Source organism: Carettochelys insculpta, chromosome 30, assembly GCF_033958435.1.
Source record: "Carettochelys insculpta isolate YL-2023 chromosome 30, ASM3395843v1, whole genome shotgun sequence".
NCBI classification, from domain to species: domain Eukaryota; kingdom Metazoa; phylum Chordata; order Testudines; family Carettochelyidae; genus Carettochelys; species Carettochelys insculpta.
The window spans coordinates 4067881-4137145 of record NC_134166.1 but is presented as its reverse complement, the minus strand read 5'-3'; the positions used below and the strand labels follow the sequence as shown (position 1 = coordinate 4137145).

General features: G+C 51.1%; 2 protein-coding genes across 2 annotated transcripts; one reads left to right on the top strand and one right to left on the bottom strand.

The window, feature by feature from the left end:
* The first annotated feature begins 8673 nt into the window (after positions 1-8673).
* On the top strand, positions 8674-15985 carry HAPLN2 (hyaluronan and proteoglycan link protein 2). The gene is made up of 6 exons (XM_074981105.1): positions 8674-8803; positions 10215-10328; positions 11412-11765; positions 13044-13160; positions 14541-14726; positions 15702-15985. The coding sequence occupies exons 1-6, from the start codon at positions 8776-8778 to the stop codon at positions 15983-15985; spliced, it is 1083 nt and encodes a 360-aa protein (XP_074837206.1). The 5' UTR covers positions 8674-8775.
* A 3017-nt stretch (positions 15986-19002) lies between these two features.
* BCAN (brevican) lies at positions 19003-65439 on the bottom strand. The gene is made up of 14 exons (XM_074981427.1): positions 65349-65439; positions 48450-48536; positions 46738-47130; positions 43613-43787; positions 41697-41824; positions 40968-41261; positions 39179-39601; positions 35619-36860; positions 27173-27280; positions 25470-25628; positions 23810-23892; positions 21607-21751; positions 21284-21466; positions 19003-19102 (listed from the first exon to the last, which is right to left on the bottom strand). The coding sequence occupies exons 1-14, from the start codon at positions 65437-65439 to the stop codon at positions 19077-19079; spliced, it is 3537 nt and encodes a 1178-aa protein (XP_074837528.1). The 3' UTR covers positions 19003-19076.
* Positions 65440-69265: the final 3826 nt, after the last annotated feature.

Here is a 69265-nt window from a genome sequence, read left to right as displayed (position 1 = left end):
AGTGGGTGTGGGGAACATGGAGTGTGATTTCATTTTTTTTCCTCTGCATCTGCATTTGCTGAGAGGTGTTGGTGGCATACAGAGACAGTGCGAAATCCAGGACTTGAGAAAGCAGAGGAGGAGAAATAAACTGATGCTGAATAAACAAAAACAGCCTTTTGGAAAATGACGTGAGTACATTTTTTGAAGGCACTGAGTCTGATTCCGATCTCAGTTACACCAGGATCACATCATTGAAGTTACCAGGAATTATTCCAGATTTGCAGAGGCGGGGAAAAGAGATCGGAAATTGACTCACAAAAAAACAGAAGAAAGTGGAATGAACATGATGTTTGCCCCTTGTCCATTAGTCATTCTGCTTCTGTGTTTAATGTTTCTTAGCCTGCATATGTCTTAGGCTGCCCAATGCTAGGACCTCTCAGTGCTTTGGGCAATTTGCCTTGGCCTGGGTGGAGCTGGGTTCAATTTCTCACTTTGCTGCAGACTCTTTGGGCAATCTTGGTCAAGTCACTTAGCTGCTCTGGGCTTTAGTTTCACTCCCTGTGCAAGAGAGCTAATTGTGCAGCCTTACAAGCGTGTTACCGGGAAGTGCTTTGAGATCTACCACTTACAAACACACTGTACAGGAGATAGGTATTGTTAGCTCTGTGGGGCAGAGACTGTCTACTCTATCCTGCTCCTAGCACAGAGGTGGGCAAAATATGGCCCATGGGCTGGATTTGGCTCACCAAGCCATCCGTCCTGCCTGCCCTGCTCTGCCCCCCCGCATGCTGCTCAGAAAGCAGCTTCAGGGCCCTTTTTGCTTTTCGATAGGTAGCCCCAGGAGGAGGGGAGAGAGGTTTTATACACTGGCCCCGCCTCCAGCACAATGCCATTGCTTGGTTTCTGGCCAATGGGAGCTTCTTGTCTGAAGCATCCCCCCATTGCCCCTCAGGTAGCTATTCACAGATGTACATGGTCATGGCCGTGGCCAGGCAGGCAGAGGGCTTGTCTGAGAAATCTGCTAGGCTGCTGGCCCGTAGTCATCCAGGTAAGTCTCTTAGCCAGAGCCTGCTTTTGGCATCCCAGCCCCTCCCTCCCCCCAAACTTCTGCCCCCCTGACTCCTTGCCCCTTACATAACCCTAATCCTCTGTGCCCCCCTTGCACCCATATCCCACATAACCCAAATTCTGTGCCCCCCTCCTGGACCTATACTTCCTCCCAGACCCTGTCCCTCAGTTCCCTGCCTCAGGACCCAAACTCCCTCCTCGATCCCTCACCTGCTCCTGCACCAAAATCCCTTCCCCCACTCTCCCTTCTGAACCCAGCCTCCAACCCAGACCCCACACGTCCTCCATTTATTTCATGGAAGAATGAGGCCCTTGACCACTTTCTCAATTCTTTGGAGTGGCCCCCCCATCAAAAATGGATACCCACTCCTGCCCTAACTCAGTGGGTCCCTGCTGGTCTTAGCTGGTCCTTCGATGTTACTGTAATAAGCACAGCAAAGTAGGCCTGGACATGCCGATAATTCTGCCACAGTTCACTCGACATTCTACGCCAGCTCCTTAGCTGCTGTAAGTCAATGTGGCTTGACTGAAGCAACGTCAGTTTGTGCAAGCTCAGGGTCTCGCCCAAACCCACAGCCCCAAGGACCAAATAAAATTGGGTATGTCAAAAGAAACATGGCACGAAGTCCCAGCTGCAGTTCAGCAGACTTAGGCTCACACAACGGGGTTGAAAAGAGTAGGGTAGATGTTTCCACTCCAGCCGAAGCCCAGGCCTTGAAACCTAGTTCCCTTGCTGGGTTTCAAGGCCCAGCCGCCAGCCTACGTGGGAATGTCTGCACCAGTGGTGGGCATTGTTCCTATGTTTTTGCCATCTGTGTGTGGAATAAATTTTATTCTGTGCACTGAGGCATGTGCAGATGTACACCATCAGTAGTAACACACGCTGCCGGCTGTGGGCTCTGTGCTCGTCAGCGAGGTGGCATTTGAATCTCTCCTGGGTGACCACCCAAACGCTCAGCTAAAAAAGGAACATGGGTGGTGGGCAGCCTGCCACATGCAGCCCCTTGGGGTCCTATGTGTGGTCCATTTACCACACTCCATTACAGCTGTGCTTCCCAACCATGCCCAGGGTTGCCAGATTCTCCTGATTTCCATCCACGTAGTTTTTTTCCTACTGGTATTGCTAGAGCGACATGCACATAAAGCGAGAGCCCATGAAATGACGTGCATACTAATTGCATACGCCGCCGCCTGTACAAACCACCTGCTCCCTCTGCAGCCAATCAAAGGGCTGCTATGGTGTAATCCGCACACCCACAAATTTGAAGTGCACAAGTGCAATTATCAAAACTACTGTATCCTGGGAGACCATCTTGGTTACGACTATCTTGCAGCCTGCTCTGATGAAGGAGGGACACCTGTGTGGCCCACGTACTAGCCTCGGTTGCCCAACACTGATCTACACCGGCCAAGGCTCTGCAACTTGTTACCACAGATGCATATATGTTTTCAGTCTAGACCGACCCACCAAGGTGCAAACATAAGAATGAAGAGGACCCAGCGAAAGACTCTTTTACATAAACTACCTTGCAGCACACCCAATATGGTGCTATCTGCCATCATGTGCCAGCAATGCCCCTCTGCCCAGTACACTGGACAAACCGGACAGTCTCTGTGCCAGGGGATGACTGGGCATAAATCTGATATCAGGGATCGTAAGACACATGACCCTGTAGGGGAACATTTTAACCTCCCCAGAGGTTCCGTAATGGATTTAAAAGTAGCCCTTCAGCTGCAAAAAGAATTTTAACCACAAAGTTAGAGAGGGAGACATCTAAATAGGAATTTATGTACAAATGTGACACCTTTAACCTTGGCCTGAACAGAGATCTTAACTCGCTTACACATTACAAGGGCAATTTCCCCAACTTTGATATTCACAGGAATGAGACACACCCTGCTGAATTTACTTCATTAACTGGTCCTGATAGTGACAGATAACTTCCCCCCTCCCTCATGGATAAACCCTGGATTCTGTTTCACCACTCCATTTCCATCTGATTAAGTGGGCTTTACTCACAAAATCTCCTGACCTAATACATTTGTTAGTCTCTAAGGTGCCACACGATCGCATGTTATTTATATTACAAAACCTGAGTTTACCCCGAACGCTGCTCAGGGCAAAATTTCATTGTGACTTGGCCCACTGAGGAAATACATTGTCCCCAGATTGACTCACATGTAGCTGGCATCCCCTTTACACCATGAACGCGGTATAAAGGGGCTTGAGTTGGTATAAGAATCTGGCTTTTACCCCACTGGTTGGCACAGATAAAACTCATGTGAACTCAAACAAAGCAATTACCCAATTAATCATTAAGCCTAAGATTTCAATCCATTTATCTTCAGGCTTCATCTGTTTTTTAAGTCACTCAAAACAGTTATGCAATCAACAAAGAGGGAAGAGAAGGGGAGGGTACTTGAATAAAATCTAGCCCCAAAAATGGCTGCTTATCTAATGCAAATATTGGCACCGGTCAGGTTTACACTGAGGTCCCTGAGTAGCATAAAGGGGACTTAAAGTGGCCATAAATTACCTTCATGTTCCTTGAAGGCTCTTCCCTACAGCCAGAGTGGGGTCCCAGGGTAAATGAGAATTCAGTTCTTTCCATTTTCCATTTTATTGTTTGCCTTCTTACGTAGAGGGCCAGATGCTCCAAGGGGGTAAGTCCATGGCGGGTAGAAGCTGAGGGGCCTGCTCTGATGTGGAGGATCTGGCCCAGTGGAGTGAAAGTGATTGCTTATTTTAGCCTGAGTCAGGAAGAATTAGCTGAGTTTTGTCCAGTTCTGATGCCCTGGGTTTGGCGAGAACTTAAAGAAACTGGAAAGGGCTGGATCCTGTAAGGGTCTGGGATGGGATGGGGAGCCCTTTGGTTCTAGGTAGCTGGCTTGGTTCATGTCCTGGTGCTAAAAGTCACCCTGAGTTGGTCGGACAGTAAGAAACAAATCGGTGGGGCTCAGCACCAAGAGCTCAGTGGCTCGGAGAGTGGCAGCTACTGAGCTGTGTGGCTCCTAGAGAGGCCCAGGGTTAGCTGGAAGATGGAGAGTGAACTGTGCTCTCAGAGGCGAGCCACAAGAGGAATGGGTTTAGAAAACTTGTCCCGTGCTTTACCTGTTCCTGGGGAAACAGGAGGGTCCCGTTTCTGCACCATCTGCCAGAGAGCGCAAACAGTTCAGAGAAACTTGTTGGAGAACAGAGGCTTTGTCCATTCCTCTTGTCCCCTTAAAAAAAAAAACATTAAGGGAGGGAAGGACAGATCGTCAGCTGCGGTAAATCGGTGTCGCTCCACTGACTGATTTGCACCACAATGAGTTTGAGTTTATGCCAGCTGAGCAGCTTGCCCTCTATTCTTCATACAAGCATAACCGCAGTTGCTGTTGGTTTGGATTACATTAGACAGGTGCATGTGTGCGGGGGTGCTGCTAATCGCAGGGACAATAAGTGGGGTCCCATGTAAATAGTTTGCTCACCCCTTGTCTAGACCGTTCTTGGTCCTGCCATGAGGGCAGGGGACTGGACTTGATGACCCCTTGAGGTCCCTTCCAGTCCTATGATTCTATGATGATTTCCTTGATGTTTCAGGATGGGAGATTATGTTGCTAGGGGCTGGATAAGTAACTAGCAAAGCCTTGGTGATACGGCATTGACGAATGGCTGGTTTGCTAAAACTGAGATCTCTGAGAAACGTCCATGTTCAGGGATGCTTTTTTCCCAGAAGACCCCAAAACCAGTTTTCTCCCTGCTAGGATTTGGTGGAGGGTTTCTCTGCACAGCCTGGCAGCACAAAAGAGCCTTCAAGTGAATTACAATGGTGTAAAGGGGCGTTTGGGCCTGTCAGAGTGGGGCCCAGGCTTGTTTTCATCCAGGCTGGAGGAGAAGCTTGTTTTTGGTGTCACGGCGAGGCTGGTCTCTTTTTGTCCCTTGCTGCCAGAAACAAACTGCTGCTTGTCCTGTGTTTCATCAGAGATGGACATTTCCTTCTTTCCTGGTGATGGATCTTCAGGGCAGGGGTACCGGAGGCGGGGGGAGGAAGAGAGCCCAGCGCCCTGCACGTCCCCAGAACACAGCCTTATTGTGTCCCCATTGTTTTGCTGGCAGCTCCTTCCAGAAGCAGACGATCGTCCCCGGCCTTAGCCGGAGGGAGAGTGGGCGGGGGTGGTGGTGTCAGGAGTGAGGGCCCGATCCAAAGCCCAGGGAGCCTTTCCGGCCACTTCAGCAGCCTCAGGCTCAGGCCCTTCCCAAAATGAGGCGGGGAGGTGAGCGAAGAGGAGCGACCTGTTCTAGCTGGAGACCGTAGGCTTAGAGGCCTGTGTGCATGGAGGGGAAGGGCTGCAGCTTTTGGTGCGGGTGTCCCCCTATTACTTGATCTCCTCAGAGAGGACATGCAGAACCGTTTCCCGTCTGCAGAGGAAGCAACAGCTGCATGCTGCTGACGCGCTAATGTGGAGTCAGAACCACGTAACGGGTCTAGCAGGGCCATCTCAGAGGTCAGGCCCATTGACGGGTGGGGGAAGAGGCAAGGGGGCAGTTGCCCTGGGTCCTGGAGACCTCCCTCCCAGTGCCTCAGGCCCAGGGCAACCCCTCACCTGCTGCAGGCCCTGCCCCCTTCCCTGGCCCCACCTCCACTCGCTTTGGGCAGTGCCCTGCCCTGCCCCCCTCCTGGCCTGCTGTATCCCACTTCTCTGCGGGGGCGGGAAGCAGAGCACCCTGGCACCGGACCTCTCTGCCCCCCGCAGCTGCGGACAAGCAGGAGGCATCGGGCTGGGAGGGCGGCATGGTAGAGAAGAGCAGGTGGCTGAGCTCCCACTGCCCACCCAGTGAATGTGGGGACAGTGACCCCTGCAGCTGCAGCACCAGACGCGTCATCATGCCCCATCCCTCCCCTCCACAGGACGGTTGGGACAGCTGTCGTAGGGCCCCCAAAAGTGCAGGGCCTGGGGCAGCCACCCCACTTCATCCTCTGTGCAGGACGGCTTTGCTTGGCAATTCAAACGGGACCAGGGCTCCTAGCTGCCACAGCATCAGCAGCTGGGGTCCAAACTCTTTAAATTGTCGCTGGGAGTTCCACGTGGCTCTGAGAGCTGGGGTGGGGTCTGTGCCCCTCTCTGGGCAGTGCTGAGGGCTGGCTGCCCCCAGACCCACCCCTTCTGCCCAAAGCCCCACCTTTTTTGGGGGCACAGAGCCAAGCCCCACATGCACCACGTCCAGGGGCCTGCAGAAGTTTTCCTGTCCTCTGGTCTGAGGTACAAAACCCCAGACAGCTGGGATTCTACTGAGTCCATAAAGCAGGAGATCTGGCAGGAGTTACAAGAAGTCCTGTGGCACCTTATAGACTAACAGATATTTTGGAGCATAAACTTTCGTGGGCAAAGACCTGCTTCATCCGACGCATGACTGGGGGTGGGTTTCAGAGGAGTATTTAAAGAGTGGGGTCCCAGTAAAAGGGAGGGCCAGAGCTGCCAAGGTCTATTCAGTCAAGGTGGAAATGGCCCATTATCAGTAGTTTGTATCAAAAGAGGTAAAAACAAGTCAGATCAGACAGGGAGACGTGGGCCCATTGTCAGAGTCTAATGTGGAGATATTAACACCCAGGGCAGAGAAGCTGCTTGTGTAAGGGGCCAGTCACTCCCAATCTCTGTTTAATCCTTGGTTGATGGAGTCAAATTTGCAAGTAAATTGCAGCTCAGAGATTTCTCTCTCTGTTTGATTTTTTAAATTTCTTTGTTTTAGGACAGCTACTTTTAAATCTGGTACTGAGCATCTGGGGAGACTGAAGCCCCCCAGGCTTCTGTACATTACTGTTCCTGATGTCTGATTTATTTCCATTTATTCTTTTACATAGAGACTGTTCAGTTTGGCCAATATAAATTGCAGCGGGGCATTGCTGGCACATGCTGGCATATATTATATGAGTAGATCTACATATCTGTTAGTTTCTAAGGTGCCACAGGACTTCTTGTTGTTCTTGATGATGCAGACTAACATGGCTATCTCTCTGATACTGGCAGCGGTTGAGGACCCATTTCCCAGGCTATCTACCTCGGAAATATGGCGGTGCTGTGGTGGGGGTTTAATGGAACAGGCAACATTTTAATTAGTTTTAAAATCTTCTCTCTTTTAAAATCTTCAACCGACGCTGAAGATGGAGTTGCTCCAAGATCTTCCCTGGCAGAGAACTCAAGTAGATCTCCCCTTTCTTGAGTCTCTGATTCTTCTGGCTTCGGTCCCCACCACCCAGGGGTGCTGCTGCCATGCGGCATAGTGCCGTGTTTTGAGACACTCTGGGATTAACACAGCTGGTGTAAAGGGGCATCGTTGCATTGAGGTGAATGGGCCGGTTCGCCATTTGGTGTAAATCAGTGGAGCTCCATTGACATTGGCGGGAGCGGCACAGTTTTGTACCAGAGGGGAAGCTGGACCACTAGCACCAGATGTAGGGGGAACTCTCTGATGGGCACTCGAGAGGAATCTAGATTGGCAGGTGCCTTGGGACATTCCAGGCTTGCCTGCTTCTTGGGTTCCTTCGTCAGGGCTGCTCAGCCCACACCCTAGGTCCTCTCATCTCCAAGCCTTACTCTCACCTCTCTTATCCCCAGTTGGGTTAACTGGGCCTCTGCCCCAGGGAGTCATCAGACCCCATTAACCTTTCCCATCTGAGCAATCCTTGCTAACAGAGAGCGGGGGCTGTTTCAAACGAATGCTGCCAGCATAAGCTGGAGGACGGGGGTTAATTTGCAGCTTTCAGGGATGACCAACTCTCATGCTTCAGGGGATCAGCTGATCAATACCTTGGCCAGGAAGGGCCTTCCAACAGGCAATGTGCCAACACCGCACAGTCCACCTGGTGCAAGAGGGAAGGTTCCTCCTTTATTCAGAGCCATCAGATTTTGGCTGCTGGACGGGGCAGTGGCTTAATGCATTGTGGGAAAATCTGCTGTTCCTGGTGCAAAGTGAGCTCACTGCACCAGCTCCAAAGCAAATAGGAGTCTTTCCACGGACTCCAGTGGGCTCTGGATCTGGTTCGCAGAAGATGGGGTGTTGACAGCTACTCTGAATTCCCCCAACACTGTGGCGGTAAATAAAGACGGGTTTGTTCGCTGGGGCCACGCTATTCTGCTGAGCAGAACAATAAAGGGACAGATGCTCACAATGGGAAATTGTGCTTCCTCCTTTCTCGGGGAAGGAGAAAAGACAGACATGCCGACTGTTGACGGGTCCTGTGCCAGAGGGGGGGATCCAGCGAGATGGGGAAAGGAAGATACAGCCGCCACGCATTTGGGACTGGGAGAGTTCTGATTCTGGCTGGAGAGCCCAACAGCTGTGCCTCCCCAAGCAAACCTCCTCCTCCGGTTTGCCTCTTTCCTCTCCCAGAACAGACAGGCCTCTTGCAGCCCACAATGCCTGATGCCAGCGGATGTGCCCACTAGCCATGGAAGGAGCCAGGAACCACCTCTTCCGATGAACCCCACAGCACTGCAACAGCAAGTTCAGCCTTCCATCCTGCTCCTGTCCAACAAGGGGACGTTTGTGACAGGGCCGGGGCTTTGCAACGTGCGTCATGCCAGAGGCGTAGCGGGGTGCTGAGTAACCCACGTGCCAGCAATCTGGCCCGTGCGGGTGTGCAGCAGCTGGTGGCGGAGGAGCGCTCTCAAAGTGTTGCCTTGTTTTTCCTGAACTTGTTTGGAAGGGCACTGGAGGCTTGCAGATGATTTCCTTGTGATCACATGTGGTGCAGGACCAGATCCGGAGCTGGTAGGTAGAGCTCTCCAAATGCCTGGATGTCTGCTTTATATTCATGAGCAGATGCGGTTGCATTGTTTGCCATCTTTGCGGATCCAAATGTTTGCTTCCGCTCAGGGCGGAACGGCCTATGGTGTACGCATCTAAAATGTGGAGTTTGGCTCAGGCCTTAGCTCCAAGTTTACTGCCGCTGCTGCGGCTCAGGGGCAGCTCCAAACATTGGATCTACGCAGGGCTGTACTGCCTGGATTCTGCTTGTGCACCAGGTCCATTGTCTGGCTCTTAGGGGGGTTGAATACCAGGCAGCGTGGTCACTGTTATGGCTCTGGCTTGGAAGTAGACAGGTGTATGTAGTCTCTGATGCCAACCCCCTGTGTGCCTTCGGGCAAAGCTTGGTGCCTTGGTTTCCTCTCCCACCTCCCATCTGTTTGGCTTGTAAGGGATTGTGTCTGTATAGCACCTAGTTCCCTGGGTCCCTGGTTTTACTTCAAGCCTCTGGTTGCTGCAGTAATGAGTCACAGGCAGCTGAGTCAAAACAGCCAGACCCAGACCTTCAACCTCACAATGCCCATTATTGTGGGCTAGCGGGAAGTTGGCCAGTCGCCCTTCTGGTTTGCTGTGGAGGGCTGACTTCACCAGGGGGAATAACTGGTGAGCACAGCCATAGCTCTGAAAAAGACATTGGAGGGTTAGGGTGGATCCCAAATGGAATGTGCATCCACCAGGTGACCCAGTTGCAGGAAAAGCTGATAGCAGCCTGGGGTGTATGAACAGGCGCATTGCCGGTCAGACACCAAGAGATAATTGTCCGACTGTGGCACTGGTGAGCCCATGGCTGAAGTACTGTGTCCAGTTGTGGGCCCCATAATTTAGGAGAGATGTAGCTCAGTTAGAGGAAGGCCAGAGGAGAGAGACAAAAATAATACTGTAGAAAGTTTAGAAAAAAACCAACCTCGCCTCTCAGGAAATCGACACAAACTGGGCATGTTGAATCCTGTGAAAAGACAGAGGCAGAACCTGATACGTCTTCAGATATTTAAAGTCTGTTATATAGAAGATTTAAAGACCTCAGGACGCATCTAGTTCAACCTCTGCTCTAACCAGGACCAACCCCAACTAAATCATCCCAGCCGGGGCTTTACCAACCCTGACCTCGAAAACCTCTAGGACTGGAGATCCCACCACCTCCCTAGGGAACCCACTCCAGTGCTTCACCACCCTCCTAGTGAAAGTTTTTCCTAATACCCAACCTACACCTTCACCACTGCAACCTGAGACCATCGCTCCTTGTTATCTGCCCCATCACAAAACTCTAACCAGGCCGAAGTTCTTCAAAAGCGCAACAGGTGCCAAAGAACTGGATGGCTCTGCCGAGCAGCACCCCAGTGAGCCCACCTACAACCAAATACCCTTCCTTCCTCAGGCCCAGTCCTGGCCTCCAGTCAAAGCATGCACCGGCTGCTGCTGCTGGCTGCGGTCTGCCTCTCTGCTCTGCCTGCTGCCTTAGCTATTTACCAGAAGATAAGGAAAGGTCCAGGTGGGTAACCATGTTTGCGTCCTCCCAATGAACCTGCAAGTTGCTTTGCCTTCCCCTTTCCAGTATGGGGCACTTGGGCTCTTACTAGTTCTCTGTTGTCAGCCTTGCCACAGAGCCAGGACATGTGGCAGTTTAAAATTGAGGTGCAGGTTTGCAGGCGGGGGGACTGGAATAGCAGGAGGCCAGTTTGAGGTGCACTGCACAGTTGTACATTGGGGGCCTGCAACTGGGAGAGGGAGGGAGGTTGCAGGCTGGGGCGCAGAAGCCTCAGAAGGGCTGTGTCTACACTTACATTCCTCTTTCAAAAGAGGTATGCAAATGAGGGGAATCAAAAATGCAAATGAGGCATGGATTTGCATATCTGGCACCTCATTTGCATCTCTTATTTCAAAATAGCTTCTTTCGAACGACAAAAACCAAAGCAGACGCTGCTCTTTCGAAAGTAAACCCCATCTTCAAAAGAATCCTTCTTCCCATAAAAAAAGGGAAGAAGGATTCTTTCGAAGATGGGGTTTACTTTCAAAAGAACCGCCTCTACACTGGTTTTCTTCTTTCAAAAGAAGCTATTTTGAAACAAGAATATGCAAATGAGGTGCCTGATATGCAAATCTGCACCTCGTTTGCATTTTCAATTTCCCTCATTTGCATACCTCTTTCGAAAGAGGAATGCAAATGTAGACACAGCCCAGAGGTGCAGGGGAGGGAACCTGGACTGCATGAGGCCAGTCAGGACTGCAGCACCGCAGCAATGCCTGTGGAAGAGCAGCCACAGACTGGGAGAGTGGGGGGTGGGGTGCAAGCTCGGAGTGAGGGGCATGAGCCAGGGGAGCTCATGGCTGGACTAGCCCGTGGCCCTGAAAGCTGGGAGTGAGAGGAATGCCCTGACCTCTGCCCCCTCCATGCCCCTCACTCCCTCCTCACAGCCCCACCGGAGGGGCCTGGCCCGTGGGCAGCTCAGGGCTGGAACCGCAGGTGGGGCTGTGGTTCAGGGTTGCAGGGGAAGGACCAGGCCCCGGCTGAGAGCTGCAGAGCCACAATCCCCGGCAGTAGCGTGAGCCTCCTCCCGTCGGTGTCTCCTCCCAGCCCCCACCCCACGCCTGCAATACCTGCTGGAGCCCCTCCACGAGGTGGTGCACGCCCAGCGTGGGGCCACGGTCACCCTGCCCTGCGTGCTGCGGGCGCGGCCCCCCCACTACAAGGTGCGATGGAGCAAGGTGGAGCCAGCCGAGCTGCAGGAGAACGTCATCCTCATCACCAACGGGGCCCAGCACAAGGCCTACGGGCCGCTGGGGGGCCGGGCCCGGCTGAGGCGGGGCCACCGCAACGACGCCTCCCTCACCATCGCCGGCGTGGCGCTGGAGGACGAGGGGCGCTACCGCTGCCAGCTGGTCAACGGGCTGGAGGACGAGAGCCTGGCGCTGACGCTGCAGCTGGATGGTGAGTCCCACCCCCTCGGCGGGCGGGTGGCCAACCCCCTCCACCTGGCCCTCTTCTGAGGGGAACCCAGGGGGCAAGACAAGCTGTGTCCCCTGCTGGTGGGGGGCCCTGGGAAGATATAGGGGAGCTGCTGCCCCGAGGGGCGTCACTGGGGAGAGATGGGGAAGCTGCTTCTCCTGTTGGGAGGGCCCTGGCGAAAGGTGGGGGAGCTGCATCTCCTGGGAGGCCCTGGGAAGAGGCAGGGGGAGGGCAGTTCTGTTTCCTGACCAGACCTGTGAAATCCCGTGAAACAGCCGCAGGGACCTGCCCACCCCCAAAGCATGGCGAGTGGCTATCAGAAGAGGCTGAGGGGAGAGAGGGAGAGAGCTGGGGCTTTTCACACCACTTCCCAGGGGTCCGCAGGATTTCACAGCTCTGGTTGGGAAACGGAGTTGCCGTCCCACAGCCAACTCCGACCTTGCAAACTTTGTTACTCTTCCGGCTCCAAGCGAGGCGCCCAAGTTTTGAAACTGACCATGGTTGAGAAACGCTGAAAGATTTCCATTCAGCAACTTCAGGACAGTTCGCGAAGGTCCCCAGGCCCCCGTAGAACCCAAACCAGCCAATCGGCTGTAGCAGTAATGGGGAATTTTATATTATTGCAACATAACGTAGGAAACGTGGGTGTTTCCCAGCGAAATGAAAACAGTGCAGGGAAATACTTCCTGCCAAGCCTGCCAGCCGGGGGATTGCCCTGGGGCCTGGTGAATTAAAGGAGTGTCGGGCTTTGGCAGATCCTGCAGCAGTGGCACCCCGAGCCCTGGCACTGCGCTGCTTGGTGCTTAGAGCTGCCTGAGGAGGTGGGGCGCCGCTCCACATGCCTCTGACAGGCTGAGGAGGGGCAAGGCTGTCCAGAAGGTGCTGAGAACCAAGCTGTCCTCAGCCTGCCCCTTCTGCCCTTGACTCCGCCCCTTCTGGCTTCAGTCCCACCCTTTCTGCCCTGGGCCACGCCCCTTCAGGGAGTGTGGATCTACCCCCCACCTTGCCCAGGGGCCCACCATAGCTGCCACATCCCTGCTCCCATTGAGTTGAAACAAGAAAGATGACACAAATCGTTTCAACGTTTCCCTGCGGAAAATCTCCTGCTAGTTAGAAATTTCCGGCAATCGTTTTGATGTCGACAAAACTGCATATTGTGGCTGAAGAGCTTGTTAAGCAGGTGCAGAGGTCGGCACTGAGATTCCCACTCGACTCTCTGATCCCAGGATCACTCATACCCTATCTATCGCAACCACCCAGGTGTCGTCTTCCCCTACCAGACCAGCCAGGGGCGCTACAAGTTCAACTACTTTGAGGCCAAGCAGGCATGTGAGGAGCAGGACTCCAAGCTGGCTACTTACCAGCAGCTTTACAAAGGTAAACAGCCTCTTCCCGTTTCACTGGCCTCCTCTAGTGGCCAAGTCACAGACTTTGCTCTAAATAAGTTTAAAAAAAAAATTCTTAATCTTTATTTATTTAGGGTTAGAAAATATACCTGGCTTTCAGTGTTCCCTGTAAGCTGCCTCTCTCTTGGGGGCTGAGAACAGACCCACCGCCAGCAGTGTATGTTTCTACTGGTGGTGCACATGCCTTGGTGCACAGAACAAAATATATTCCACATATGGATGGGAAAAAGTAGAGGGAATGCTGCTGGTGTTGCTTGAGTCCTTGTGACCTCAGTACAGGTGGTAGGGACCACCAACGAGTGGCACTCTCCCGCCCCACCCCGCCCAGTCTGAGCCCAGGCCAGGAATGAGGGAGTGGTTTGGGTAGTATCTTTGGGGCAGGGAGCCACTTACCTTTGGCCAGTGGCTTACAACATGCAGAGTCCTGATCTCAGCTGGCCACTTTCTTACTGGCATGCCTGCTCCCCTGTGGTCATTCTGCAGTACACCGGTCTCCCATGCTTGCTGCCCCCCCCGTGGTCATTGTGGAGCATAACTGCCACTGCTATAAGACGCCCTTCTTTTCCCTTAAACTAAAAACAATCAGATTCCAGGCACATCCCATTGTCCTGGCACAACCAGTCCCGACCCTGCTGTAAGTTATGACGCAGAATATGGTGATCCTGGTTCATACCATTTAGGAGAAGTTCTTGGACAAACAGACTCGCAGATAGATGGAGAGATAGACACACATTTCTAAAATAGACAGTAGCTGGTTTAACTGGTTTACAAATCGTTGCCGTGGACAAATCAGAGACAATATGGTAACCAGTATCAGAGGGATAGCCATGTTCGTCGGTATCTGCAAAAACGAGAAGTCCTGTGGCGCTTTAGAGACTAACAGATTTTTTTGCAGCATAAGCTTTCGTGGGCAAAGACCCGCTTCATCAGAGCTTGTGCTCCAAAAGAATCTGTTAGGACTTCTTGTGGTTAATATGGTAATCGTTACAAGCACTGGCTTTTGTCTAGAGAAGCATTACAGAGCAGGGTGGACAGATCTGAGAATAGGACGCAGGCATCCTGCTCCCCAAACTCCGTCCCTTCAAACTACTGTGCCACACCTGCCCATCCTAGAGCCGGGATTAGAACCTCATCCATTCCTCTAATCACAGACCACGCTCGCGCCTGGAGTGGAACAAAAACCCCTTTGCTCCACACAAGATGCTGGGCAATGGAGAATCAGGCCCATGACTAAGGCATCAGACCTCCTAAAGCAACCCATAGCCCAGTTCTGAGCTTCATCAGCACCCTGCGTCCTGCTGCCCACTACATACTGAGCTTGCCCCTTCCTTTGTCTCTCACAACCCCTCAGCATGGACCGAAGGGCTGGACTGGTGCAACGCCGGCTGGCTCCTTGACGGGACTGTCCACTACCCCATTATTAACCCCCGAGAGCCCTGCGGTGGGCAGCTGCTCCTCCCGGGAGTGCGGAGCTACGGAGCCAAGGACAAGCAGAAGGACCGGTTCGATGCATTCTGCTTCACCTCGGCTGGCACGGGTACGTGAGGAGGGACCTTGGCTGGGATAAAAGGCTCAGCTGGACTGGTCCCTGCTCTGGGATCCTGTCCCGGCTTTCCAGGGCAGCCTGTCTGCATCCACACCACCCTAGTGAAGCAGCAGAACCCATAGGCTAGGTGGGTCCCCCTGTTTTCAAGCCTGGCTAGTGAACCCTGGCATCTCCACACACCACCCAGCATCCCACATGACCTGTCACCTTGTAACACCAATGGACCCAGGTTGTCTGCATGTGGAATCAAACTAGGAACCTGTGGAGTTTAATGTAGGAGGCTCTACCGTGTTCTCTGTAGCTTGGGACTTGGTGCCTCAGCTGAGGGCCATATGCAACCCAGAGGCACTGAGCCAGGCGAACAAAGTCTGCTCAGCCTTGGCTAAGAGCCACTTCGCTTTGAGCTCATGCAGCAGAGCTGGGGGTCTCAAACTCCCAGCCCACAGGACAGCCCCTGCTGAGGCAATTGCACAATCCAACCACCTCAGGGCTCTCAGTGGGAGGCAGCTTGTCTGTTACCAGCTCCGGTACCCTACCTCTTTCCATCACCACCCCCTCTTAACCCCCACCTAGGTTCCAGGGGCCTTGTGGGTTCCAATCCCAGCCAAGTCACCGCTTGTAACTCCAGCAGACCCCATTTTTTTCGGGGTCTCCATGAAATATTTATTACAAAAGAAATCAAGCAAATGGGACTAACGTTACCTCCTCCCTGAATGAACAAGAATGAAGTAAATACACTTTAAAAATAGTTTGTTAAATGACATGAACATAGGACAGATCACTGCTTTCAAGGGGCTTTGGACCTGGTACATCTGGAGCGCAGGGTATGAGGCTCTATTGCCCAAGTTAAAGGCCAACAGGCTGTAGACCAGATGCATTAGTCACCCTGTAAGTGGTTTACATCACCCCTAGGGGCTGTGTGGGTTGTACCCTGACACCCATCCTGCTCCTCCGCTCTCTCCCCAGGCCAGGTTTATTTCATCCACGGCCACCTGAACTTCCAAGAAGCGGGGCTTAAGTGCCGCAACCAAGGGGCCACCATCGCCAAGGTCGGGCAGCTCTACTCCGCCTGGAAGTTCGCCCAGTTGGACCAGTGCGACGGGGGCTGGCTGGCGGACGGCAGCGTGCGTTACCCCATCACTTCCCCTCGAACCCACTGCGGGGGCCTCCCGGACCCTGGTGTCCGGAGCTTCGGTTTCCCCAACAAGGAGCAGAGGACATATGGGACCTACTGCTTCTCAGCGAAATAGGGATGGGGGTGGGGTGGGGATGGCGGGTGGGAGCCGGCAGTGCTTGTCTGCAGCTTGCCAGAGTTGTGAGATCCAGCTCCTGCGTGCATTTCTCCTTCTCTGCGGGTCTCAGGACAGGTTTGCGGCTGCACGTAACATGGGTGCATCCTTTGTCTTCAGCACAAAGACTAATTGGCCAGGCCATGAAGACCAGAGTCCCACCCCCTCCTGCAAGGAGAGGCCATTGACCACTTGCTCTGTTCTGCAGAGAGATCTGCTGGGTGGGGGGGCACAAAATGGAGCCCCTGTACTGAGGCCTGCAGGCCACTTAGGCACTGACCTTTCAGGGCTTAAGTCGTTTCCAGGCTGGATTCTGACCTGTGTTCCCTGTGAGCTCAGCACTTGGGCAGCCGCTTAGGAGAGATTCCAATGCTGCCCAGCTGATTAGCACAGCGTTCACAGCCAGCTCTTTGTTTCTGCTCGTGGCGCACATTGGCACCTGCCTCGGTGCACATCAAAAATTTATTCTGCACATGGATGGAAAAGATTAGTGGGAACAGCGATTCTGCCCAGGGTTGAATTCAGCATAGAGAGCCAGCAACAGTGGGACCAGCAAAGCTCCCAACCTTGGGGCTTTTGTTCTCCAAGGTTTTGGCTGCTGCTGTTTGCTAGCTGCTATCTGGAGCAGCAAGTTGTTTGGAGAAGACAGAATTCATGGGACTCAGTAAAAATCCCGGGTCCTGTTCTGGTGAGGTGACTGAACCCCTCAGAGGAATAACCAGTAGGTGTAGAGATTTTGGGTTAGTTTATGGCTAATGAAATGGCATTTTGTACCCATTACTCACCTGTTTCCAGTCAAGGATTGGTACCCGTGGAGATAAGGAATTTCCTGACTCTCCATGTACTCATCCTTGTGAAAATTCAAGGAACAGCAGGGCCACAACTCTGATCCCTCAGCTCTGTAAGGCACAGGTCCCTTTCGCTTGAGCTCAAGGAGCATCTCCTTAATGAGCAGCAGTATAGGGGCTCTGACACACAGTTGAGCCATTCCAATTGCATTCCAACAAAGGGCAACTGTGCACACAAGCCCCCAGCCTGCCTGCTACACTGTGCTCATGAAGGTCTGTTTTTTAACCTCCAGTGCCAGCCCAGGTTTCCCATGAAGAAGCCATTCAGGCTAAACTAAAGGCTGGAAAGCAACGAGTTTAACTAATTTTATCCATTTAAATTAATAAAATCATGGTAAAACCATCCCAAAAGCAGCATTTTTGTTTTTTTGTTTTTTGGACATATATTAGCCATAGGGTGATGCAATCCTACCCTTGTCCCAAGGGCTTCTAGAGCTAGAAGACATAAGCTGCTAATGAGTCAACCAAAATACAATATCCTTTAACAATAGCAGACTCACTTTCTTTGTACATGGACGAGCTGCTACCATGGGACAGACATGCTCTGCTGTGGGTTGCAGATATCTTGTAACCAGTGTTCCCTGTAAGATGAGCACTTGGGCGGCCCCCCAGTAGAGAATCAGCTGCTGCTCAGCTGATTAGTGTAGCACCCACAGTAAGCAGCATGCATTTCTACGGGTGGTGCACATCTGCATGTTTTGGTGCACCTACAAATTATTCCGCCCATGGATGGAAAGTATTAGAGGGAACACTGCTTGTGACATCCAGCTTCTGTGCTTAACCTGAGGCTGCGTTACGTTTTTAGGAGAAATTAACCTCCAGTGAAAGAGTGTGCCCAGAGAAACTTTCCAAGAATTTGCACAGGGTGGTTTGATCCTTTGTTTGGCTGCCTACAGCTGAAGAATTCCAGAATAGCCCTGTCCAGGCCCATTAGCCAGCTGGTTCCAGCTACCAATTCCTCCCAGGACTTGTCTTCCTGTACAGCCACCACCTGGGGGCAGCTGCGCCACTCTAGCACTGTGGCAAAGATATTACGCCGACAGGAGCGCTGCTCCTATTAGCATTGTTAATCCAGCTCCCGAGAGGCGGGAGTTCTGTTGGTGGGAGACGCTGCCTCGATGATGGAGCGCTGTGTACAGTAGGGGTTAGTTCACTTTAACTATGCCACTTGGGGTGTGCATTTTTCACACCTCTGAGTGACACAGTTATACTGACATAAATTTGTTTTGCAGATCTGGCCTAAGACTCTTTTATGTGGCCATAAGGTAGTGGCAGGTGGTGCCTATTGGCAGTGGCCCCATGGTGCTAGGCACTGGCCTGCCCAAACTTTAAGCCATTTTGTGTCAATAGACAGCTTTGCAGAGGATGGGCTGTTATCCCCATTTGGCAGGCGAGGGAACTGAGGCCCAGAGCAGTTGTGATTTGCCCAAGGTCACACCAGGCAATGTGGTATCGAGACCAGAGCTTTGCTGTCTGTTTGCACCTGACCTACCCCCAGGGGCACTCTGCTGTGTGACTGGGGGCCTTAGCCACATGAATACCCAATATGGATACTCTGGGGCTCAAACACCCTCTGGGAAAAACAGGATGCTTTTGTGGGTCCCAGCAACGGGGCAGTGACCCCTGTTCTGTCCATTTCCTGCCTTGAGGCTTCACCCCAAACTCCCCCGCCACCCACTCAGCCTCTTCTCACAAGGTTCTGCCCACTCCTGTGTCCCAGTGCCCCATCCCTGCATGCCCCCACCGACTGCTTCCATGAGTGGGAGAGGACAGAGTGTAGCACCCACCAGCAAAACCGAACTTAATGCCTGTATTAGCCCCTACCGCCGTGCAACAAGGGAAAGGGGCATTGTGCTAATGCAGCGGTTCTGCATTGGGCCTGCAATGGAAAATGCAGCAGTCTCCTCCATTGGGTTATTGGGTTTAATATCAACAGCCGCAAGAGGAGGTGGCATCAGGAAAAACAAAGCTCCATGCATAAGGAGAAAATGCACATGTGATGTTGCTGTTGACTTTTTAAAAAGTGAATCTTTAGTCATTAGAATTTCTTTATACACACATAAAAAACCGCGAAGGGGAGGAAGGCTTCCGTGCTTTCCCTGCTGGTTTCCAGACTGCTTTACAAAACACATTTCCAGTTCCATTTCCATTGCAAACTGGTGCCAATGGCTTGGGGTGGGATGTCTTCCATCTTGGGTCCCTCCTTAGTTATCAACGGCTTGGTCCAACCCTTCACAGAGAACCAGACAGGAGTGAAAATGTCAGTCAAGTGCCAGCACACTTGGTTTCACAGATTATACAGCCAGAAGGAACCACTAGATCAGGTAGTCCACCCTGCTCTATAACACAAGCCAGAGCGTTTCACCCAGGTACCGCCATATGGAGCCTAGTAACCTGAGTTTGACTCAAGCCTCTTCCAGACACCACAGAAGGAAGGAAATCGCAGCACAGATTTTTGGACAGCAATTAATAACACTATTGGAAGATCATTAATTTAAAAATAATATTAGATTGTAACTTTGCCATTTATTTAAAACTTATTTTCTATGATCACTTTTGAGCTAAAGAGCCCGCCACTTCCCTTGGTAGTTTAATCCAGTGGTTAGCCTCCCTTGCTGTCGAAAAGGTGGAGTTTATTTCCAATTTGGGGGTTTTACTGGTTTTAACTTCCAGCCACTGATGCTCATTCTGCCTTTCCCCATCAGATGAAAGATCCCTTCGTAGTATTTTTGATCTGGTATAAGGTACTAAGGCTAAAAACCCTTCAGCACGTGGTGTTTTTACGTGGTGTAAGGCGGTGGTTCCCAACCTTTTCACTAGTGCAGACCCTCAGTCTCCCTATACTGTTTGTGGACCCCCATTAAAGCCAATTCCTGCTGCTACGTATGCTTCATTAAAGGAAAAAGGAAACCCCAGCTTAGATTTCTGGACAACAATTAAAAACATTATAGGAAGATATTTAATTTAAAAATAATAGTTTGTAATTTTGCAATTTATTTAGAACTTATTTTCTATGATCCTTTTTATTTATCTTTTACTTTTTCACGGATCCACTGCAATACGCTCATGGATCCCCGGGGGTCTGTGGACCCCAAGTTGGGACCCACTAAGGCACTTGGACCCTGTAGTGAAGTCAGCTCTTGGTCTTCATTTTGGCCAGCTAATCAGAATGAGCACGTTAAGTCTCTCACCAGATGTTTTTATTTCAGCCCTCAAATTATTTTTGTGGAGCGTCTCTTCTTCCTTACTGATTTCTCAACGTTTTTGTTTAAATTGTGGATACAGATCTGAGCTCATTATTCCCAGGCTGCATCTACACTGTAGACTTTTATCACCAAAGCTGGGGTTTTGTCGACAAAACTCGTGGAGTGGTCACACCTAAAATGCGTTCTGTCAACAATCTGTCAACAGAATGCCCCAGTTTTCTCGGAAGAGCTCCGTCGCTCCTGTATGAAGCATAATGCCTCGTCAATGGAATCTGTTGATAAACAATAGCGTGGATGCTCCAGGTAACCCTCTGTTGACAGACAGAGCTTCCGTTCATGGGGCAGCCCCGTTCGCAGAACTTCCAGTCCGCTGCTCTGTTGAGAGAGGGCTGGGCTGTCTTTCGAGTTGCTTGTATGTGTAGATGCAATCTGTCTACAGAGGTTTTATTGGAAGATCTATTCTGACAGTAACTTCTGTCGACAGATTGCTGTAGTGTACACGCAGCCCTGAGCTGGTCTCCCCAAGCTGCATACAGAGGTAAACTCAATCCCCTCTCATCCCCATGCCTACTCGCTCATCCCCTTTACTCATCCCAGGGCTGTGTCTGAGCCTTTTCTTGCCAACCCATTGTGCTGGGAGTTCACAAGCAGCTCGGTAAGACTCAGAGTTACCCCACATTAAGCTACAGTGGGCGTTTCTTTGAGCTGTCCATCACAGCCACCAATCGCTGGAAGCTGAGCTCTTGGGCAGCCACCCAGAACAGATTCTGGTGCTGCTCAGCTGATTAGCAGAGTGCCCCGACTCCGCAGCCTGTGTTTCTACTGGTGGTGCACATCCGTATATGCCTAGGTGCACATAAAATTTATTCTACCCACGGATGAAAAAAAACTTAGCGGGAATACTGCTCACAGCCCTTCTTAGAATCTCAGCATAGAAACAGCTGGCCTGTCCCTGGCTGGCTTGTGCACCCATTGAGATCACCTGGCCTTTGGGGGACAAGCAATGCTCTCCGCCAGCATTGGCAAAAGGAGCCCATGTTCTAGTCGGTAGCCGGCTGAAATACTAGGGACTCAGCTCGTGTCCACTGACTCCTCTGGATCTGTGCCAATGAGCCGGATCCCCGCTGGGGAGCCTCAGCATCTTTTCGTTCCTATCAAGGGCACGACCCAGGCAGGGACTCAGCCCTGCCTTGGCCACCACTCACGCGGAACACATCTGAACTGCGGCTGCTCCCACTGCCCGTTCTCCTGACACTGAACCACGGGTGAGTGGCGCTGGGTGAAGCCGTCCAGACACCGGTACCGTACGATGGAGTGGACCTCATAGCGCTGCTTTGCTTTGCCAAACCGGTGAGCGTTGGTTATCTCGGGCGGGGAGGGGCAGGACACTGGCAGAGGAGGAGGGAAAGGGAGAGAAAGGGTTAAGATCGTGCCCATTTTCCATTGAAAACGCCTTTTCCCAGCAAACTGTCCAGGTCTCAGAGCAGAAGCCGGCTCTGGAGGAGGAAGGGGTACACCTGATGCTTACCTAGCCCCATTTTACAGGTGTAGGACAGGTGGTAGTTGCAAGGCACGTCACTCCACTGTCCCCCATCATGCCACACTATGACCACACAGTTCTCCCCTGAAAGGAAGTAGCTGTCAGGCTGCCCTTGGTGCCAGTTCTCATAGAGCTGCCAAGAAAAGGACAGTGAGTGAACTCTGCAGTGAATCCCCTGCCTAAAAACCCAGACTTCGGCATACAAAAGTCACCCCGGTGCCAGTAGATGGGCTCAGGTGAGGGGAAATCAATAGATTTTGTGTGTTTTTTAAGGCCAGAAGTATCTGTTGTGATCATCAAGTCAGATCTCCTGTGTTGTACAAATCAGAGTATTTCACCCTGCGTGGGACCCATAACATCTGCCTGAGCTGGATGGTGTCCTGAGCAAGAGGCATACCGTCTTGAACTCAAGACCCCAAGAGATGGAAAATCCACTGTACCGAAGTCCACCATCACTCACCCTGGGCTGGGTTGTAGCTTCAGTAGCTACTCTAACAGTGAACCCCCTGCAGGCCTACTCTGGACATGACAATAAGGCTGAACTAAGCTTTGGGCAATCCAGCAGTGACCTGGAAACTCCTTACAGCCTCTCTTTAGGTGCAGCCACCTCTGGGGTAGAAGGTTTAACAGCACACAACAACAAAAAGGAACGAATATTACACACACACACCAAAGCTGCACACAAAATGAAAGGAGGTGCAGCAAAAGGGAGTTTAACATGAATTACCTGTCCCCGGATTTAAGGCCAAGAATTCTTGCAAGGTTTCAGCCCCCACCATTGGAGTCAGGTTTTCAGTGGGCTTAGCTCCCATGAGCTGTGTCTACACGTGCACGCTACTTCGAAGTAGTGGCACTAACTTCGAAATAGCGCCCGTCGCGGCTACACGCGTCGGGCGCTATTTCGAAGTTAACTTCGATGTTAGGCGGCGAGATGTCGAAGTTGCTAACCTCATGAGGGGATCGGAATAGCGCCCTACTTCGACGTTCAACGTCGAAGTAGGGACCGTGTAGACGATCCGCATCCCGCAACGTCGAAATTGCCGGGTCCTCCATGGCGGCCATCAGCTGTGGGGTTGAGAGATGCTCTCTCTCCAGCCCCTGCGGGGCTCTATGGTCACCGTGGGCAGCAGCCCTTAGCCCAGGGCTTCTGGCTGCTGCTGCGGCAGCTGGGGATCCATGCTGCAGGCACAGGGTCTGCAACCAGTTGTCGGCTCTGTGCATCTTGTGTTGTTTAGTGCAACTGTGTCTGGGAGGGGCCCTTTAAGGGAGCGGCTTGCTGTTGAGTCCGCCCTGTGACCCTGTCTGCAGCTGTGCGTGGCACCCTTATTTCGATGTGTGCTACTTTGGCGTGTAGACGTACCCTCGCAGCGCCTATGTCGATGTGGTGCCGCGCAACGTCGAAGTTGAACATCGACGTTGCCAGCCCTGGAGGACGTGTAGACGTTATTCATCGAAATAAGCTATTTCGATGTTGGCTTCACGTGTAGACGTAGCCATTGAGAGCAAGGAATAATCTCTTACACAGAGAGAGTGACAGCAAGAGAGAGAAACGGGAGCTGTAGTTTGAATCTGACCCAATTGTGGGCGCTGAGCACATGAAGAGTCAAGCCTGGATTTTTGACAGATAAGGGGATGAAGGCTCATATGTGGCTAAATCACTTTTGAAGATCAGCGGTTGAGTCCTAAATCAGTGAAGCGCTGCACTTGCCGAAGCACCTTTTAAAAATCCAGCCCTTTAACGGCAAGGAGCTGCTTGTGCACTGGTTGCCAAAGTAGTCCTGGGCCCTACACAGTCAGCCAGCACAGACTCAGGGGAGAAAAATGCCAGCGAGTGGCTCACTGCAATTCACCAGAAGTCTCCCCGCCAAATCATGCTTGTCCATGCTCAAGGCAGATGGCACTCATTCACAGCCCAGTGACACAATAGAACCAGCGGCTGATCCAAACAAACTATGGTAATCAGGGTCTGATTCATACCCACAGCTGCTGAATATTTTCCAAGAGATTGTGAAGAACAAAAAGGCTGTTGACAGGGTGGAGAGGTGATTTCCTCTTTGCTGGGACTGATACTAAATGACCACCCGAAGCCACTGTCTGTTTGTCCAAGTCTGTGTCAACTCACTTGCGTTGCCCCACTGACTGAACGGGGCCTATGCACTGAAGGGTAGAGCACGGATCGTCTGCGACTTACCACTGGACTCCCATCGGACCACTGAAAATCTCCTTCAATAGTTCGGTCGTTCAGGCCAATCCACTGATATTCCTTATACTGATCTGGAATGCAAAGGGGTTTATGGTTAGGGCAGGGAGAGTTACACCAACAGGAACGGCCAGACTGCACCAGCACCTGTGTTCCCTTTAATTTTTTCCATCTATGGGTGGAATAAATTGTGTTACATGCACCGAAGCATGTGCGGATGTGCACCACCAATAGAAACACATGCTACTGGCATGCTGGCCACTCTACTAATCAGCTGGGTGGTCCCTGAATCTCTCTTGGCTAGCCACCCAAGTGCTTAGCTTAGAGGGAACACTGATCAGCACTATGGTCCTACTACTACTACTACTAGTCTCTAAGGTGCTGCAGGACTGCTTGTTATTTTGCAGTGTGTCAGGAAAAGGAGGAGGATGTCTGAAGGTTTGGTGCTGTTAAGGACCAAGGCCATAAAGCAGCGAGTCTGATTTCTGGGAGAGTATTGAGACGTTTCTCTGACAAGCCAAAGGTTACTGAATTCAGGCCCATGGGAGGGATGCAGTTCCTGGGGGCAGCATGAAGAACAGTGGAAGAAGCACATGCATCATGGTAATAAGTGTGGGTGCAAGTTGGAGGCGTCAGCAAGAAAGCTGGAGAACAATCAGCTTGGGGGGGTTGTTCTGGTCCCAGAATTGCTGACTGGCCTTGCAAACTTGTGTTCCCAGCACAGCTGGGTCCTCGGAACTGCAGTGGAACGTGCCAGCAGGGGAAAAGGAGCACTTTGAAAAATAGGTCGTGCTCCTTCAGATTTCTCTTTGCAGCAAGCTGCAGCTGCTGGCAGCAGCAGGCTTTTAGGCCAGTACGGCGCTTCCCTGCGTGCAGCAACAGAAGGTCACAGCAAAGGGGTTATGAGGCACTTGGGTAACCCCGACACAGTTCTATTACTGTTTTACTGGGGTTCTTTAAGGCTGATCACTAGTTGACAAAACTCAGCACTTCTACCGACAGCATTCTGCCTCTCCGTGATGAGGAATAATGCCTTTGTTGGCAGTGTCTGTAGACACTCCGGTTCACTGTTGGCTGAGCTTCCGGTTGTCTGCTCTGGCGAGAGAGCGGCCAGAGGGCCTGTCAACAGAGCATATTGCTCTTTCAGTCCGCTTGTGTGTATGGATGTGATCAGTTGACAGAAGTTTTACCAGACGACCTCTTCTGACAGTAACTTCTGCCAAAAGATCGCTATTGTGTAGACATAGCCTAAGTGAAAAACAATATTTCTTTGCCCCATCACTTTCTTGTTTCTGGCAGCCAATGGCATGATGGGAAATGTAGTCCCTTCTCTGCTCCAGGGCCAGTTCTCTGAGCAGGGAGCTGGCTAAGGAACTATAGCTCCCAGGGTGCCTTGGGTTCCCTCATCATGGCCTGCAGGCTCTCCCGTGCACAGTGCAGCAAGGAGGAAGGAAGAGAAACTGGAAATGAGGGGTGGGTGTTTGCACACTTTGGACCCCACCCCATGTACAGGCCACTTAGCCTCTGGGCCCCAAAGGCAAATAAAAAATAGCTCAAGTGAAATATTTTTTATCCTTTCCTGGTTTTGAAGCTCCCATCTCAGGGTTCTAGGGAGACCTCGCTCCCCATCTTTGAAGGCAATTCTGCTTACTGTTGATGTAGTTCTGCTCTTCAGGAGTCATGATGTTGGCCAGGTGGCCACCGTAGCGCCGGCACTGATTTTCTGCATCCTCCCAGCTCCTTCGGGTGGTGAAGTGTTTATAGCAGGACCCTTGGAAGCTGTCCCAGCCTGGACTGCACTTCTCCAGATCTGGAGGGAAGGAAGGAGGAAACACCAGAGAGACAAGGAGAGGAGAAATTAATGAGATGACCGGAGAAGCGCGAGAAACAAGCATGTTGGTGCGGAGACAGGTCAGCTATGCTCAGCCACTGGCAGAAGCTCATTTTAACAGAAACTTGATCAAGAGAGAAACTTGTTCCCTTAGAATCCTTGTCCTGTAACATCCTTTGGTCAACACGCACTATCAGGACACTACTGTAACAAAGTGGGGATTACGGAGATTTTATTTCCCTTGTTAGGTTGCACATGTTTCCACTGGCCTGCAGTGACCCCAGGGGTGTGCCTCAGTTTCTCTCGGCACTGCATCAATACCCAGTTGGTGATGGGAGTTCTGGGTGTAATAGCTTCAGCAGGTATACAATGGCTGGTGGCCTTCATAACCTGATCCTTGGGGGCTGGGGGATTGGAGTTCAGCCAGGTGACACCTCCGCCTGGGAAGTAAAACAAAGGTGGGTGAGGGGCCTGGCTGTTTGAATTTGAACGAGGTAGCTGGGAGGGAGGCAGTGTTGGTGGTCTGGAAAAGCAGGGGGGGAGGCTCTGGCCTCTCTCTGGGCCCCCTCCCCACAAGATGGATCGTACTGTCTGTTTCTGGTTTCTGTGCTGACAATCCTGTTTTATGGCGTATCCCCATTGACTAATACACCTTCTGTTCCACCTGGTGAACGAAAGTCACAACTGGGTGTGGATGGGGGTGCAGGGTTCAGTGACCCCCTATGCTCTGCAGCAATTATTAAGAACCCTAGGTCAGAAGCTCAGCTGGTGTCAAACAGACAAAGTCAGTGGGGCCAGTTCATACCGGATGAGGATCTGGCCCTATATTTTATTATATTGATTAATATTAATCTGATGTGTGCGACCCACTGCCCTCTCCAGGATATAATGAGAGCTGCTGAACTGTGTGTCATAGACCCCACCTCCACTTGAGCACAGGTGGCTGTTACAGCTGGAGGATCTGGCTCCTGTCCTGGCTACTGCCCTGAAATTGCCCACGGCTGTGGCATGCTCCACATTTCACACCCTCATGAAGCTGCGGGTTATGACAGGGCTGGTGACGGACTTTGCTGGGCCTTGGGAAATGGGGTAGGGGAGCCTTGCCTTTAAAGGCTGGGTTAGAAGCAGTCAGTCCTCAGTGCCACCTGCACCAGGAAACTGATAGTGAAATAAAAGGCCTGGAGACAGGGTTCCCTCAACGTTTTTTTTTCTTTCCATTTGTGGGTGGAATAAATTTTGTTGTGTGCACCAATACCTGGGCAGATGTGCACCGCCCATAGAAACACACACTTCCAGCTGTGGATGGCAGGAGGCACTATCAGCTGGGCTGTGCCTGGATCTCGCCTGGGCAGACGCTCAAGCACTCAGCTTGCAGGGAACACTGCCTGGAGCCCCGAGCCCTTTTAAATCACCGGCTCCTGGGGCAACTACCCCAGTTGTGCCCCATCAGCAGTCCTGTGATATGGCTTCCTCAGCATACAACAGCCTTTCTGGCTGTGTTTGTGGGGCCCGCCTGGACTCGCCTGTCTCACAGGTGGCTCCTCCGTAGCCTGGCAGACATACGCAGCTGATGCCGTCTCTCTCCTCACTGCAGGTCCCTCCGTTCCTACAAGGGTTTGGGATGCAGTCACCTGAAAGCACATGCAAAGAGTAAAGCAGGCGGCTGAGCCCTGGGATCCCAGACGGGGAGCGAATCTGAGCTGAGCAGAGGGGTCAGGCTTGGCTGTCACCATTCCAGACTTCTCCAGCAGCCAGCGATGGGGACTCAGAGCCAGTGGCATGGAGACCACAGACAGGCCTCCCTCCGTCTGTTGCTCAGGAGGTGGAGTGCCCAGAATGGAGTAAATCGAGGTCAGTTCCAACCCTTAGATCTGCCACCTCCCTTTCCTCTCAAGTGTCAGGCAGAAGCCGCCCCGGCCCCCAAGGTCCTAACACACCTCTAAAGATCTGGCTCTGTGTCAGCTCTTAAACCAGAACGAGGTTTATTTTGTTGAGGCCTGAGGCCTGCAAGAGACGCAGAACAACAAGCCACCCACGGGGGACGACTCAGGGTGACGTGTTCCAGTCCTCTCGGAGCACTGAGTGCGACCAGACCCCCTCCTCTCCCCTGTGTCGCAGGCTCTGCGGAGGGGAAGGAGGGCAGCACAGGTGCCATTCACACCAGAGCCGCAGTCACGTTGGGAGATGCGTGTACCATGGCCCCCCAGGGTGCAGCGAGCATCCTGGACACTGATACGTGTGTGGTTCCTGAGCATCCATGGGACAGACCTGAGTGGTGATGGTTGCTGGAGTTTTGACCCCTATAGACGGTTAGTGTCAAATAAGCAAACAGAACACTTTGTGTGAGCTCAGTGCTGGCCCTTAGATTTGTGGGTCCCTGGATAGCGCAGTAGAACCCTAGAACACTAGAACTGGAAGGGACCTCGAGAGGTCATCGAGTCCAGTCCCCTGCCCTCCCAGCAGGACCCAGCACCGTCTAGATCCTCCCTGGTAGATATTTATCTAACCTGTTCTTAAATATCTCCAGTGATGGAGATTCTGCAACTACCCTGGGCCATTTATTCCCTTAATTAACCATCCTGACAGGAAATTTTTCCTAGTGTCCGATCTAAACCTTCCTTGCTGCAATTTAAAGCCATTGTTCCTTGTCCTATTTTCAGAGGCCGAGGAAGATAATTTTTCTCCCACCTCCTTGTAACACCCATTTAGGTACTTGAAAGCTGCCCCCATGTTCCCTCCCAGCCTTGTCTTTTCCAGACTAAACAAACCCAGTTCTTTTAATCTTCCCACATAGGTCATATTTTCTAGACCTTCAAGGATTTTAGTTGCTCTTCTCTGAACACTTCCCAATTTCTCCACGTCTTTCCTAAAACGTGGAACCCAGAATTGGACACCAGACTCCAACCAGGCCTGATCAGCTCAGAGTAGAGCAGACGAATGATTTCTCATGTCAGGCTCACAACACTCCTGGTAATGCAGCTCAGAATCAGGTTCGCTTTTTTTGTATCTATGTCACACTGTTGACTCATACTCAGTGTGTGGACCCATTCGGTGGGATCTAGAGGAAGGGCTCTTTCTGTGCAAGAGCATCTAGCGTACGTTTTGTTCACGCAGCAGGATGGTCTGAAAACCCATGGCGGTGGGAACACGTGTCTCAGGGTTGGATTGCTGTGTCCCGAGGAACAGATGTGTTCTGGTTGTGGGTCGCCTCCTGCTAAATCAGATCTCAGAGTCAGACTCGTGCGGGGTAGAGAATCATGTTGGCTGTGAAACAGCCATGGGTGATGGCAGCTTAGGTCAACAATCCCAGCACTAACCCAGGAAATCTGAGTCCCCTTTCCAGCTTTGCCATTGCCGGGCTCTGTAGTTGTGCATACATCAAAGTACAGGGACTCTCCGAGTTACAAACATCTGACTTGCGAACATCTACACATACAAACACAAGCTCCCAGCAGCCTCAGGGGACCAGGCAAGAGGCACAGGTGCTGGCCAGGAGGATAAGTGCTGGCAGGGAGGCTCTGGAGGAGCAGGGGGTGGAGAGAAGCAGCACTAATCTACCACCTCTCTCCAGCCACCTGCTACACACACACACAACCCGCTCCTCCAGATTCCCTGACCCACACTCCCGCTGCTCACCACATCCTGGTGAGCTGAGGCTAGGTGCAGCCCCAGGGGGTTGGGAAGGTAGAGGATGGGGCTGGGCTGCAGGAGGTGGCACAGAGCCTATGGGAGGGGTTGGGGTGGTAGCTGGGGGATGCTCAAAGTCCCCTGCAGAAGCTCCACCCGTCTCCTCATCCTCCTCTAATTAAACCTGCTTTTCCTCAAGCAGCAGCATTCAAGATTCAATTAAAAAACTATTTATACTCTTTTTCATTGCAAATATACAGTGTTTTGGCTAGATAGTGGGTTAGACAGGCTTTTGTGGACTAGCCTGGGATCCCAATTACCATGAATAACAGTGTTTCCATGGGAATGTGTGTGCTGGGTTACAAACAACTGACTTAGCAAATAAACTTTTGGCACATGACCCGTTCATAAGTTGGGGACTTCCTGTATTCTGTCTTAAGCTTCCCCATTTATAAAACAGGGTAGAATTACAGTGATGTCACAAGCACAATGGGAAAGAGTTGATTTTTTTTTTTTGGCAAATGCACAAGATTATGGGGCTGACGTCACCACAAAATTTATATGGATTATGAATTTGAAAAAACGCTTAAAATCAACATCAATACTGTAAAAAAAAAATGACAGCTGAATTCTGCCCAGGCTACTCATGGGGTTACCTTTTGAGGGTTAGCTGGAGTGTGTGCAGTGCTCTGAATACACAGGCTGAGATTTTAATTTGAGGGGCCAAAGGGTGGCCACAGCCTTCATTTGGCTTTGAAAATTTCACCAGTAAAGAACGGCATTGTCCTGCAATCCCCTTCCTGAGTTCTAATACTGCACTCTTCCTTTGCAGATCTGTCAACATCCCTGTTTTTCTACAGGATGAAACTGACTCACAGAGAGAGGCAGGAACTTGAGTAAAGTCCTGGTCCAAGACCAAAGGCTGTCCTTGATGTGATTTGTGTGCTCCATGTCACGAGACATCCTGGAGGGCAAGAACTTAGCAGGTATCAAGGCGGTTTGGATGTTTGTGCAGATAACAAGCACAGCCAGACTTAGGATAGCAAATACTTTAAAAAAACAAACAAACCCAGAGGTTGGGAACTGCTTATGCAGGCAGCCCATCCCAAATCCGGCTGCTGCTGGAGTTCTTCTACTTTCCTCTGAAGCAATAATCATGGCCAATACTGGGAGCTTCATGAAGGAATGTAGGATGGCCCTTGGTTGGAGGCTGCTAGGCTGGGACCCAGGAGTCCCAAATTTCATCCCTGTTGCAGACACGATGCTTTTAGGCCCAGCTCCTCCAAGAGTTTTCTGTGCTTAACTCCCACTCAAATCGGTGTGCTCGTCCATAAAGCCAGTGCCTCTGCCTTTGAGTTTGGGGTGGGAGGTTTAAAAGGTGAACAGGCAGCACACACAGTATTTATAACCACAGGGGCTCACCCTTTCATCTGACCGATAATGCACGCAGGGCTTCAGGAGATCAGATTGGTTCACGTTGGAAAGAGTCTGTTTTGTGCTAGGAACATTGTGAGTTTGGGGAACAGGGGGAGTTACTGAGGGGAGACATCTGGGCCTCTGTGAGCTTCTGAAAGAGGGAAAGGACGCATGAGGTCCTCCGGTCCCAACCTGACACACCTCACGTCTGAGGATCATTTCCCCATTCTAATCCTGAGTGCTTTATCTGGTCCTCTGTGATGGATGATTCCTTTGGGGAGCTAGTTCTGCACTCAGCAACAGCAAATATACTTCAATCGGCCACCCAAATATCAATTTTGTGCCCAGTGAGGCTTCCTTGAATCCTCTCTAAATCAGAGGTTCCCAATATGGGGTCCACAAGGGTATTGCAAGGGAGTTCCGTGAAAAAATAAAAGAGAAATAAAAATGATCATAAAAATAAGTTTTAAATGAATTGCAAAGTTACTATTATTTTTAAATTAAATATCTTCCAATCATGTTATGAATCAGTCTGAAAATCCATGCTGTGCATTCCTTTTTCATTTAATGATTTGTACATAGCAGCTAGAATTGGCTTTGATGGGGGTCTGCAAACAATTTTGCGGGAGTGATGGGGGGGGGGTCCATGAATAGTTGGGGGTGGTTGGGGGTCCACACAAGTGAAAAAGTTGGGAAGTACTGCTCTAAACAATCCCTCTCTACAGTTGGTCTCGGTCTACACTTTATATGCTGATGGAAAACAACCCACCTCCAGCTGACACAGCCATGCCAGCAGAACTTCAGTGGTGCTTCTGTCAGCAGAGCTAATGCTGTCTGGGGAGGTGGCATTCCTACGTCAGCAGAACATTGCCTTCTGTCGAGGTACGCGGTATCTGCACCCGAGGCCTAAGCCAGCACAAGGTCTCTAGCGCTCACACGACCTTGGTGTTTGCGGGTGATTTTATCCTGCGTATCAGATAAGGAGAATGCTGGGCAGGCAGAGCATTGGCTGATGCCCAGGGGAAGCGGGGCGGGGAAGTCTGGGACCTGGCACAATTTAGGAATGCAGGCCTGTGACAAGGATGGGGCTGGGGAGTGATGGAAAATGCAGTCATCTCGGCGTGTGGATGCGGAAGCCGGATGGGCTTGTATAACCCAGCCCCCTAATTCCTATGACTGTCTGTACACACACACACACAAGCTGTCCAATCTTAACAACAGCAGTACAGTTAAAGAAGTACAATTCTTCTCTGGGGGTAGTTAAACGAGGATAGCCCACACGAGAAGGGGAATAAACTATGCCAGTGTAAAGCATAGAGGGGGAGCTGTGTTATTCTGTATCCACAAAAACAGCAACAAGGCCGGTGGCACCTTATAGGCTAACAGATTTATTGGATAAGCTTTTGTGGGCAAAGACCCACTTCGCCAGATGCACCCGTGAATCAAAAATCACTAAGGCACTTATATATCCATGTAATGTCACTCACATTAGGGGTTGCATGGATTTAACTATTTCAGTGGAGAAATCAGACTGCTGAAGTAGTTCAACTGGAACAAGAATGGTGTGTGAGGCCCTAGGACTTGACTCTCATTAACACTATGGCCCCTTTACACAGCATGGCACAAAGGGAAGGTCCATCTTAACATGAACATTAACCTAGGATTCTAGAATAAGGTAGGGTGTGATTTTAAAGCAGAGTATCTATTGCTAATTAACTCCACAGTTAGAGCATTTTATTCTGGAATAAGGGTACCTCTGCTTTTGGAAGCAGATTAAACTGATTCAGAGCAAGGCATTCTTATTCCAGAACATATAGACATCAGGAACAGTTAATCAAGAAGAGGTCTTCGAGAGTAACACTCCATGTAGACAAACTCTGTGACTCAGATTACTAGCACGGACATAATTTCATGCATTTAGAGAGACTGACAGATGGTAAAGCAGGAGACAACTGTTGTGATTGGCTCATCAGACCTGCATGTCACTGGCCTGAATTACTTCCTGCTAGAGGTAGATCCAATCTTTTGGATCCATTCTTGATGGTAAAGGTCCCAGTAACAGGAAGTCCACCAGACTCCTTTTTTCCAGTGGTTACGTACTCCCATGGTTTTTTAAAACCTGCATCCTTGTTTCTAGTCTGAATTTGTCTAGCTTTTACTTCCAGCCGCTGAATCTTGTTCAACCTTTCTCTGCTGGACTGAAAAGACTTCGGTGACAGAGTACGCAGACCAAGAACTGAAAGCCCCAACTTGTTATACCTGTGACAGGTGTCAAGGCTGGAGGGAGGAGATAAAGGAGGAAAAGCCCAGCTCGGTGGGCGCTGACTAGCAGAGGGAGTAGATTTTTTGAAAAAGCACTGTGAATATAGGCCCTTATTTACCTCATCCCTCCTGTAATCGGAATGAACTGTGCCGTTAGCAGCTGGTAAACAGCTGGGTCCAGCCAGTCTGTATACTGATGGGAGATGCCTACTCAGGAGGTTATCGTTCTGTCACAGCAGGGGGCGCTCTGCCCTTCAGTTCAGCACTGGCCTCACCATGCTGTACTGCAAAAGGCATTCGCTTTCATATGAAATGTGACATGGAAACACAGCCTATGGTGGTTCATTCACTACCGCAGTTGTTTTGGCCAGTGTTCGCTGTAAGCCAAGCACGTGTGTGACTACATAGGAGATATTCAAATGCTGCCCAGCTAATTAGTAGATCACCGACACACAGGTTTTGTTTCTACTGGTGGTGCACATTTTCACATGCCTTGGTGCACATAAAAATTATTCTGCACATGGATATAAAAAACCTGCACATGGATGGAATAGCTTAGAGGGAATGTTGGGTTTGGCCATGACTGCACCACAATAGACTTTTGTTGGTTTAAGTCAGAATGGCCCTTCTTATTTGATTGTAAGCTCTCTGGGAAGGGAGTGTGTCTTTTCTGTGAGTTGTACACCAGAGGCAATCGGGAAAATGGCAGATTTTTTGGTTCGCTGACAGTTCTGAAAAATTGAGAAAAAGCGGTTGAAATTAAACTGGTAATGAATTTGTTGGGCAAATTGAAAAGTTGGGGAAAAGACACCCACAGTTTTGCGTCACATGAAATATATTGGCCGGCCTGAAGCAAAATTATTTGCTTGAGTTATGAGTATTTTTAAAAAATGTAGGTAGCTTTACAAAAAATTTTTAAACAAAAAGCTACTTTAAACCAAAAAATCAAAATGTTTCTTTTTGAAATGGTCAGACCAGAATACTTGGAGTTTTGGGGGATTTTGGTTTTGGTTATCTTTTTGACATGAACTCACCAATATTTTAGCATTGATGAACCTATGCTGTTCAGTGAAAAATACATTTGGACGAAAAATTTCACTCCACTCTTGTTTTGATCCCTGATGGGAACTCTCGACATAACTGTAACTCACCGGTGAGGATAGGTTTCAGGTGGTCCTCTTTGACAATTTGAAGACAAGATGAATCTCTTACAGTCCCTGCTAGAAAACCTTAGCCCAAGTGATAGCAGCTAGAATTAGTCAAGAATTTTTGACTATATATATTTTTTTCACCTAAACATGCCAATTTGGTCAAAACTGAAAGTGTTCATGTGGAAAGGGTCAATTTCAAGGAATTTCCTGGCTGAAATAAAAGTGGGAAAACAAAAATCCTATTTTGGCATTTTCTCAATGTTTCTTTTTTTTCAGTTCAAACAATCTTTTGTTTCAAAATTTAATTTAAATTAAGGTACACAGGTTGAACCTTTCTTGTCCAACAACCTTGCGACCCGACCGGTGCCGGATGAGAGAATTTGACAGACCATGGGAGATCAATCTTTTCTAGCACATTACCAACACTCCCACAGCTTACTGGGCTCTTCAAAGACATTTGGGGTAAATTACAGTTAAATAACAGCACGGAACGCTGAGAGCCAGGACTGGTGGCTGGCAACAAACTTTGTGAGATCATGGGAAACTTGTCTGCACCCATCTGGAAAACTAAAATCATGCCGGATTATGGATGTTGCCAGATGAGAGAGTTCCAGGTTAGAGAGGTTCAACCTGTACTTAAAAAAAGGTTGTAAGAAGGAAGTCAACATCCAAATGAAACATTTCAAAATGATCAGAACATTTCCATTACCCAAGATGATATTTTTGGGGGGATTCTCAGTTTGCAAAAACTTTCAAGATTTTGACTTTTCATCCTGATTCAGGACAGGAGAGGAAAATTTTTCACTATCATGCCAAAAGTTCTTATAGAACAGGAAAAACGATTCCTGGATAAGCCCTACTAGGAGTTCATGCTTCTAACTTTGGAGATTCCTAGTTCAGTATCAGGAACATCTGCCAAGATGGTAGCTATGACACTAGAACAATGGAAACAATACTAGGTTACACCCAGAGTGCTGTGCAAAGAGGCCTCAGGACAAATCAGAATCAAACCTACTATATATAAGGGAGTTATAATCTGGCCCACAATTCTCAGGGTAGGTGTAAAGAGAATTAGTCCATCAATGGGAGACACACGCACACATATGAGGAAAATTGCCATAAGACACACGGCAACAGACCAATAAAGACAAAGGGAAGCACAGATCTAGCCAAGGTGGTTTTGTTCTAGAAAGCTTTTAATTCACTTTATTAGTACCACTGTTAGTTGTCCTTTTTTTTCATTGAAACAGTCATTAAAAACACTTCACAGAAGTAGCAGAGATTTAAAGTGCATGCGTGGCCGACACCAATTTGTTTGACAAATATGTGCTTCTCCGTAATGTTAAACTTCCCTGATCCAGCTGACGGGGAGAGAGAGAGAGAGAGAGAAGGACAGACAGACAGACAAATGGACTGACAGAGGAAAGCACAGTGTGAAAGACAGGTTTTTAGTGTGGGAGGCCAGTGAATATGGCTGCCCAGAGGGCTAAGGCAGCACAGCCATATGGGTTACCTGAAATGTTCACCCCCACTCCCAGGCTGGCGCCTTCTGTTGGCAGGACGGGGAGAGGGTGGGTGGTGCTCAAAGGGGTGTCTGTGAAAGCCGGGCCCGATGCCGCTTTGGAGACGTCCACAGTAGGAGTGGTGAGATTGTCCTTCGGGATGGATGAGCATTGGTCCCCTTCTAGTTCTCCAGGAGTACACAGGGGGGACATGGCTGCTGTTGCCACGGGAGCAGAGGAAACAGCCTGATCTTCATCGGCCTCCTCCTTCTCCTCAGCTATGAAGTGGGCTGTCATGTTGGAGTCAGGTAGCTCTGCCCCCTCATGTCCCACCACCTGGGTGTTGTTCTCAGCTGGAGATTCCCTGCTGGGCATCGGTGCGGTGCGGACCTGGCCTATGTTTGTGTGCAAAACGTCCTCCACCTGGGAGCGGGTGGTAGAGGGCACCAGAAGCCAGGTAGAGCCCGAGTGCTCCTCGCTGCCCTGGAGGTGGAAAGTTCCCATGCCAGGGGATATGGAGAGCAGAGGCTCCTGAATCGCTGGAGTGCCTTCTGGCCATGCGGTGCCAACAGCTGCCTCTCCGGATAGCTCTGCATCTTCAGAAGCATCTGGGTGTCTGCCCAAGTCAGGGAAGCGTGTGCTGCTCAACCCAGAAGCCAGCCTGCTTGGTGGGGTGGTGTAAGTCTGAGCCCGGTCCATAGAGAGCTCTCCATCACCGGCATCCTGGTCTGGTTGTTTGGGCTCTTGCACCCCAGTCTCCTCATTACCCCTGGAACTGGCATTGCGAGCCAGCTGCTCCAGAGCATCTGCCTTCTTGGCAGCAATGTCCTCCAGGGTCTTGGAACCAGGGGTGAAATCCGCCTCACTGCTTATGTCCGGGAGACGAGTCTCCAAGACATCAGCAGAGCTTCCTTCCCATGGGGCTTCCTCACCAGGTGCATGGTGGGACCTGACAGGGCCGAGAGACACATTGGGTTTGACTGAGTCACTGGATTTGCCTAGTTTTGGTGAGATTTCTGCAGGCACATTTGTAGGGCTGGTGGTCACCTCTCCATCTGTTGTTTCCACCTGTGCGGGGGGAACCACGGACTGTGGCTCTCCAAGACCCATCTCAATGTGATAAACAGGATCTTGCTCCCCATCAGATTCCTGCTGGTGGCTGCGGGGTATCTGCTTCTCATTAGCAGCTCTCACATTCTCTCCTTCCAGTGAAGAGCTCAAGGTTTGTTCCAAGCCAGTTCCATGCTCCTCCTCTGCAAAATTTAAATGAAAATGACAGCAGTCAAATGACCTGCAGCTGCCTTTAGTACAAACAACCAGAGCTGCTTGGAAAAGGGGGTTTTCGTCATACAGGAAAAATGACACTTCAAATTAAGTACCCGTGCCATAAAAGCTGAAATAGCAAAACTTCATGTGGAATGAAAAGTTTCAAGGAGGAAATGTCAGAACTAAGTATTTCAGCATTTTCAAACTTGATGAAATCACAGAACACTAGAACTGGAAGAGACCTCGAGAGGTCATCAAGTCCAGCCCCCTGCACCCATGGCAGAACCATCTAGATCATCTCTAACAGGTGTTTGTCGGTCCTGCTTTTAAAAATCTCCAACAATGGAGATTCTACAACTTCCCCAGGCAATTTACTCCACTGCTTAACCACACTGACCAAAAGGAATTTTTTTTCCAATGTCCAACTGTGACAGGGCAGACTAGGCCCCAAAAGGCTCCTGTTGACGCTTGTGGTCTTGCCCGATTCTCCAAACTATAGAGAAGTCCTCCAAGGAGGCTAGAGCAGCAGCTGAGCAAAGCAGCCAATCAGGAGCCAGGAAGGCTTTTAAAAGAGGAGCAGCGGGGCTGAGCCCCTTCATTGTGGCTGGAGCCGTCACAGAGGGAAGATCTCTCTTGGAGAGCTCTGTTGTGGAGACCTAGCCAGCACTGCGGAAGGTGCTGGGGGATTACAGGTAGGGCCCTAAAATGGGCGAGAACTCTGTCGAGAGCCATTGTAGAACAGGCACTGAGGTGGTCCCTGTTAAGTGTACCCCAGAAGGGGTGTGTATCTCCACAGAGTGGGGCTCAGCAGGAGGGCTGAGGCTGGAAAGACAGCCATGACTGCTGTGGACTATGACTTCTCAGCGATGGCTGAGTAGTTGAAAAGGTTGTTGCTGTATATGCTGTGATATAACCAGAAGGCAAAGTAGCCCAAAGAGTTTCTTAAACTTTGGGAGAGTGTAGGCACCCACATCCCTCCAGATAGGGATGACCACAAGAGCTGAGTTGAAACCCGTCACACCAACCGAAACATCCCTAGCTACAATTTAAGCCCATTGCTTCTTGTCCTGTCATCAGAGGTTAAGGAGAATAATTTGTCCCCCTCCTCCTTGTGACAGCCTTTTAGGTGCTTGAAAGCTGTTATCATGTCCCCTCCCAGCCTTCTCTTTTTCCAGATTAAGCCAACCCGATTCTTTCAGTCTTCTTTCAAAACAAGCCATAATGCATCCAATGGCTCTATTTCTAGATAGCCTCGGGTGTGTAGAGGGTGTATTTCAAAATAGCTATTCTGAAATAAGACTGTTGTGTAGACATACCCTTAGGCTGTGGCCACATTAGGCCCTCCTTTCAGAGGGGCTATGGAAATGTGGCACTTTGGGATATGCTAATGAGGCATTACTATGAATATGCAAGACCATTTGTTTTTTGGAATAAGGGGCTTTTGAAATCAGGGGTCCATTTCGAAAGGCCCCCGGCTACATGGGCGGTGTGAGTTTAGGAACCGGCAGTTTTGAAGCGTGCGCGGCTGTCATTATGCTAATGAGGTGCTGCAAAAGGAGGGGCTAATGTGGGCACAGTCTTAGATACTTACATGGTCCTTTTGCCATTATAGCTGAGCACCTCACGGCCTTCACTGTATCTATCCTTTCAACAGCCTTATGAGATAGGGCAATGCTATTATCCCTGTTTTACCGATGGGGAAACTGAGGCACGAGAGGCTAACTGACTTGGCCGTGTTTACACAGAAGTGGGTCTTTGCCCTCGAAAGCTTGTGTTCCTAAAAATCTGTTGGTCTATAAGGTGCCACTGGGCTTCTTGTTTTTGTACCATTTTATTTTTGTGTTTTTAATTTCAACAGGGGAAAAAAGCTTAACGTGTCTTACAAACATTTTTTGCTTTTTTCATTCCCCCCCAGGCCCACCCTGATGGGACAAAAATCGTAACAGTTCATTGCGGTTTCAAAGAGACAATTTAAACAATCCAAAAATGTTAATTTTGTTTTGTTTCACTGGTTCTTCCACCAGCTCTCCCCAAAATATGGCCAGAGAAGGTCTCTGGAGAGTGTGTCTGGAAGTATCTGACAATGGGTCCCACAACAAGAGCCACCTCTGGGAGACATTGGATTAACTTGTAATTGCCAAAGGTGCCCAGATCTCACTGTAAGATGGGCATCAAAATCCCTTTGGCTTCTTTGCAGATACCAGACCTACGGACTCCGGAGCCTTGGGCCCATGCCGTCAAAGCTGCATTTGTGACTCCATTCCAGCCATCACCCTACAGCCCCCCACCCACCAAGCACACCTACCATTCCTGGGGGTCTCTGTGCAATTTCCAGTTCTCCCCTTTCCCCCTTCCTCCTCTGGAGCGCCCGGGCTCCCTGGTTTGGTGTCACAGCTAATCGGACCTGCTGCAGGATGGGCCGAGCTCTGGGGTGAAGGTGATGGAAAGTGAAGTCCTAGATCTGAGGAGACAGAGTCCTCTAGTGGGGGTTCCTGGGAGACAGGAATCGTGACCTCTTCGGGGGCACTGCTCGGCTTCTGCTGCTCAGCCTCAGTCATGGCCTGAAAAAGAGGGACGGCGTATATGGCCCCTCTCGACTCATTCTCCACCTCCGCCGTGGGCAGCTGCAGCTCCTCCATCTGCTCTGTCACTGTAACAATCTCCTGGATCCCCTCGGGCGCAGTGGCTCGGTGCTTTTCCGGCAACTCTGTGAAAGCATCTGTCTCGTCTGTGGGCAAAGAGAAAGTGGGAGATCACTGGCTTGGCCCGTCCTCTGGACACTGGAGGTAGACACCTTCCAAAGCAGGACCGCCCTCGGTGTGCTTCCTGCGGGCTGGAGAGGATGAGTTTCCTCAGGAGTAAATCCAGCCCGTATCAAATGGTGGGGCCTGATTCTCACTGACACAGGCTCCTTGCAGGGCAGTGGGACCCCAAAAGGGGGGTCATGGTGTAACCCCCACACCTCCTGGGTGTGGCGTGCTGTCCCATCTATGGCACTGAAGTTACTTACAGAGAGAATAATGAGTCGGTGCTACAGCCTGAGCTAACACTGGCTTTTAGCTTGTGTACTAAACTCCAGAGGTCCCAGGTTCAGTTCCACCTGTTGGCATTACAGAGATGGTGGAGGGGCGGTGTCACATGCACCCACCCCCGCTGGTGCTCGCTGTGAGCACTGCCCCATTTCTGGGGGACACGTGGGCCAGCCCACCTCTCCCACTAGGAAGCTTGCAGGGCCCTTGGGCTGTGCTAGTCTGATGGGGGGGACAGTCCTCCCCCGACTGCCTGGAAGCAGTCTGGTGCTTCACCAGGAAGAAGTGCATGGGGGTGGAGCAATAAGAAGGAGTGGGGCAGAGGTGGGGAGAAGGCGGAGCCTGGGGCAGAACATGTGTGGGGAGAAGCAGGTCATGGGCAGAGCAGGGATGGGGAGGGGTGCAGCATTGGTAGTGCAGGGGTGGAGAGGGGGTGGGGGAGGGGTATATGGCCTGAGCTCCCCCTGGACTCCCTGTGCTGGTCTCCTCTAGTTTAGGTGGCATGTTAAGACTCTTTCCACCACCTGAGCAGGATGTGAAGGGGACCCCATGTAACTGAGACTCACTGCCTTAGACCTTCTACCCAAACAAGGCCAGAGAGCGCCCTGAAGATTGAGATCTGCTCCCAGCTCCAGAGCTGAACCATGAAGCTAAATCGTGGCCCAGATGCTCAGCTGGGCCTCACTCCATTGAAGCTATCCTGATTTCTGCCCGCGGAGGAGCTGTTTCTCCCAGCTTTCCAATACGCTCCCCAGCTCCAAACTGCCCCTTCCACCCCATAACTTGAAGCTCGTTCAGCTCTACTTCGGTCAAGAGATGTTCAGCCTGTCGTACTAGTCATCTGCAGAGAGAATTTCAACGTGGGATGAAGGCTGGCTGCTGTCTCTCATCCTGACTGCCAATGCATCCCTGAAATCCCATTGCAGCCCCGACTTGAGTGGGGCCTGAGGCCTCATGCTGGCCCCTCAACTTGGGGGAGAATTTTACACCATGATGCATCAGCAAGGACTTCTGGCTGCAGCCTTGCAGGCCCATCACGCTGCCACCTGGAGACAGGTCCTTTACCCCTAAAGCAGTACACGTCGTATCGGCTCTGAGCATCAGGGAAGCCAGTCTGGTTCCGGAACAGGAAGATGGTTTTGACTCCCGGCAGACTCCCCCCGCACCGTTCCCGGGGGGTGACGATGGGGTAGCGGACACTGCCGTCAGCCAGCCAGCCTGAGCTGCAGTGGTCCAAGCCTTCATTCCAGGCTGCATAAAGCTGACCCGGTGTCGCTATCTCTGCTCCCAGCTCCTCACAGTGAGCCTTGGCCTCCTCCAGCGTGAATTTGTCTGGGGCAGTCACGAAAAAGAGTTCTCCTGCAAACACAGACAAAGTGGGGAGGAATCAGAGGCAAGAGAATCTCGGCCAGTCTAGGAGCAGGAGGTCTTTCAGCCTTCCCTTCACCCCCTTTCTTATCACATCCTATGGCTGCAGGCACTGTTCCCTGTAATATGACCACTTGGGTGGCCATCCAGGAGAGAATCAAATGCCACCCAGCTGATTAGCAGAGCACCCAGAGCCAGCAGCCTGTGTTTCTATTAGTGGTGCATATCTGCACATAAAAAAATTTATTCTTCAAACCCACTGCAAGGCTTCAGGACCATAGTCAAGCCTGGTGAGTAGCTTGTTCCTCTCTGGACTTTTGTGCAGTTCATTGAGCACTGTTCTGGCTGCTGTCAAAGACCGGGGAATGGACTGGATTGATGCAGCATATAAGGTAAGGACACAATATACTTTGGCCTCATAATTACCATGCAGATCTTCAACATAACAATATACATCGTACATATCTTCCGGATCCACTACGCCATAGTTACGGACTCCCGGGAACCCATCCATGTCTCCATAGCAAGCCTCGCGAGGGGTCTGGATTGGGTACCTGGAATGAGAAAATGCAGGTACTGATCTTCCACAGAAGGCAAAGGGCTGCTGGGGCCTGCCAGTCAGATGCTGGTAACAAACCCTTGGGCAGCCCTCAGCAGAGGACTTAGGTGAGGATGGCAAAGTGGCCCAACCCCAAGTGGCCTCTGATTTTTGGATGACATTTTTTTTGGGACCCCCCATTTGAGACCAGCCTGTGGGTTTATTTCCAGAAGTACAGGTTGAACCTCTGTAATCTGGAACTCTCATCTGGCAACATCTGTAATCCAGCATGATTTTAGTTAGCCAGACGGCCACTTATCATGGGTGTGGCCAGTTTCCTGTGAGCCCATCAAGTCTTTTTGCAACCACCAGTCCTGGCTCTCCATGTTCAGTGCTGGTATTTACCTGTAATTTCCCCCTAAATGTCTAACAGCCCAGTAAGCAGCGGAAGTGCGACTACTGTGCTAGACAACATTGACCTCCTGTGGCCTGGCAAGTTCTCTAATTCAGCACCAGTCAGGTCCTCAGGGTGCCAGACAAGAGGTTCAACCTGTACTGAGCACCTGCAGAGCCAGCACTTTCTACACCAAAGGTGTGGCAACCAAAACCCAGGAGCTCCAAGTCAGTGGCTGCTTCTGAAAACATTCACCTAGATGGGGCCTGTTGGTAAGTGACTTGAAGCTCTGCTCTGATGCTCATTTTAAATCAATGGGAGCCTCTCCTTTGACGGCCACGAGGTTTCTATTGGGCCATGGATTTCAACCTTTCCCTTTCCAGGAGCCTCCTGTAAGCCAGCCAGCTGTCCCATTTAGCTATGTGGGAAGGGTCAGGTGGTCAGGACCTCCTGACGCCTGCTTGCAATCTCCACGCTCATGATTCCTTGCTCTAGAGCACTGAGAAGCATCCCACACCTCCCCCTACCTCTGATCCACTTTGGAATTTTTGCAGGTGGAAAATTTCAGCCTGCTCTAATCAGGATGAGTTCACCAAGCCCTGGCTTACATTCAGCCATGACCCCTGACATGGAGTCCTTTGGCATGTAGGTCATCTTTTCATTACCTGTGTGTGCCGTGCTTAGCACAATGGTCTAACAATTCAGAACTTGGTTCTCAAGACACTATAAGAACCTCAGAACAGCCATAATGGGTTAAACCAAGGTCCATCTAGCTATGGCCTGTCTTCTGACCATGGTCAATGCCAGGTGCCCCAGAGGGAATGAACAGAACACAGAATTGTCAAGTGATCCATTCCCAGCTGCTGACAAACAGAGGCGAGGGACCCCATCCCTGCCCAGCCATGGTAACCGCCATTGATGGACCTGTCCTCCATGAATTCATCTATCTCTTTTGGGATCCTGTTACAGTCTTGGCCTTCACAACATCCTCTGGCGAGGAGTTCCACAGGGTGACTGTGCGTTGTATAAAGAGATACTTCATTTTGTTTGTTTTATACCTTCTATGTATTAACTTCATCTGGTGACCCCTAGATCTTGTGTAAAGGGAAGGAGTAAATAACTCTTCCTTAGTCACTTTCTCCCCACCTGTCATAATTTTACAGACCTCCCTCATATCCCCCTTACTCATCTCTTTTCACAGCTGAAAAGTCCCAGTTTTACTAATCTCTTCTCTTGGGGCAATGGCATATGAAGCTTTCCTTTTTGGTACAAGGGATGTGGATTGCCCCAAACAGGAGCTCCTCATTATTCATCTCCTTAACATCAAGTGGCAGTGAGTTCCACAGGTGAACAATGTGTCCTGTGAGTGTTGCATCCACCTGAACCTAGCCCGCCACGTGAGGTGCTCACCTGACTGTCTGGTCTGCGATCCAGCCAGCATCGCATTGCTCGTAGCCGCTCAGATACGCGGCGTACAGCTGTTCGGGTGTGGCAATCTGTGCCCCTATCCTGGCACAGGCCTCCTGAGCGCTGGCAAAGGTGTAGGCATAGCGTGTGGAGCCCTCCCGGTAGAGGAACACCACCCCTAGAGGACAGAGGGTGAAACAGCATCTAAATGGTCTTGCAATCACAGGTTTAGTGTCCCGTTAATCCCTGGGTAGTGTAGAGCCGCAGTACAATACAATTCCCACCTGCCTGAGCCAAATACAGAGCTGTCTCAATGCATCAGAGATTAAGGCACCAGCACCCACAGCAGACAGGAGGTGCATACTGTGGACCACGTCATCCATGGGAAGTGTCAGTGTGATGTCTGCAAGGGGGAGTGGCTGACAGGGAAGCAACCTGAGCTTGCAGATTAAGCCATTGGTTTAGGCCTTGGAAGCCCTGAGTCCTAGCCCCAGCATGCGGCAGTAACCTGCTATGCCTGATCATAGCATCTTATGCAAAATCTTTAGGGCAGAAACCACCATTAGGATCGTACAGGCTGGTCTTCTGCATAGCCCAGGCCTGAGAACTTCACCCTGTGACTCCGACTCCACGTGTGTAACTTCTCGTTGAGTTAGACTGCAGCTGTTATCTTGTCCTGGTTTAGTGGCTTCAAGCCCAGCTCCCGTGAGGTCATTTTTGCCAAGGGTTAGTGCCCCTTGCTGTTAAACACATGCAACTTACTTCTAAACTGAACCTCTTTAGTTCCAGTGGTTGGAGCCTAACGATTCTGAAAACATAACCATCCACTCAGCCTGGGACAGGGAGTAGAGCAAAGAATCAAGAGATCAGGGTTCTACTCCCACCAACTTTCTCTCTAGCCTTGGATGTGTCCCTGGGCTCTACGTGCCTCAGTTTCCCTGTCTATCCAAGGAAGATAAAATTATTTCCCAATCTTTATGATATATACATGGAGACAAAAAGGCTGAGAGGGGACATGAGACAAAAGAGCAGTCCTATAGCACTTTACAGACTAACAAAGTAACTTATTAGGGGATGAGCTTTTGTGGAACAGACCCACTTCTTCAGATCTGGAAAATTCCGATTCTGCCATGAGAACAGTTTCCAGGTACCTGAAAGGCTGTTGCAAAGACGAGGGAGAAAATTTGTTCTCCGTGGCCTCTGAGGCTAGGATGTGAAGCAATGGGATTAAATTGAAGCAAGGGAGGCTTAGGTTGGACATCAGGAAAGGCTTCCTGTCAGGGTGGTTCAGCGCTGGAATAAGTTGCCTAGGGAGGACATGGAATCTCCATCACTGAAGGTTTTTAAGAGCAGGTGAGACAAACACCTGTCAGGGACAGTGTTCCCTCTTTTTTTCCATGGTCAGTATAAATTTTATTATGTGCACCAAGGCATGTGTGGATGTGCACCACCAATAGAAACACAGGCTGCCAGCTGTGGGCACTGTAGCTGCTCTTCCAAGCAGCTGGGCGGCACCTGATTCTTTCCCGGATGGCCACCCAAGCACTTAGCTGACAGGGAACCCTGGTCGGGGATGCTCTAGATGGTGCTTGGTCCTGCCATGAGTTCAGGGGACTGGACTAGATGACCTTGGGAGGTCCCTTCTAATGCTACGATTCTATACAATAGGCTGTTTGAGGGCTAACTGTTATTCCCAGTTTTGCCCTTTTGTTCAGTGATCTTGATGTAAGCAAGCACTCTCGGCTTCCCTCTGTGCTGAGTGGGAATCCATCATTTCCCATCCTCTACAGATGGGGAAACTAAGGCACAAGGCCAGGGTGTGCTCTTCCCAAGGACAGAGAGCAAATAGGTAACAGACTGCATGAGTCTGAATCTTGAACCACCAGACCATGACTTCCCTCCACTGAAGAGCCACAGATAAACTGCAGAGGAAATTATTCTTTAAACCGGGCTGCCAGTCACTCCAGTGTAAACTACCCGTCTGGCAATGCTGAGCGAGGAGGAGCCAGAAGTGTTGCTAAAGTAAATGGGCGAGCTTGGGCTCCGAGCCAGTTTTGCAGAAAGGCAGAAAACCATGAGATGGGACAGGGAGGCAGGAGAGGTGAGGATGGGTTTTTGCCAGAAGCTTTTGCCAGAAGCAATACAATCTGCTGCGGTGGGGGTGAGGGGAAGAAACCCACAATCTTATGGGATTGACACTCCAATATATGGAGGCATGGAAGAGAAGTCTGCAAAGTTAATTGAGACGGGGAGCACGATCCTACACCATGCATTAAGGAAATTGGCTGGTTTTGCCAGGGAAATCAATCAAAGTAACATAAATAATAATAGATCAGAGACTTCCCCACAGTAATGGCAATAAATAAAAGTGTTTGTCTGATATCCGATGGTATGACCAGCATGTGCAGGCCAGCTGATGGGGAAGGGGGGAGGAGAAAAGAAGAGGGTGGCAAAGGGGGCAGTTGCCCCGGCACCCAGAGTTTCAAAGGGGTCCAAAGCTCCAGCCACTTCTGCTGCTAATTTGGCAGCTGTGAGAGAGGGAGCAGGGAAACCCAGCACCACAGTCCGGGCAGCTCTAAGGATGAGCGTCCTATGTCCTGCCCCTTCTGCCGTGGGTCCTGTACCGTCTGCCCCCTTCAGCCTTACGCCATGAAAGAGTAGCTACAGTAGGCTATTTCCCTTCCGTAGCTCAGCCCCTGGAGGGTGGCAGGGTTAGTGTGTTGGCGGGGGGGGTTAAGTTTACAGATCTCCATGCAAGGGAACATGGGGACAACCCCTCAGTGAGGAGTCCAGAAATGAAGCAAGCCCAGAAAGGAGCAACAAGGTGCGGTGATGCAATATTCTAGCAGTAGCTAACAAAGAGGGGCCTTCAGCTCCTGTGCTTTCAGCCAGAGATTCCCAGTTCAATCCCCGCCACTGACTGCTCGCCCAGGAGTATGACACGACATGTCCAGCCCTGAGCTCAAAGGCTGGAGGCTCTGTCGGCCTCTCTCTCGGCCCAGAGCTCCATGCAGTTGGTGTTACTTATACATGCAGTGAGGCAACCACCAACCCTCTGAGGCTTGTGCCAGGCCTGAATTGCCTCCCCTCCCCACGCCCACGCCAGGTGGCAAGGTCAGGACACTTACCTTTGACCTTCACCCGCAGCAGGTCATGCCCGTCCTCGATGCCGTGCTGAACGTCACAGCGGTAGATCCCTGAGTCGTTGGAGCGGAGCTCGCTCAGCACCAAGGTGGCGTCGGTGGGAGAGGCCAGGTAGAAGGGCAAGGAGACGCGGTCGCGGTAGCCTTTGCTCACCTTCACCTTCTGCCCCCGGGCCACCAGGATCTCGGCCTCCTTCCCCTCGGAGATAAAGGTCCACTTGACCCGGGGCGCCCCCAGCACTGCCCGGCGCCCTGCCGTGCTGGAGGTGGCCAGGGGACGCAAGTAGGTGATGTGGCAGGGAATGGTGAGGGTTCCTGACAGCACTGCCCGGACGGGCGGGTGTTTGGCGATGGAGACACTCAGAGCCTTGATGTCATCTGCAACGGAGAGGGATACAAAAGGTCACCAGCCACCCAGGGCTGGGTTTGCAGCCCTCTTTGGCCCGGTGCTGCACATTGTGGCATGGTGGCTTTGGTAGAGACAGCACTTGGATCTCCCTGTTCCACAAGCACAGGCTCCTACTGCCTGAATGAAAGGAGGATCCCCATTAGTTGTGTGCAGTATAGGGGCCATGACACACAAATAAGTAGTAATGATTCCATCTATTAGATCAGGGATCAGCAACCTTTCTGAGGCAGAGTGCCAAAATTTGACCATTTGGCCTCTAAGTACAGTCTGAGTGCCGGTGGTAGGATTTAAAGTCACTAATAGTCCTACTTACAACAGCTTTATTAATCAATGAATTAAGATGAAGAGTTTTACCGTTTGGATGGTGGTTGGTGGCATTAGCTGGTCTTTTGTTAATCCATGGGTGGCCTGGCTTTGAGCAAGCTCCTGGCTGCATGGGGGAGGAGGGTAGGGCTGAGCTGCCTCCATGCATGCCAATGAAAATTGGCTCATGTGCCACTCTTGCCACCCATGCTGGAGGTTACTGACCCCTGGTGTAGAGCAATTAAGCTCTGGAATGGGCATCGGAGGGAGCATGTAGAATCCCTCCAGTAGGAGTTTTAAAGAACAGGTTGGAGAAACTCCTGGCAGGGATGGTCTGGGTTTGTTGGGTCCTGCTTCAGCTCATGGGGGAGGAAGGGGGCTGAAGTTAATTTTGAGTGGACCCCTGCAGCCCCAGGGCCAACTGATCTACTTGCTGTCAGCTCACACCAGACCAGTCTCTTCTATGCAGAAAACCAGTTATAGAGGCCCAGGTGGGCTGTGGAGTTTTTATAGCATGGACAGGAGAGGGGAAAAAGTTTGACAACTGACCTAGAAGTCTACCCAAAGCAACATCAGGGTTTTGTTGTGCTGGGCATCTTCATTATGCCCATAGCAGGAGACAGATCCCTGCCGTGAACCTAATTAGACAAAGTAGACCAAGTTTAAGCTCAGAGGTGGGACTAGAACCTAGCTGTGTTCCCGGAAAGATGAGCAGTTGGGCAGCTGTCCAGATGCCACCCAGCTGATTAGCAGTGCACCCACAGCCACTCACAATGGGCAGCATGTGTTTCTATCGGTGGTGCTCATCCACCCATGTCTTGGTGCACGTAACAAAATTTACTCTGCCCATAAATGGAGAAAAAAGTTGGAAGTAACACTGGTCCCTAGAGGGGCAGCCACATGTCCTAGGCACCAGATCCTACTGCCTCTCAAATCAGTCATTGCAAAGCTGCCTCTTGACTGGCTTGGAGGGGGTTTCAGTTACCTGCACTGTCTCCAGAGATAAATGCATCCGCAAAAGCAAGGTGGGCAAATACCCAGAGCAGCAGCATGGTGTCTGTCTTTGTTCCACCTGGGTCGGAGGAAAAATACAAAATAAGTAAGTGACTCCCTTCATTTTTAGTTTTAACCAATTTTTACTGCAAAATTCCCAGGTTTTACAATAAATATTATTTGGGGACAGGGGGTTCTGATTTTTTTTAATTTGGAAAATACAATACCTTGCATAAGAGAGATGTGTCACAATAACGCAATAGTCTGTGTATATATGCAAAGATGCCTGTTGAAATAACGCTGTGTATTAGCACAAGTTGAACCTCTCTCATCTGGCATCCTTGGGAGCTGAGCAATGCTGGGCGAAAGAATTTACCAGACGACAAGAGGTTAATATTTTCTTGCCCATTACCAACATGTCCACTGCTTACTGGGCTCTTAGAAGACATGTACATGTAATTACAGCTCAATAACAGCACAGAATGCTGAGAGCCAGAACTGGTGGCTGTAAGCAAACTTTATGGGACCATAAAGATCTGAAGAAGTGGGTCTGTCTCACAAAAGCTCATCACCTAATAAAGTATTTTCTTAGTCTTTAAAGTGCTACATGAGGCTGTTTTGTTTTATGGGACTATGGGAAACTTGGCCACACCCAGGATAAATGGTCATCCAGCCAATTAAAATCATGCTGGATTACGGATGAGAGAGTGACGAATTAGAGAGGTTCAACCTGTAATTGATCAGCAAACTAATAATGAAATAATGTTAACTGGAAGACTTTCTGTGTAGTTATTGTGTAGATAACAGCCTTCTGTGCTGTGCTTCCGCTCTTCATTCCCAGAGCACCCGCCTTTCTGTGCACTGATTGAAACTAAGAGTCCTGGAGGGAAATAAATAGCATCTAATTTGCAGCTTTTTACTCAACTCCAGCAGAGTGGATGAGCCTTGTGTAAGAAGGTCTGAAGGAATGCTTCCACTGCAGCTTGCTGGAATGAGAGAGAAACTCTGGGCATGTATATGGAAATACAGTTTGCCCCTCTGTGCTTAGATCTGCTCCCGGTTTAACCGATGCAGGGGTGTCTCACCTGTTGTAATCAGTTTGGTTATTGTGGGACCACAAGCTATGTTAATGCTAAACACAGGGCTTGTGAAATGTGATTATCCATGCTTGCAGTTACTGGGGGCATACAGAAAAGAGAGCCTATGTTTAACCCATTTCAAAAGGAGAGAGACCCTGTCAGCGTAAACAGCTTGGGAGGGACAAAGGATCCTTGCTAGAGCTATGTGAATCTAAAGGTGGAATAAACAGAGCAAGGTAGGACTGGGCTGGGATGCACTGAGCAAGGCTTGTCTAGTCTAGTCTAATTTAGTTTCGTTTACTCTGCCTACATGCCTTCCAGGTGTGAGTTGTATTTTCTGTACTGGATGTTGTCGATTTCTTGGGGTTGGACTGTACTTTGGGCCAAAAGCTGAATTCACTGAGCTTTGTCCTGAGCCAAACCCACCACCAGCGTGGAAGTAGTGAGCAGTTGCCCAATGGGAGTCGCAAGGTGGCTGGTGGGAGCAGCCGGGTGGCTGTGGTGGCACAATGAGTGGCCAGCAGGGCAGCAGCGGAAAGCAGTGAGCAGTTGGCTGGCGAGTGAGTAATATGTTGCTTTACCTCCCCTACTCAGGATGATGGGAGGTGAGCCCTGCAGATGCACCCCTAACCTTGGGTCTGCCCTGACCAACAGCAGCAACTGTGAGGGGGGAGCAGAGAAAGGTTGGGCATGAACCTGGCCTTGGCTGATGCTGGCTTCACCTGGCAGAAGGGTTACACTTAAAAGGTCTACGTTAGAGGTCAAGGGTCTGTCGGGTGAATGAGCATCTGGGTCTGTGAGCACGATCCAAATCTGAAAGGAGCAATTCTCTGCTCGCTGATCCTTGTGCAAATCTGGCGATGCTGCTGTGAGCCTGGCATTGGTGCTTGCTGAGTTCTGAACCCGTCCCTGAGCTGCGGGGGTGTGGCAGGGGAAGGGCATTTGGTTCCTGGGGGTTGGTTCTGGCCTATACCTACTGCACCCCACTCTCCCCAGGTTGACTACCTTTTTGGCAACCACTGGAGAGCCCCACAGAGTGAAGCCAGAAGCTCCCAGCTTTGTGGAAACTGGGAAGCCTATGAGAACAGAGCAACCGGAGTTATTCTGGGGGATGCTGAGGGAGCAAACCTGAGATGGGTTTTATTTAACTGTGTGTGTCGTGGGACCTGGTTGGCCCCAGCCAGTCAGCTAGAACCACTGAGGTGAGCTGGAAAAGGATTGGGCAGCAATGCACAAAGATTGCAGGGGGAGGCACCACCCGTTCTCCCTTTGAAATTCTGGTCACGCCGGAGGTTTGTGGCTCACAGGCTGTGAATGCCGAGTGCTGAGCAAAGAACTTATTATATCCTCGGCCTTTTCTCAGTGCTTCTTGGCACAAAGAGACTCCCCCCTCTCTCCCACTGCTCCTGATGAATAAAGCTCTCAGACATTTTCCGAGGGCTGAAGCTGGCCCTACGGGGTGATTCCCCCTCTCTGCTGACTGCCTGCATCAATCCAGCTGCATTGCTCTTTTCAGCCAGTAGGGGGAGGAAATCTGGTCTAGTACTGGAGTGGGAAGGCTTGGAGACCATTCCCTGCTCTGCCACTGATTCTCTCAGTGGCCTTGGTTATGTTACTTAGTCTCCCTGAGGAAACTCAGGCATATTGTACAATGGGGATAACAGCACTGCTCTGCCTCCCAGGCAGAGGTGGGAAAAGTACTCCAAAAAGTTGCTTGAGTAAAACTACAGCTACTTTGGGGGAAATGTGATTAAATAAAAGTCAAAAAATGTTCTTTTGAACACTACTTCGGTAAAAGTACAAAAGTGCCACTTCTCAATTGCACTCCAGTGTCCAGAAGTCAAAAATGGCCATCCTGTGGAAACCATGGGCTACTTCTGGATACGTGAGTACAATCCAGCTGTTACACTTCTGCATGTTTACTCAAATAGTTTTCCCAGAAGGCTATTATGATTTTTATTTAATTACATTTCCCCCCCAAAGCAGCTGTACTTTTACTCCATTAACTTTTGGGGTACTTTCCACCTCTGCTCCCAGGGCTGTTGTGAGGATAAATACACCCCAGATTGTGAGGGATCAGGTAAGCAGCTTAGAGATGGGGCACAGATGGAAGAACTAACTCGGGGCCACCTCTTCCCTGGCTGAACAATCTTCATGGGGGTTTAAAATCAGGCTGTCATGTCTTAGAGCTGTGGAGAGCTCACATGGCTTTGTCTTGGGGACAGGAGCCACCTGTTCTCTGTAAGTATAGCACCTTACTCAATGGCCAAGACTCTTAGCTGCTATTGTTGTGCCAATTTGTATTAACAACCCCATCCTCTCCGTATCTCTACACGGAAAGAGCAGGGAGTGGGAATCCCCAGCTCAGTGGAAGGCGGCTTCTGGCCTTGAAAAGGCTGAGAACAGCCCAGCCAGGGGAATATGTTGGCTTATGATCTGTGAGTTCTCTTCTGCCCTCCCAGGGTAGGTCTACACAGCAAAGTTATTTTGAAATAACTATCCTAGCATCTACACAATGCAACCACTATTTTGAAATAGAGGTTGGCTTATTTCAAAATTGGTAAACCTATTCTATGATGAATAGCGCATAAACATTTGTAGGCAAAGCAGGTCTTTGCCCATGAAAGCTTATGCTCCAAAATATCTGTTAGTCTGGAAGGTGCCACAGGATTTTTTGTTGTTTTTGAAGCTACAGACTAACGCGGCCCCTCTCTGATTCTGATTACTAATCACCCCGTGATTGTTTTCTATAAGAGTTAGGGCAGGGACATGCAAAGTGGGGGGCATGAGCCTGCAGAGGTATGAAATTTCATAGGAAATTTCATAGGAATGCTGGGTCTCAGGCTCCTCCATCTCATTACAAATGTTGAAATGTGGTACTGTGTTAATGTATGTGTAGTCACATTTATAGACCAATCTATCAAGTTTGCACTCCGCAGATTTTTGTACCTGTGTTGAAAGTTTTGTTTATATGAACATAACCAAAATTTGCATCACTTTGGATTCATTAGGTGGGGGTGGAGAGACTCTGCTAATTGCAGGGATGAAAAGTGGGGCCACACACACACACACACACACACACACACACAGAGAGCGCGCGCGCGCTGGCTGTTTCAGATGCACATATCACTTCCTGCTTCACATGGTGATGGACCTTTATTGGGTGATTATATTTTTCCCATTCCCAAGGTGCCAACACAGCTGAAGTGATTTGCTTTTGAGGTTTTTAACCTTTAGCAAGGGAGTGATAGAAAGCATTGGTGTCGGGTTGAATTCATTTTCCTCTCTCTGCTTCATCAGGACCACAAGGAATTTGATCGTTTTCCCGTCTCAATGAGGTGGCAACACCCTGGGCCAAGTTTAGAATTTCCTGGAAACTGAGCACCTAAGCAGCCACACAGGAGAGATTCCAATGCCACCCAGCTGACTAGCAGAGCACCCAGAGTGGGCAGCATGAGTTACTATTGGTGGTGCACATTCGCACATGTCTTGGTGCACATAACAAAACGTATTATGCCCCTGGATGGAAAAAAATTAGAGGGAACACTGGTGACAATGCTCCGGACCAAGTTAGGGCTGTGTTCTGTGCTGCTTCTGGTGTTGCCAGTTCTGAGTCTTGCTAGAATTGGTGTTTTCCTCAAAGCCTCAGCTCCTGGCAGACAGAATACGGGAGAAGCTCAGACGTTTTTCAATAAGAGTCTAGCAGTCATAATGGCAAAGGGAACCTTTAAACCCATGGCACCCATGTGTCCAGCAGCCCAACAGTCAGACAGCCAAGGGGAAAAAAATCGCCAAACAGATTCAAAACCATGAGTTTTTTTCATGCTTTAGCTTACGAGTTGGGAGGACTGGCTTATGCTTTTTGAACGCTTAGGGATGGTCAGAGACAGCTCGTTTCGCAGGCGCATCATGGGAGTGCTAACATTGTCATTCAAAAATAAGGGACTATTTTCTTAGCACCCCATCTTACCCCTTTCCTCACCTCATTAGCAAGAATAATTCCAGGCAATGTTCCCCTATGGTCACCATAGGCATTTCTTGTAGGACCAAGCACCATCCCTGACAGGTTCTTTTTCCCCCTTTTATTTGCCCCAAACCACTTGGTAACTTGAAGGTCTGAGCTCACAACGCTGGGTTTAGCAGCTATCCCTCTCCCCTGGCTGTCGCTGAGTTCTCCCACTGTCTTCCCCTGCTCCCCAGAGGCAGCTGTGAGAATAAATCTGGACACAGCAAACCCTGCGGCTTGGCTGGACTAGAGCTGGGTGCTGTGGGAGGGAGGGGAGAAGGGCTTTGAAGTGGGAGGAGAGCAGATTCTAGCAAGACTTTGGAGTCAGCCCCAGCAGGTGGGGTTCAGGCCCTCCAGATTGCAACCCTGTGCAGTGGGGGTTGGGTTTTCTGCCATGGGCCCTATGGAGTCAGTGCCACCCCCATACTGCTTTTGACCCCCCAGAACCACTGGATGAGCTGAGCCTTGTGGGCCCTTCTAAGGCTGGGAGTTTAGGGTTCTAGAGAAAAGCTCCTGAGGTAGGGACCAGAAAAGCATCTTAGATGGATACCTGGATGCCCACCTCTCCCAGCCCTGGGCAGCGCCAGAGAGAGCCACCCACACTGCAGCAACACCCCAGGCTGGCTCTGTTAGCTGCAGCGTGCGGCATGTGAGGTCACTGGCTGGAGCAGCGGAGCCCTGTCCCCAAGACACAGACAGATCTCCCCGCATCCCCCTCATGTGTCCGTGACGAGATGCCAGGCCCTGCAAGCCAGAAGCAGAGAAGTCTGGCAGCTGCTTGGCTTGTCCTCAGCTTTGCTCTGAGGCCCTCCCTTACCCCACCCCAGCCAGCTTCTCCCTTCTCAGCCGCTTGTCTCCTTGCTGGAGGGTCACCTGCTCTGCTCCCCATTCAAAGCCCTTCTCCCCTTCCCCCACTCCCGCCGCGCCACGTGAGGATTAGTCAGCCGGGATCACAAGGTGCATTGTCAGCCTGCAGGAAACCAGAGCAAAGGAGATCCAAGAGGTGGCTTTCCAGGGACTTGGCTGCAGAATGAGGCAGCAGCACATCCCTTGCCTGGCTTGTTTCCAAGGAGGAAGGGGAGAGAAATCTACCCTGTGGTGCCCTGCCTTCGATGCGTGTCCAGAGGCATGCTGCTGTCCGTACACGTGCCCCTGCCTGGGCACACTCATGGGCCAAACCACACATGCACACAAACCCCCCCATACTGGCACACGTCCTGCACAAGCCTGCAGGCACACAACTCATCTCCCAACAACTAGCGCCCTTGCGTGAACACGTGCGGCTGCCTGCATGCACACTGCCAAGATCTGCACGCTTGCGCACGTGCATGCGATCCCATGGGCCACCTGCCCGAAGGTGCTTTCCAGCAACAGATACATGGAATGCTCCGGCAAAGGAAAGGCTCCCTCCAAACTTTTCCAGCCATGTGCAAAATAATTTTATGCGTGCTGAGGTGTGTGCGGATGTGCACCACCCAGATAAAGAGAAAAGGAAAGCCTCACAGCGGGCGCTCTGCTAATCAGCTGGGTGGCAAGTGACTCTGTCCTGAGTGGCTGCCCCATGCACAGCTCACAGGGAACCCAGTGCTGAGCTTTGCAAAGACCAGCCTGTTCTTCCCATGCCGCTTGCTGAGAACTCCCAGGGTATTTTTGAAGCACAGCTTCCCCTCTTCTTCGTCCCTGCTGGCTTAAAATTCCAACTGCCCTGTGCAAAGGAGAAGGGGTTTTTTAAACAAATCCAGCCCTGCAAGGCTGGCAATGGACGAGTCCCTGGTCTCCTGCCTCTCACTGGCACAGACAGGAATACCAAGAGTTCCTTTCCACAGGAAAAACCAAAATGCTCCGTTCCGGCCTCATCAAGCCGCTTTCATGCTTAAATTTATATTCGAAAAACAAAAAATAGCCGCAATCAGCCCATTTCCCCCCGGAAAGTAGCCACGTAAAAGACAGAGCCTTTTCCAGCAGCACCTTCTCCAGCTGGTGACTTTTCCTCCCGCTCCCTTTGCTGGCTTGCCATGCCATCATCAGGGATGTGTATGCAGCAGCTGGCAGCCAGCGGCCCAGGCTGGGGAGACAGCCGGCTGTCATTAAAGCACGAGTGTGTAGTATACGTGGAACGTGCGGGAATAGTAGTAGACCTACACTTGGAGGGTGAGAAGGTGGGGAACAGGGTTCCCTGTAAGCTGAGTGTTTCAGCGGCCGCCCAGGAGCGATTCAGGTGCTGCTCGGCTCATTAGCAGAGCGCCCCCAGCCAGCAGCGCGTGTTACAATGGGTGGTGCGCATCTGCATAGGCCTTGGTGCACATAATAAAATTCATACCGACCTTGGATTGAATACATTAGAGGGCACGCTGATGGGGAGGCAGGACACAAGGGAGGGCAGAGCCCCCCCGCCCCATCTCTCCCATCCATAGGTGAATTGGGGCTGCTGTTCCAGTACCAGGGAAGTTGCCTGAGGCCCCCACACCTGCGACCCTGGGGCAGGTTGCCCCAGACCCTCCGCCCTTGGGATGGCCCTGACAGAGGCATCACAAAAGCATCCTGGGGCTGGGTCCTTTCCCTGTGGGCCGTTGAACAGGCCCCAGTTGTTAGCGAGCGCTCTTCAGCCACAGATGAAACACCCTTGCCAAAGGAGGTCTGCTTTGTTATTGTCATCGAACAGAGGGGGGAAACTGAGGCACAGAGCAGGGGTAGGAGGAGCTAGTGCAGTGCTGGCAACCAAGGCCACTGAGTGGGCTGCATGAGTGGCCTCCGTCTCGGGGGGCCGTGATCATGGTAACCAAGGCCGTCTCCTGGGAGAGTGGAGTTCTGCTGATGGCGTCTGCGTGCCTAGAATTTGCAGGGTGCACCACAGCAGCACGCTGACTGAGAGCTGTGAGCTCCCTCCGCAGCCACAGTCAGTGCGTGTGCAATTGTAACTCGCACGCTCAGGGGCATGGGTCCCACCCAGGCCACTTACGCAGAGAAAGAGCGAGTCTCCTCTAGCGCCTTAGCTGAGCATCAGCTGGTTTTATAACTCAGGCTGCCGCACTGAACCCTGCAGTCCCAGGTTCAAGTCCCCCTGTGGGCGGTTACCAAGTCAGCACACACTTCACTTTGTGGCCCCTTGCTTTACCTACGTGTGCCTGTAGCAATACCAGTAGCGACAAAGCTACGTGGACACAACCCAGCAGAACCTGTAGCGGAGGGGGAGCTGTGTTAGTCTGTGTCTGCAAAAACACCAAGCAGTCCTGTGGCACCTTAAAGGCTAACAGATATTTTGGAGCATAAGCTTTCGTGGGCAAAGACCTGCTTCGTCAGATGCAATGTAGGGGAAAGTCCAGAGGCAGGTCTAATTATACAGGCCCATGAGAAGGAGGGAGTCTGCCTCCGGAGTCTTCACTACATTGCATCTGACGAAGGGGGGTCTTTGCTTACGCTGATGCTCCAAAATATCAATAGAATCTGGCACCTTTGCATGTGATCAATAGTAAATAAAACGTCTCATGGGCCACAAATAGAGCCCAGAAGTCCTGCCTGTGCCCCACTGGTCGCAGGCTGCCCCCCCACCCCCCACCCCGAGCTGTTCTGTGTCTCTCCCCCCAGGGGCCGTTCTGTCTCTGTGGCACAGAGAGGACTCCTACATGCTTCTCTTAAAGTGGAGCAGGCTCCTCTGTGTGATGCAGTGGGAAGCAGCCAGGGCAGCATCAGGGAGGGCATCCTGCTGCTGGAGATGCAGGAGTTGGGAGACAATACTGGCAGCAGCCCGGAGCTGCCTTGATGGCAAAGAAAAGCCTGGCAGCTGCCTAAAAGAGTGGAAGTGTGCGTGTGTGTGTGTGTGTGTGTGTGCGTGTGCGTGCACGTGCGCGCGCGCTCGCCAGTTCCTCCTCCAGCCACTGACTTCAGGCCTCGTGGGTTCCCCTGGGGAATGAGCAAGGAGCTCTCTGTTCCAGACAGGGACAGGGGCATGCTACCCCCGGCAGCTCCACTTTCTTCCTTCCCCGTCTCCTGGCATTCAGCACATGAGAATGAAACCCCCATGACCAGTGGCTCTGATCTGGCTTTGCAGGCCAGTGGCTGCCACTCTGGCTCAGCAGTTCAGATCCCAGGGGAAGCGGTGGAGATACAGATCTGCAGAAAGCGCATCACCTGCAAGAGCCGACGCATTCCCCTGGCGGTGCCCACAGAATTGGGCGCGTCACTCGAGGCCACTCTGGTCCATGGTGACCTGCCAGAGCAGCGCAGCGTGGCCGCCTCTGCGGAGGTGGGAGGGGAGGGCTGATCACTCAGATGCAATGAATTGAAAGAATGGCTCCCGAGGAGATGTCACCGGAGGAGAGTTCGGGGAGCGACTGCTTGGGTTGAGCCCTCTCAGATGAATTTTCCTTTCTGAAATGTAGTCAGGGAGGTAGCAGAGGGCCAGTGGTCCGCCCGCGGGTGATATTGCTATTGTAATGGCGCCTAGACACACGAGTCAGGATCGGTGCTGGGTGCTGTGTGCGTACGGAGCCAGTCCAAAGAGCTCGTTGTCTGTATAGACAGAGGGTGGGAGGGAAACTGAGGCAGGTAGCCAGGGACAAATTTGCCCAAGCCCATGCAGTGAGTCGGTGCAGAGCTGGGAATAGCACCAGATCTCCTCACTCTCGGTACCATACTCTGCTCAGTAAACCAGGCTACCTGCTGGTTGGAGAGCACTGACCCCATTGTCAGTCTGCTCAAAGATGGGGAAGGATGGGGCATAAATGTTCCTATATGCTGGAGCTCTGCAGGGCTCTGCTTGGACCCTGGGGTCAGTTACAGCAGCCCAAAGGCTGCTGTAACCTGCACTTCACTTGTCTTGGCCCCCCCCAGGCTGCAGAGACTATTCATAGTACCATGTGCTCTGGCTGAGTCCCCAGCCCACCCCCTCTACAGGCTGTTGGGGGCAGGGCTTGTAGGCCATGGAAGCCCCTTGTACAAGAGGGCTTCTCTGGGTGGCAGTGTGGCCCACTTGCCAAAGCAACACAATGAACTGTTGTGTGCGGTGAAGAATCAGGCCCCTGGATTCCATCCCTGGCAGACTGTGACCTTGAGCAAGTTACTTCGGCCAAAGTTCCGCCTAATCCATGCTCTGCGACCTCCAAAAGCCAACACTAGCAGGGCCTGAACTCAGGACTTCCACAGACCAGACCTCAATCATCTGAGCTAAAAAAAGGACTCTACTCCCTGGTAGCAGCAGTAGGCTGTTATCCCCCAGGTGGTCAAGCCACAAGCGGCCGGGGTAGAGTGGCGGGGAAGAGAGGACGTAGCATGCACTTTGTCACTGCACTTGGGCTCTATTTCCACCTCTGCCACTGACCTCCTTTGGCAAGTCCCAGTCCTCCTCTGCCTCAGTTTCCCCTCCCATTCTTTGGCTGTTTGCGTTAGCTGGTAAGCCCTTCTGGGCAGCAGCTGTCTTGTGCGCACGTAAAGGTCCTGGTACAATGGAGTCTGTTGGGGCCCTGTGTCACAGATCCTAGTAGAACTTAGATTTCCAGGGGATTTGTGAGACTCCGGGCGTGGAAATGGTCCATTTTCAAAGCTGGGGGGGGCAGGAGGCCCTCAGCATCCCGCCTTCACCTTCTCCCTCAGCCAGCTCTCGCCGTGCTGAGTCAGCCCTGCTCGGGCCTTGGGCCTGGGAGCACTGGACTGGTGGAGGGCAGGGGCTGCCAGCGTGGCAGAGGGCTGTGCGGAGAGCGAAGGAACGGCGGAGATCAGGACACAATCTGCAGGAAGTGGGTGGTGAACGGCAGCATGGGAAGAGCTCCCTCTCATGCTTGTAACACTGACCGTGGAAATGCAAGCATGGCCCCCTCACCCTCTGCTGTGTGCACACATCCACACACACCACCATTTGTATGTGTGTGCAAACCTGCTCACATACATAAATACACAACCAAAACGTGTACGTCCATACATGTATATGCCTACAGGGGCACAGGTGGGGACATATGTCCACAGAGATAAACACACAGGGTAAGATCCTACTGTCTCAAATCAGCTTGCCTAGCAGGCACAGCTGTGGAACAGGAGACTGGGGGCTCTAATCCTGATTCTGCCACTGGTCTGCAGGGTGACCTTGGGCAAGTCACGCCATGTCACTGTGCCTCAGTTTCCCTGTCTGTTCAGTGGGGTGTGCTGCTCCTGGCCTCCTTTGCACTTTGAGATGTAGAGGTGAGATGCTAGAAGAGCTTGGTCCAGTGATTGTTACTTCACAGGTTCCCTGCTATGCTGGGGAGTTCGGCCAAGGTTCCTATGCCCCCGGCCTGCATGTTAGATCTTGTTCCAGAAGTTGTTGAGCGATTTTTTTTGCTTTGACTCTTTAGTTCAGTGGTTCTCAGTCTATTTACCATTGGGAGCCACATGTGCCCCACTCTGTCATTGGGGCCGCACCCACCCAACATATATACTACCTGTACGGCCCTGAGGGTGTCATGTTGGAGGTGGAAATGGCCCATGGCAGCTGCATGGGCTGTTCTTGTGGTGCAGTCAGCACATGGAGGGCCCCTTCCGCAAGGGCACGCAGTGTGCAGAGAGCTCCTGACCCCCCCAGCCATCTGCTCTTACCCCCTGCTGTGTCTGGTACGTGGGATCAGCCAGGCGGCTCAGGAGAGCCCTTTGGCTCTACTCAGCTCCTCTTGCGTTTTCCTCATCTCAAAGCACTTTATACATTCTTATTTGGCAAAAGGGGAGACTGAGGCACAAACAGGGCTGGGGGAATGAGTTGCCCACGGTCACACAGTAACAGAGCTAAGTTAGAATCCTGGCATTCGGCTCTAACCACTAGGCAACATCCCCCTCCCACTGCTGGGAAGGACGCGCAGGACTCCTATCAGTTCCTCCTGCTCTAACCCCCGAGAACCCTAATGTAAACCGCCTGCCTTTCCAGCTCCGCTCAGAAGCAAACAGCAAGGTGGAGTCACTTGTCCACCAGCGCCAGAGCACTTGGAAAGAAAGGAACTGCCCTAAAAAGAGGCCTGGCTTGGGCAGAGCAGAGAGCCAGGCTGGCATTTCTCGCCCTGCCTGCTGCTGAGGGTGAAGATGCTGGGAGGCCTCTGACAGCAGGAAGGAATAGCAGCAGGTTTGCTTTTTTGTGTGTGGTTTTCTGGCTGGTTCCGAAGCGCTGGAGAATGGAGCTGGAACGCGGGAGACGGAAGAGGAGGAAACTGGCCGAAAGCAGTGCCAAGCTCTCAAGAGCAGCTCCTCTGTCTCGCTTCCCTTAGCCCTCCCCCTCCAAGTGTGCTTCGTTCCCATGGCCTAGCCCCAGCTGCCTTCTCCCCTGCGCATGCTGGTGCAGGAGCCTTTTCCTCCGCGTCCCCTGGTCCCTTGCTGCCTTGCCGCCTCTTTTAGGATCTTGGCTAGAAAACGATCTTTGTGTGCTGCTTAACATCTCTCCCAGCTGGCATGGCTTGACCCTGTCTGGGGCCGTGCTTCTGAAGCAGGTCAAAGAAAAATGGGCCCTGCTCCTGCATCTCCTGCCAGTAGCGGCAGTGGGAGTTGGAGGAGGGGAGGCTGCGCAGAATCAGAGATTTATAGTGCTGCCGACTCTGCACCTTCCTAGCCCCCCCAGCAGGGTTCCCGCTAATATTTTTCCATCCGTGGATGGAATAAATTTTGTTTTGTGCACCACCAATCACAACGCTTGCTGTTGACAGTGGTGGGCGCTCTGCTAATCAGCTGGGCAGCACCCCAAGTGCTCAGCTTACAGGGAACACTCTCCTCTAGGCAAGTAGCTGGAGAGTGGTTAGGCCCCAAGAGCAGTAGCAGGAAGGGTACGCCCAAGCAGTGGGTCCCTTTCTGCCTCCACTTCAGGTGGAGTACTGTGTCTGGTTGTGGGCACCACCTGTCAAGAAGGATGTGGAGACGTTGGAGAAGGTCCAGGGAAGAGCAACAAGAATGACAAAAGGTCGAGAGAACGTGAGTGATGTGGGAAGACAGAAAGAACTGGGCTTGTTTAGATGAGAAAAGAGAAAACTGAGAGGGGATGTGACAGCCGTTTAAAAGTACTGTACCTAAAAGAGTGTTACATGGAGGAGCGGGAGAATAATATCTCTCCTTGGCCTCTGAGGATAGAACAAGAAGCAATGGGCTTAAACTGCAGCAAGGGAGATTTAGGTTGGACATTAGGAAAAAGTTCCTAACTGTCAGGGTGGTCAAACACTGGTATAAATTGCCTGGAGAGGTTGTGGAATCTCCATCACTGGAGATATTTAAGAGCAGGTTAGACAGACATCTACCAGGGATGGTATAGATGGTGCTTGGTCCTGCTGGGAGGGCAAGGGACTGGACTTGATCACCTCCCGAGGTCCCTTCCAGTTCTAGTGCTCTAGGATTCTGTGTGTTCTATGATTCAGTTGTCTGGGAAGGGAAGGGACGGGGCCAGACCAGGAAGGAGGTGGTGAGTGTGGATTGGAGTATGCCAGGGAGGATCTGGCATCTCCCAGTGCTTGGGTCCTTAAAAGCCAGCCTGGACTGGGGCCAGTCCTGTTCCCTAGCAAGCCCCTATCTGCATACTGCAGTCCTGGCGTGGGACCTCTGCATCTGGTCTCAGCCAAAAGAAGTGTTTGAGGTGGAACCCAAAGCTGGGAGAGGAGACCAACCCTGAGGGATCACTAGCGCTTCATGCACAGCTGGCTATGCTCGGATACTGCAGTGACCGGCGCAGGAGACAAACCCAGAACCTAGATCCCAGGTCCACCAATTACTGCAGGAAAGTTCTGAGCAAACCTGCCTTCTTCCTGTGTACCCCTCTGAAGGGCTGAGCTTCCTCCATCTTCACAAACTCACCCTGCAGCAGGCCAGGCAGTGTAAGGTTAGTGGCCGGGTTATTGGGCTGGGAGTCAGGACACCTGACTTCATGTTGGCACTTTGCTCCAGTGGGAGTTAGGTTTTGGGCCAACTTCTCTATGCATTTGGCCACTGCTCAGGGTTAGCTCCTTTCACCCCTAGCATAAGAAGCTAAAGGAACAACCAGGATTCAGCTAGTGTGAACTGCCAGGTAAGGGCAGAAACTGTTGTAGCAAGATAACTAGCCGTCCATTAACCAAAGGCAGGGAAAAGGTTCAATTGATGGTCTTAATTCATTCGCTGGTCTGGAAACTGAGGGCAGGTCTCCAGTGGGAACTTCCATCAGCAGAGCGAACGCCTGGAGTCAGCCACGCTGACTCTATGGACGAATTCTCCAAACTCTCTGGGCGGAGGATTGCTGGCTCTGGCGGGAGAGCCCCACCCTGGGCAGAGGTTGCATAAACGTCTACACTGCAGCACAAGAGGGGGGCAGCTGGTTATGAGGAGATGCGCTGGCAGGGACTCTGTCCTCATGACCGGATGTTGAAGCAGAGCGCCTGATTCCGCAGTGCTCCCAGCACAGCTGCTGTTGAGTTCAACAGGCCAAGGACTGGGCCCATTAGCTCTGGCGGGGGCTGTGCAATGGGACCTGCAGGGCACAGAGTGTATATTTGGGCTGGTTCTGTCTCGCCACATCACCATGGCCCTTCATGGGACTGATTAGCCATGAGCTACCAGCTGGGGGATCCAGCGTGCGGGGGTCATTGTAACAGACAAGGTAAATGAGGTTGGGTAGGGCTGCCCTTCTGTGCTTCCCTGTGGCACCCGCCAGGGAATCGGCAATGCTGGGCTTTCTTTTGCAAACTGCTGGACTTCAGCAGGCCCCTCTCCTGGCTCAGTTCCCTGCCAAGCCGTCCTCCAGGGAACTCTCCAGGATTCTGCCGCACAGGGGATGCAAAGGGCATCTTGTAGCTCTCCAGGCCATTAGCCTCCTTCTAGCTGACTTGCTGCATAACACAGGCCAAAGAACCCCTGCATCAAACCCACTGACAAGCTCTCCAGGCACTTAGCCAGCCTCTCTGCCAGAACAGTCACCTCTTACTCATGGGAGTGTTTCCCCCCCTCAGACTCCTGGGGAGCCACCCCAACCCCCATTTTACAGGAGAGGAACTGAAGCACAGGGTGGATGTAGGGAAGTACCCAAAGTCACACATAAGAACTCAAATCTCCTGGATCCCAGCCCAATGCATGGGCCACTAGTCCATCCTTCTCTCCAGGATTGGAAAGCTGCAACCCTCAGCACATCCCTACTTCCCTGATTGCCGTGGTCTCAGCAGAAAGCCCTCAGAGTGCGTTATAATGAACTGGCTTTGTCATAGCCAGTCTGGCCGGGGCCGAGCTCAGAGGGGAGTAAGGGGAAGGAGGTTAGCATGCTTGCCCTCCAACTATCTCCCCACTAGGTACAAACAGCAAGTTCCATGCTCCAAGACAGCTAAGGCAAAAACACTGGCCAGGCTAAATGCTCCCTTCCGGGCAACTTAAAATAAGAAATAAAAATAATTCAAACTCCCCCACTCGTTTCCCGGGCCAGAGTGGTGAAGGAGGGAGAGGATTCGCCCGCACAAGATAAAGGACGAGTCGCGCTATTAAAAGGCTCGGTCGCCTGCAAGTAAAATGGTTCAGTGCAGAGGGAGAAACTCTGGAGCATCCCAGACCCAAGGACAAATCCCTGACGGAGCATTTGCAACGAGCTGCATGAAATGCCCCGGCTGAGGTGATGAGCGACCCTCCTAGAGTCCGCGCCTGCTGCAGGTGGAATATTCACAGCATGTCCTCTAGAGCATGCATTGCAGCACGCGTGCCCTCCCTCCAGCTCCCCCAACAAACAACGGTTTGCACTGGGAAATGCGTATGCAATAGCCTGTTCCCTAATTCCCTGTCTTAGCTTCCCTCTTAGGACTCACCACCCACCCCAAAAGAATCCAGAAGAAACCAAAAAGCATCCAACCTTGAGCCAAGTGCAGCAATTTTCTCTCTCCCAAGGAGGAAGCAGCAAAATCAAAGTCATTTACTCACCTCTCCTGAGAAGGCAGCCAGCTGGAAGGGTGAAAATTCAGTGCAGGCCGGTGAGTGCTGCGCTTGTGATGGGAGATGGAGCAGGAGAAGTTTTCCTCCAGAGCTGGGCTAGATCTTGCAGGGGACCAATGCAGAGCTGAACTGCAGTTATTCCGAAAGAGAGCACAGCTAAAATATGCAGCCAGGAGCTCTGACAGCCGGCAAGGCAGGACCCAGTTTGAAACAAGCTCCCTGATTTTCTCACACATACACACACACAACCTCCCCCCTCCTTTTATTCTCCCCCGCCCTTAAGGTAAAAGAGTGCCAAGAAATTACACAGCTTGACAAATGGATCTCTGCTTCAGTGCTGTGCTGGTAAAACTCCCCCTTCCCCTCCACAACTGGCAAAAGCCAGCAGAATATCCCAGGAAAAGAGAGGGGAAAACCGAAGCTGGGGATATTTTTAAACCAATGCACCAGAACTTGCTGATGCCCTGGAGTTTGCAATCCAACACGCAGTGCTTTGGCAACAGAGCACTGCAGGGCGTTTGATTTTTTTCCTGTCTAGTCCCTTTATCCTGATCATCTCATTGCATGTAGGCGGGTTTAAATAGGCACCCACACCGTTACCTGCTTAGCTACCCGCAGGGATGTTGGGCCATACATTTAATGCACCATTTCAAAGGGCAAGCAAAAAAAATGCTCCAGCCAGCTCTGCGGTAGCCCTTTTGGGGGGGATGGCGGCTATTTGGCTCCTGGACTGAGTTATTTCCAGCGTTTGGCTGAAGGCACAAAGGGCCGGAGAGTGGGGTGCTGATTATGTAGCCAATGTGGCTGGTGCTTTGTCATGTAAATTACCCGGAGTCTTTGTGAGCCTTGGGGCTGCCCGGGTGGATCGGAGCAGCTCCAAAGCCTCTCTGTCTCTCCCTGACAGAAGTTGGTCCAATGGAAGAGATGACCTCACCGGCCTCCTCTCTATAACACCCTGGGACCAGCGCAGGTCCAGCGATGCTGTACAGCATTTGGCTGCAGTTAGCGACAGCGAAGTTAGTCATAATCGCGAATATGGGAGGGTTTGTTCGGCCTTTTACCCTGTTCTTTAATAGTGGCTCCCTTAGACACCTAGCGTCAGCAGCACAGGGTAGGGAATGAGAACCCAGTTGCTTTGTTATAATTTCTGTGTGTTACCATATCACCTGGGACAGGGTGCTAGGAGCTGTACAAACACAGAACAGAAAGAGAGTCCCTCCCCAAGGCCCCCCACATCGGAGAAGGGCAGACTTTACTAGTGCCTGGAGGTGCTGGGTGCTGACCCAGGCTGCAAATGGTGGTATGTGTATAGAAGGAAGCCAAGCCCTTGGGTAGCCCCTCAGGAGAGATTCAAAGGCTGCCCAGCTGATTAGCAGAGCACCTGCATGTTTCTATTGGTGGTGCACAAAGGGGCCTGTTCATGTGGGAGCATATTGATTTCACTGACATTCCTGCAGGAAATGGCCAAAACTTCTTCCTTCTAGATAGAGAAATAGTTTGCTTTTGACTGTTAGTTGGACTTGTGTGATCTAATATAGGTTAAACTACATGTTCTGATCCATATTCCCCTGTTCCCCTGTTCCCATCCACTGGGACTGGGGCATTGTGTGAGTATTGGTTACCACCTTTGATGAAGTACACCCCTGGCTTTGTCAGTCCTTCTTGGTTTCTCCCTTCTCACCCTCTTCTGCTGGGCTATCATTCATTCATTCTGTCATGCTGTCAACTCCCCCATCATTCATCTTCTTTCTCCCCATGCCTGCAAAACAGCCCAGTCCTGCTCCCTGGATTTTGTTAAGCTGCCTTGCAGACTTCAGCCTGCATTCTCATAGAATCATAGACTCACAGGGCTGAAAGGGACCTCAGGAGGTCATCTAGTCCAGCCCCCTGCTTCAAGCAGTGTCAACCCCAACTAAGTCATCCCAGCCAGGACTTTGTCAAGCCACGACTTAAAAACCTCTAGGGATGGAAAATCCACCACCTCTCTAGGCAACGCATTCCAGTGCTTCACCACCCTTAGCCTGAGGATGTCTCCTCTCAATCACCAGCAGGCACTGAATGTACTTTCCCTGGCACCTGTGATTCTATGTCATTCAATGTGTGAAGGCCAATTCTTCTATGCTGTTGAGCTGTTTAGTTTCAGTTTTGTCAGACCCTATCCCAGAGATGTTATCCTACCCTCTTCTGGCACTCCCCAATGTGGCCTGACTCTCATGTTTCGCCATCTTTTGCCATGTTTAAATTATAGGTTAGCCTATGTTATGGACTTTCATTGACGTTATGTAGCATATAAAGACCATTTTGGCATATTTCACTTTGCAAAAAATGTTGAGATTTCAACCCAATTTGAATCCCAACCATGGGATGGAAAGTCCATGTGTTGACCAGCTCTAAAAATAAATCCGAGATTTGCATCCAAAGCTGTACAAAAGCCCAGTTTCCAGAAAATACATGCCTTGAACCAAAGCAAATTGGAGCACAAGGACAAAGGATTGCATCGGACCGATAGGACCTCAGACAAGACAGACTGTCTCCAATGAAAGCCAGCACCGCCCTCTTTGAGAGAAAGCTGTGAAACCACCAGATAGGACAACAGTTTGCCTATGGGGGATGAATGTTCCTGACCCCTACGGTTTTGCCCTGAAGCATGAGGATTTGCATTTAGATCTGTGCAAATAATGGATTTGTTTGGCTCACTGGCAACTCAAGGGGGGAAAAATTGTTTCAGGCCAAAGAGAAATTTTTTTCTTTTAAAAAAATTGATGAATCAAAGAACAAAACAAAAGCCCGTTTCAGGTCAGATGAGACATATTGTTTTGACATTAACCATTTTATTTGGGTTTTAACAGTAAAATGAAAGAAAATGTTGAAACAAAAAGCTGCTTTGAGACAAACATCTCAAAACCTTTCATTTAGAACATGCCCAAACGAAATGTCTACTTTTTCCCCCTAATTTTGAGGAGGGGGGTCTCTTCTTAACCAGAGCAATTCAGAAAACTGCCACGCACTCGCAAAGCCTTTCTGGTGTCATCCAACCTGCACTTTGTGATGAGAACAATTTCAACCCCAGCATTTCGTTGTTGGTATCCCCGAAAAACATCTGGTCTCTCTAACGTGCAGTACCTTCCCATATAGAACAGAGAAGACACTTGAAAATACCCTGGAGGTGAGGCAAGGGGACTGGAGGATGCTGCCATCTTTCCTTTCTATAAAGAAACTACCATCTATCCCACCCCTGGCCTCACACAAAGGTGCCCCGTCTCTCCTGCAGCGTCTCTCATTTCGGGCTAGGGATGCTACAAGCATCAGTCCTGCTTGACCAGCATGTTTTAAGCCTCACCCTGTCCCTGCCCTGAGTCACAGCAGAAGCGACTTAATATTTTCCTAAACCATCTGAAATAGATGGGTGTCGATTCTGGCCTGGTATATTTGCCAGGCCAGCAATTCTACCAGCTCCTTTGGCAGCTCTCTCCCATCCCTGCTGTTTTCCCAGAGTTGGAAGGGTTTCCTGCCATATAACTTAATTGCTGGCCTCTGTTTTCATCTGACAATGGGTGTGTCATGGGCTCCTGCTGCATCTCTGCTGATCTCAAAGGGCTAGACAAGCATGAAACGCCCCAGACAGGTAGGCAAGGGATAGATCTGTACAGTCAGTCTCTTCTCATGTCCTTGTGGAGGGACGTGGCAGCTGTTTATCAACACAGCCCTACGCAGGGATCACTCCATAACCACTGAAATGCAGCAGCTTCTGGAGTGGAGCACGGCAGCTGTTTGATTTCCCACAGCAATGCCCGGGAACACTCTCCCAGCTCTGAAATGCAGCCTCCTCTGAGGCACGGTGGCTGTTCAATGGCTGTGCAGCAATGTTGCACCAGACTTTAGGACAGAAAGCGAGGAAGGAACTGAAACCAGACAGGGAGTTTGCCGCCTGATTCCCCTAGCGCAGCAGAGCCAGGGTGCCTGGTTTCATGGTTCCATCACTCCAACAGTGCCATGACTACACATGAGCAGAGACATGGGATTATACCTCACCTGACACACTAGAAGCTCCCCCCCATCTCAAACTCCACAATGGCCCATTCATTCAGCATGATTCAGTGCCATCTCCTGAATCAGCAGTGACCAGCCCGTCTCCCAGCCAGCCTCTGCCTCTGCTCAGCTCATGAGATCACATCCTGAGTTGGTACATTTGTGGCAAAACGCTCAAAGACGGGAAACCTGAACTGCATGTTCAGCAAGGGCTGTTAAACCACAATTGGTAGCAAACGTTCCCTTCATGGCCTGTACGCCACTAAGCTGCTCACAGTCTACTGGCTTGGTTGCTCCTTTGGGGTGAAATTCACCTCTGTGCCAATAGCAGCACAAAGATAAAGCAAAGGGGTGGAAAGAGCTTCTTGAGAATCACCCTTGCGCAGGAGGGCCCTCCCTGGCCAGCGTGAAGCTGGCTGTCAGAGGAGTGAATTGGGGACATGGCTGGCGTACACAGTACTATGGCTATTATCTGCTCCCAAGGGTCCTAGCAAGCAGAGTATAAAGTTAGAGCAGCCTTGAGGCTGCTCAAACTGACACAAGTACCCAGCCAGGCTCCTGCATGACCCTGGGACTCAGGGAATATAAAAGGGGCTTATAGCTTCATGCAGGAGAATGGAGTAAGTGGCTCCCAGGACCAGTGTCTGGACTGCTCTTCCATGTTGTCCCCCTTCCTTTCTATAGCCCAAACCCTGCTGCCCTTACTCAGCTACAGCCTGGATTGAGAGCAGTGTTCCCTGTAAGCTGAGCACTTGGATGCTCCCCCACCAGCAGAGATTCTGGTGCCATCCAGCTGATTAGCAGAGGGCCCACAGGTATCCA

Excerpts from the sequence above, each read along its gene's own strand:
- BCAN (XM_074981427.1), bottom strand. The coding sequence starts at position 65,439 with ATGACTAACTTCGCTGTCGCTAACTGCAGCCAAATGCTGTACAGCATC. Across the intron at positions 47,131-48,449 it reads TATCTCTGGAGACAGTGCAG|ATGACATCAAGGCTCTGAGT; the intron begins GTAACTGAAACC and ends TCTCCGTTGCAG. Across the intron at positions 27,281-35,618 it reads AGTGGGGGTGAACATTTCAG|GTGACTGCATCCCAAACCCT; the intron begins GTAACCCATATG and ends ATGTGCTTTCAG.
- HAPLN2 (XM_074981105.1), top strand. The coding sequence starts at position 8,776 with ATGTGGTGCAGGACCAGATCCGGAGCTG. Across the intron at positions 11,766-13,043 it reads GCTGACGCTGCAGCTGGATG|GTGTCGTCTTCCCCTACCAG; the intron begins GTGAGTCCCACC and ends GCAACCACCCAG. Across the intron at positions 14,727-15,701 it reads CTTCACCTCGGCTGGCACGG|GCCAGGTTTATTTCATCCAC; the intron begins GTACGTGAGGAG and ends CTCTCTCCCCAG.